The sequence below is a fragment of the Schistocerca cancellata genome, chromosome 2 (genome assembly GCF_023864275.1).
Source record: "Schistocerca cancellata isolate TAMUIC-IGC-003103 chromosome 2, iqSchCanc2.1, whole genome shotgun sequence".
Classification (NCBI taxonomy): Eukaryota; Metazoa; Arthropoda; class Insecta; order Orthoptera; family Acrididae; genus Schistocerca; species Schistocerca cancellata.
In genome coordinates, this window is record NC_064627.1 from 775,310,863 (window position 1) to 775,382,951 (window position 72,089).

A 72,089-nucleotide genomic window follows, 5' to 3' on the forward strand; every position below is an offset into this window, starting at 1 on the left:
TCGCAAGACTTGTTGTTGCAACAGCGCATTGGAGTACATGAAATGATTACCTTTACAGATGAATAGCACAAGCGGTTCTAATGTATTATGTATCGACTCATGCTGAAAAACCCATATTAGTAGGTGGTGTGACCTCCATGGGCGGCAATGCAGGCGCTGACTCTGACATCTAGTCCGTCTCTCTTATTATAGAGGAATGCTAGCTCAGTTTCTCAGGTTAGAAAATTGTGAACTGAAGTACACAAAACGGAAATCATACATCGTCACTATGGTCCTGACATCAACTGATAGTGTTTTTAGTGTTACAGTATGAACCAATGAGTCTGTAGTGTGGGCAGTGACTGTGAGTGAGAGAAATGAGTGAACCGTAAATCCCTGGACTTTAATATTATTACATAACTTATTTGCAAAACAATATTGTACACTAAGAACAAAACGAATGAGGTAGCACCGTTTCAAATAGACTGCAATTGTGATTTATGTTTTCCATGGTTTTCCTGAAGTTCTTCAGGCAAATGCTGGGTTGGATTCTACTTTAAGATTACGGCCGATAGCCCTATCATTGTCAAGACCCGTAAGTGTGTAAATGACTATATGTATGAATTACGTCTTTCTTAAATTTTAATACCATGACATGTCTAGGATAAAAATTTCTCTACTACTATTACTACGACCAGAAAAGTTTTTCCTCTGTTCATTAAAACATAAACTGCATCACTGATATGCAGCATGCTGAACACGAGCTTGACTGAAGACAAGATGGCGGACACATGTGCTTACATCCGACGTCACGTCAGCTAGTGATTTAATTGCTTGTACTAAAGGACAGTATGTTGCAGTAATCGCATATTTCTACAGCTATGATTTGTATTATTGCAAAGATTCTTTTTCTTAGCCTACATCGTGACAGAACGTATACGTTGGATCTTTTATTTATAGTGGCAACGTAAAAAGGAAGTTTTATGTGAAAGATTTTTTAAAGTAACTGACTAGGCTAACTGTGCCAGCAGATTTGTGCCCTCTATCACTAAAGTATTGAAAGATGGATGAAATTTTGTGGAAACGCTTGGTTTCTTAGCTCTATCTGGTGTTTAAGATGCAGTCAGATTTGTTGTGGAAGTGGTTGTATATTTTTATTTTTTCCAACAAATAAGTCTATATTTCTTTCTCAGCAGCGGCGTGTAGTATTTCTAAGTTTCCTTGATTGCTATTTCCGGTATCGCCATGCTGGGCCACATAAGTAGCAAAAGTTGATTTAATTAAGTTTCTTAGCCCAAATACATCCATGTTTGTTTTGTATGTAATGTTGAAACTCCTACTAGTGTGGCCAATATTAAGTTTTGCGGACAAAAAGCAGAGAAGTTTATAAACACCAGGTTTGATAGGTTGTTTACTTTTAAAATGTAAATTACAAATTAGTTTTCCTTGCATTTCACTATTTATGAATATCTAATCCAAATTTTTTAGCATGAACAAGTTTGAAATTTGATATGGCACTTTACCAATGAATAGGCAGACATGTTCATCGAGGTGTTGTACGGTAACTGTGCTAAAATGCTGTTTCTTGTAGATGTCGAGCTATTTTTGGTATTGTACTATTTATAATACTCGCGTGAAGGTTACTGATGATGACAGACGCATTAGTTTTATTGTGAGCTGTCAGTTGCACTGTGTTAACTTTCTTAAGTTCTTGTTGTTTATCTTTGGCATTCAATGGAATTTTTCCAGTCTTTTGAATGTTGCTTTTTACAAGAGATTTTGTGTTGTTTGGGATGACATGAAGTGCTACTGATCGTCATATCAGTTGGTTGTTGTGGGTTTTCTGTTTATTTGAAATCAAGTTCATTTATGGCATTATCAGTTCATTGTTCTAAAGCTTATTTCGGCAAAAGTACTTAACAAGCTGCATCATAATGTACAAAAAAATGGTTCAAATGGCTCTGAGCACTATGCGACTTAACTTCTAAGGTAATCAGTCCCCTAGAAGTTAGAACTACTTAAACCTAACTAACCTAAGGACAACACACACATCCATGTCCAAGGCAGGATTCGAACCTGTGACCGTAGCGGTCGCGCGGTTCCAGACTGTAGCGCCGGCTCATAATGTACAATCTTGCGAAAGAATTAACGAATTTCATTGTAGTGTAATGTTCACCTTTCTGCATCATGAATGACGAAATAGAACTAAGGATACAAATATACCCACAAAATTTTATCCAACTTCTATAATGCTGTACCGCTAGGTGGAATATATATACTGCCAAACTCAGCCTAGTTAGTTACTTTCTTTTAAGAAGATCATTCTCATAGAGGATGGGTTTCATTTTACATTGCTGCCGTTTTAATACTTTTTCATTAGGTCGATTTCTTGTCTGTATGTCTATTCGGTACAAATTTTGCAATGATTTTAAACTAACTTCTCCGTGAGCTAGAGACTAGAAACTTTAGACATTACTCAGAAGTGGATAAAAATGCAGTATTAACTCGCTTTCCCGTCTGGCTTCTGGCGGAGGGCACTTTCTCTACCACTGCCATTTCCCCCTTCTTCTGTTCCACTTGCAAGTGTTTCGCAGAAAGAATGATTGCTGGTGAACCTCCATGTGGACTCGAATCTCTAAAATTTTTAGGCTTACAATCTTTTCGTGAGACATACGTAGGAGGAAGCAATAATAACCTGAAATTTACCTCATGTGTCTGTTGTAATCTTATCAAAATGTTTGAAATCGACTGAAAAATTTCGCACACACAAGACTAAAAAGCAGAAAATAATTGTTTAACCATACTGAGTTTTTAATATACTATATTCTTAAAACGAACTAACCAATTACAATCAGTGTTTAAAATTTGTGATTGTGAATTTTTAATGGCTGTGAAAATAATTGTGAGATTTAAAACGAAAAACGTGGGGCGCATGGGATGCATAATCGATACATGAATAGGACACCTCTTAACTGTTATCTACTGCTTAAGTCAAATATTTTTCGATTTTTCATAGCTATAAAAAATTCATAATCACAAATTTTCAAGACCTTCTGTATACGGTTAGGAATCTGTATGGCACCAGGAGAAATTATTTCTAGTCCGATTTTAAAACATTGTATATCAAAAACTGATTTTTAATTAAATAATTCTTTGAAGATAACATATTCAAGGATCGTTTATAAGTAAAAAACGTTTAGTTTCAGTATAACAAATTTGTTATTCATGAACATAATTTATAATTTTTATACAAAATGAAAGTATGAACATTATGTTGTTTTTCTACACAGTTACCATTAATGTCTAAAGACTCGTCCAGTCGTGTCACAAGCTTTTAGATATCGTTATCACAGACCCTCCCGACATTCCATTAACCAGCGAATCACTGTTGCTTTCAACATATCATCTTTCTCTAATTGCCGCCCACCAAGAAATCCCTTAACTTTTGGAGAAAGATAAAAGTCTAAGGGTGCTAGATGCTGACAGACGGGTGGGTGTCGCAGTAATTCACACCGAAACTTGTACAGTGGCACCCTTGTCCTTGTCGCAAAGTGAGGTTGTGAGGTTGAGCGTTGCCATGAAGCAAGATGATGCTCTTTGAGAGTAGTCCCCGACGACTGTTTTGAATGGAGCACTTGGGCTTTAATAAGGTTTAACAGTTTCTGTCAGCATTATTTGCCACTCCTCTTGGCAGGAAGTTTACTAGAAGAACGCATTTTCGGTCCCAGATAAGCTGGGGCCATTATTTTCCGTGTTGATAGTTGTTTTTTGATTTTTTTTGTTTTGTCGGAGAATTTGAATGATGCCACTACTGGATTATATGGATCTTACGAGAGTTGTCCAGAAGTTAATGCGCCGCATTTTTTTTCTGGCCCGAAAACAATGCTACGAATGCGAAACTTTACGCATGTATTATCTGAAGTCTCCTGAGTGAGTGCGCCAAGTTTCCGTCACTTCTGACAGATAGCGTAGCTGAAGGATAGTTTCAAACTGGCGTCTACAGGTGATGTACGCTACAAGCAACGTGCCATTATTAAATTTTTCATTGCAGAGAAAGAAACTGTGAGGAATATTCACAAACGCTTGTGCAAAGTCTATGGAGCATCTGGTGTCGACAGAAAAACAGTCAGTCGCTGGGCACGGTTGGTGGGGTCATCAGTAGGCGGTCCGGTGGATCTCCACGATTTGCAGCGATCGGGGGAGACCATCCAAGGGCTACATATTGCAGCGAACTGAATGTGTCATTCGCAAGGACAGACGCATTACGACTTGGCAGTTGGCCTTGCATCTGTCAATCAGCAAAGGAAGTGTGGATGCAATTATCCGCACTGTTCGATACTCGAGAGCGTGCAAGATCGGTCCCGCGGTGTCTAACGGTGGATCACAAATCGCATAGAAAAAAAAGCATTTGTCTTGATTTGTTACAACATTTTGAAGTGAGGGGGAGGCCTTCTTGTCCCGGATTGTGTCCAGTGAAGAAACCTGGGTTCATCATTTTAAGCCCGAAAAAAAAAAACGACAGTCGATGGAATGGCGCCATTCCCCGCAGAAGAAAAAATTCAAAGCAACTGCTTCCCCCGGTAAGGTCATGATTACCGTGTTCTGGGACTGTGAAGGTGTGATTCTCATTGATGAGTTGCCAAGAGGCGGTACCATTAATTCAGAAGCATATGTCAACACAATAACAAAGCTCAAGACACGCTTCTGCCGACTTCGGCGGCAGAGCAACCCAGGAGATGTTTCGCTGCAACAGGATAGCTCTCGACCCCACACAAGTCTGAGGACTGCTGAAACATCGCAAAACAGGGCTGGACAGTGTTACCCTATCCACCCTACAGCTCTGGCCTAGCCCCCTCGGACTTCCACGTGTTCGGGACATTAAAGGATGCCATTCGTGGAAGACATGTTGAGGACGATGAGGAAGTAATTCACAGAGTGAAGGTCTGGCTCCACCACCAGAGGACAAGGACTGGTACCGACAGAGGCATACACGTCGTTGTTTCGCGCTGGAGGAAGGCCATAGAACGGGATGGAGACTAACTACAAAAACAGGGTGTGTAGATAAAATACCAATCTTTCTTGTGTGTAATTCTCATTATGTTCAATAAAGAATTGTTGAAGAAAAAAACGCCGTGCATTACTTTCTGAACAACTATCGTACTAAGAAATCGACATTTCATGACCAGTCCCAATGTGACTCAAGAACTCATCACCATTCTTGCCATAACGCTCCAAAAATGACAAAGAATGTGCCGAATGCTCTGTTCGGGGTTCCGACTGTCAACATTGGTTGGCTGGTTGGTTTGGGGAGTAAAGAGACCAACAACAGGGTCATCAGTCCCTTTTTCATCATGCAAACAGGTCTCGGGTTACAACTATCCCCAAAAGCAATCGGGGAAAGTATAAAGGTGTAAAACCAAATGGGAACCAAACTGAAAGAGAAAACGAAAGAAGCTAACCAAAATGGGAAAACGCACACTAAAAGGAAAAAGTTGTTGAAGGCATTAGAATAATATAGTAAATGGCCGCGCTGGCTGATCGCAAAAATGAAAAAGGATGAGCCAGCCGCTCTGTGACACACTAAAATCCCTAGCCTAAGAGACAAGGCTAGAGGAACACAGATAGGGAAAAGACGAACACCAAGGTGAATAAACAGTTAAGAAAGAGTGAGGAAGAGTTAAAATGGAGGGAGGGTAGAAGCCTAGTTGACAAGGCCAGACGCCCACCTTTAGATTGTGTGATAAAAATCTCCTCACGTATAAACCGCAAAACTGCATCAGCCGTTGAGGTATTGTCTCCCAATACCGTTGGCAGAGAGGCTGGAAGGTTAAAAGTCCGCCGCAGAGTGGCTAAAATTGGGCGGTCCAACAATATATGAACGACAGTCACGTGGGAACCGCAGCGACACTGAGGTGGGTTCTGGCGACGAGGCAGTGGCCATGAGTCAGCGAAGTGTGGCCGATGCGGAGCCGGCAAAGAACAACTGAGTCCATGCTAGTGGCTCACGTGGACGACCGCCACACGTTCGTTGTCTCCTTGATAACACGCAGTTCATATGGGATATTGAGGGTCCGCCATTGAGTATCAAAGATCCCAAAAACGGCGTAAGACCGATAGAAAATCTGTCTTCGGCGGGCCGATCTCCAGAGTTGGTTTAGCGGTAGCCTGTCTGGCCAGCCTGTGAGCAAGTTCATTGCCCGGTATCCCGACTTGTCTTGGGGTCCAGTTAAGGACACCGAATGTCCACTGTTTCCAGGGGCATAAAGGGACTCCTGGATAGTCGTTAGCAAAGGATGGCGAGGGAAGCACTCTCAACATTCTTGGGTCTCATCTTGCTCACATTTTGTGTGCTGAAATTAGTCAGTAACATTTGCATAAATTACTGACCTGAAAACTTTATGGATACGTTGAAGAAGGCTCGTCAATAGTAACTCAGCAGTTTTCACGAATCTCTCATCACCTTTCTGTGTCAGCTCTTCATTGATGACAATAAGTCGTCCACATCGATCCAGATCATGCATTTCTTCCTACCTCCCTTCCTTCATCGAACAGTCTCCACCATTACTTACGTATACATCATACATCACACCTTCCCTATACATTTCAACGATTCGTTGACAAATTTCAGCAGGATGGACCCATTCTGAGGTTAAAAATCACGTGTTGGAACTCACCTCACAGTCGGAGGGGCTGTTACGTGACATGACGGCAAACAATGCAGCACAACTGGACAAGCAACACGGACAGAAAGTTGGAACATACTGGCAGAGTAGTGACAGAGTGGCAGACATTGGATCCCTGACACTCTGCGCGAACACTATGCGCAATCGGTACCTACTTTAAAAAATTGGCCAAATATGAGTGGGACTCGCGCGCTGAGTGTTCTGTAAAGACTTAATTACGTATATAGATATTCCGGAAATTGACAATCTCAACGATTTTTGCCTGTTATCGTCATTGATATCGGTCGCAGGGGTCCCAAAATTTCAGAGATTGTTTTAATTTGAAGTTTCACGTCGGATGAAAAAAATGAGAAAAGAAGTATTTTTTCATGTCATGTCATGTCAAGTACAAATTATCAATTTTCTGATTTTTTCCCTTTACTTATACTGTGAAACCTTTCTTCTTGGCAAACTTTGTGATACTGCGGCGACGGAAAGTGTTCTATAGATTTTAATGCGTGAATTTGCGAGTCTCAAAATATGACATATATGGCCGTATCTTTTGATTGCGTTGACTTAGAAGCAAACGTTTATTATACCGCCAAAGGACCATAGACCTTAGTATGCGGAGGCTTAACAAACAGACGGATGGACAGACACACATACATAAAAATGACAAAAAATTTTCTCGTGAAGTAATGACAAATTAAAAATTTTTCGTATTTTTTTCCCTTGCTTGTACAGTGAAACCTTGGTTCCTGCTAAAGTTCATGATTTTAGACGAACAGGAACAGGATGAGTGAGTCTGCGAGCTTCAAAATATGAAATAAATGGCCGTATTCCACTGAATAAGAAGCTAACGTTTGTTATACCGCAAATGGATCATAAGTTTCAGTACGTGGCATGAATTTGAATTTCATACCTGTACCTGATCCTGAGGAAAAGGGATGTACATAGATAGACAGTCTGGTAATAATTGACAATTTTTGCCATATAATAAGAAATCAACAATTTTCGGGTTTTTCTTTTGGTTTTACTGCGAAACCTTCCTTTTCACCAAATTTCATATTTCTAGATCAAAGAGAAGTAACCCTGTAAATTTTGATGAGTGAGTTTTGCGATTATCAAAATAATTGATATAAATAAACTTATCCTTTGATTGCATCAACTTAGAAGCTTCAATATTGTACACCCCCAAGGGAGCGTAGACTTTAGTAGGTGACATAAATTTAAACTTGATACGCCTGCCCATTCCTGGGAAAGAGAGTTTTCAAGAGTCAGACAAAGAGACAGACAGACAACGAAGTGTACTGTAAGGGTTCCGTCTTTACCGACTGAGGTACGGAACTCTGAAAATGACGCTTGTAGTTTCCGTCACGGTCTGGGCTAGAAAAACGAATCTTCGCAGTACTATACATTGTATCTGTTGAAGTATACCATTAGTGCAAGACCTTGTTCTTTGGTACAAGCAATTAAATCACTAGCTTACTTGGTGTCATATATAAAGATCTGTGTCCGTCGTCTTGCCTTCACCCAAGCTCACGATCAGCTTGCTCTTTATCAAGGGTGCAGACACCATGCTGTAATGTATAGAGAAAAACTTTTCTTCAAATAAACAAATGTCTTCTGTAAACAAGGAAATCATGATTATTATACATTAAATGTGTTCTCAGTTGCGAATACAGGCAACTATCAGTTGTAGAATGGAATGACGAGAATGAAAATTTGTGCTGGACCGGGACTCGAATCTGGGATCCCTCTTATCGTGAGCGGTCGTCTTACCATTCTTTTTTAAATCTCATTTTGTTCGTTTTCGTTCGTTGTATCTGCTCGGGGCGGACGTCGCAAGCCACCCGTTTCAGTTCGTCGTTGATCCATTAACTCAGTTTCTTTTTTATTACAGAGGGGAGCGAACCCCCTGACCGAACATGCTGAGTTACCGTGCCGGCAACCATTTGGCTATCCGAGCACGATTCAAGGCGAGACCCAAACTTCTATGTGTCCTCAACCATGTGTCTGCAGCCTGTAGTCGTACATCCGTTATGTATATTCCCATACAGGTGAGACACTTCACTTGAAAATCGCGCACCCAGTGTCGGCGGATAAATACGATATTGCACCGCCTATGTTATTCCCAATTATGATGCAGTATTCCGTTGGACATGTATGTACGGGAATAAACATAATAAATGTACGAATACAGCTTGTAGACGCATGGTTGACGACTGTGGAAGTTAGAGCAAGGCCGTACGTCGCGCACGGATAGCCACATAAGGCGACCGCTCGCTATAAGGAAGGAAGGAAGATTGGATTTAACGTTCCGTAGACACCGAGGTTATTAGAGACGGATCAGAATCTCAGATTGCGTAAAGGATGGGAAAGGAACTCGGCTGTGCCCCTTCAAAGAAACCATCCCGGGATTTCCCTGGAGTGATTTAGGGAAATCACGGAAAACCTAAATCTGGGTGGCCGTTAGGGGGCTTACTGTCGTCCTCCCGAATGCGAAAACAGTGTGCTAACCACTGCGGCACCGCGCTCGGTGGTCGCGACGACAGCGAAATTTTCGTTGTAGTCATTCCATTCTACAGCTGACGGATGTCCATATTCGCAATTGCGAATACATGTACATCTACATCTACATGGTTACTCTACAATTCACACTTAAGTGCGTGGCAGAGGGTTCATCGAACCATTTTCATACTACTTCTCTACCATTTCACTCTCGAATGGCGCGTAGAAAAAAGGAACGCCTAAATCTTTCCGTTGGAACTGTGATTTCTCTTATTTTATTATGATGACCATTTCTCCCTACGTAGGTGGGTGTCAACAATGTATTTTCGCATTCGGAAGAGAAAGTTCGTGAATGAAATTTCGTAAATAGATCTCGCCGCAAAGAAAACCGCCTTTGTTTCACTGACTGCCACCTCAACTCGCGTATCGTATCAGTGACACGCTCCCCCGTATTGCGCGATAACATGAAACGGGCTGCCCCACTTTGCAGCCGTTCGATGTCCTCCGTCAATCCTACCTGGTAAGGATCCCACACGGCGCAGCAATATTCCAGCAGAGGACGGACAAGTGTAATACAGGCTGTCTCTTTAGTAGGTTTGTCGCATCTACTGAGTGTTCTGCCAACAAAGCGCAGTTTTGTTTCACCTTACCCACAATATTATCTAGGTGGTCTTTCTAATTTAAGTTGTTCGTAATTGTAATTCCTAGGTAATTAGTCCAATTGACAGCCCTTAGGTTTGTGCGATTTATCGTATACCCAAAATGTATGGGATTTCTTTTAGTACCCATGTGGATGACCTTGCACTTTTCTTTGGCTAGTGCCAATTGCCACTTTTCCTACCATACAGAAATTCTCTCTAGATCATTTTGTAATTGGAACTGATCAAAATGGTTCAAATGGCTCTGAGCACTACGGGACTTAATATGTGAGGTCATCAGTCCCGTAGAACTTAGAACTACTTAAACGTAACTAACCTAAGGACAACACACACTTCCATGCCCGAGGCAACATTCGAACCTGCGACCGTTGCGGTCGCGCGGTTCCAGATTGAAGCGCCTAGAACCCCTCGGCCACACCGGCCGGCTGGAACTGATCGTCTGATGTATGAATAAATGTTACGTATTTCATAACTGCTGTAGCCGCCGCAGTGCCTGTTCCTCTGGGCATGGATGCATGTCCAAAGGAACTTTGCGTCGTAATTCAGAATAACACGGCCAATACAACGTCGCATGAATACATGGTACATTGTACAAAATTGTGAAATTTGTACAAGAAATTCTCGCTGCTGTCTGAAGATGGGCCCAGCTTCGAAACTAGTTACTACTAAGTAAATTATTCACTCAAAAAGTGTGTCCTGTTACAGTTTTTCCTTCAGCGATATTGACGCTGTCATTTTACATAAACAGAAATAGCCCATTGGACGCCGACATGGGCACTTTTCATCTGCATGTCAGCGGGGAGATGTACAGCTATTGGATAACTTGTGCTGCTCGCTGTCAGGTGCGTGAATTGTGCTGCTCGCAAACGCGTACCGGGCAATTAGGGCGATGCCCCCCGGATAAACATGCGGCTCGCCAAAACGTGCAGCTGCAGCGCGCGCGCCACTGCGCTCGCTACCTGGGCCGCTTGCTCCAGGCGGCCGGCGGTGCGCCGTGCTCCGCCAAACCGCCGAGGGAGTTGAGTAATTAATTGGCAAACAGCCATTAGCGCTACCTATAGCACTACTATCAGGCGCTGTTACGCAACGCCACTGTGCAGCATGGCTGCTGCCGAGCACACACTAGTACGACGACAATCTGTAATGTTGTTCGTGAATACAGAGGGCTTATTCTACCGACTCTGATAGTCAGGGTGGACTGTTTACATCGTCCGCCAGCGGTAAACTATTTGCAGCCACTTTTCGAGCTAATATTATTATCTTAGAGAAGGACAGAAGCTGAGGTAGTGAATTAAAGTTTATATCACAGCCGGGACTCGAACCACGGTCCCCTGCTTACTAGACAGGTATCTCACCTGTAGTGGAAAACGTAATTCCATCGAATCAACAGGACATTATTAAGTTTATTATGGTGTTCTTTTAGTGTCCACTTGTTTTTAAGATTCAGATTCATTTCTGTTTGTTACACTACTGGTCATTAAAATTGCTGCACCACGAAGATGACGTGCTACAGACGCGAAATTTAACCGACAGGAAGAAGATGCTGTGATATGAAAATGATTAGCTTTTCAGAGCATTCACACGAGGTTGGCGCCGGTGGCTGACATGAGGAAAGTCTTACACAAACAGCAGTTGACCGGCGTTGCCTGGTGAAAGGTTGTTGGGATGCCTCGTGCAAGGAGAAGAAATGCGTACCATCACGTTTCCGACTTTGATAAAGGTCGGATTGTAGCCTATCGCGATTGCGGTTTATCGTATCGCGGCATCGCTGTTCGCGTTGGTTCAAATGGCTCTGAGCACTATGGGACTTAACTTCTGAGGTCATCAGTACCCTAGAACTTAGAACTACTTAAACCTAACTAACCTAAGGGCATCACACACACCCATGCCCGAGGCAGGATTCGAACCTGCGACCATAGCGGACGCGCGATTCCAGACTGTAGCGCCTAGAACCCTCGGCCACCCAGACCGGCTTGCTCGCGTCTGTCGAGATCCAATGACTGTTAACGAAATATGGAATCGATGGGTTCAGGAGGGTAATACGGAACGCCGTGCTGCACTCCAACGGCCTCGTATCACTAGCAGTCGAGATGACAGGCATCTTATCCGCATGTCTGTAACGTCTTGATCCCTGAGTCAACAGATGGGGACGTTTGCAACACAACAACCATCTGCACAAGCAGTTCGATGTCGTTTGCAGCAGCATGGACTATCAGCTCGGAGACCATGGCTGCGGTTACCCTTGACACTACATCACAGACAGGAGCGCCTGCGATGGTGTACTCAACGACGAACCTGTGTGTACGAATGCAAAACGTCATTTTTTCGGATGAATCCAGGTTCTGTTTACAGCTTCATGATGGTCGCATCCGTGTTTGGCGACATCGCGGTGAACGCACATTGGCAGCGTGTATTCGCCATCGCTATATTGGCGTATCACCCGGCTTGATGGTATGGGGTGCCAATGGTTACACATTTCGGTCACCTCTTGTTCGCTTTGACGGCACTTTGAACAGTGGACGTTACATTTCAGATGTGTTACGACCCGTGGCTCTAACCTTCATTCGATCCCTGCGAAAACCTACATTTCAGCAGGATAATACACAACCGCATGTTACAGGTCCTGTACGGGCCTTTCTGGATACAGAAAATGTTTGACTGCTCCCATGGCCAGCACATTCTCCAGATCTCTCACCAATTGAAAACGTCTGGTCAATGGTGGGCGAGCAACTGGCTCGTCACAATACGCCAGTCACTACTCTTGGTGAACTGTGGTATCATGTTGAAGCTGCATGGGCAGCTGTACCTGTACACGCCATCCAAGCTCTGTTTGACTCAATGCCCAGGCGTATCAAGGCCGTTATTACGGGCAGACGCGGTTGTTCTGGGTACTGGTTTCTCAGGATCTATGCATCGAAATTGCGTGAAAATGTTGTAAGTAGGCTGTTTATGTTTTCTTTATGTAAGTAGGCTGTTTATGTTTTCTTATTGGCAACGTTACGTAGCGCTCTCTGTATGAAAATCACTGGCTGTGCTGTGTGCAGTCTGTGGCTAGTTTGCATTGTTGTCTGCCATTGTAGTGTTGGGCAGCGGCAGCTGGATGTGAACAGCGCGTAGCGTTGCGCAGTTGGAGGTGAGCCGCCAGCAGTGGTGGATGTGGGGAGAGAGATGGCGGAGTTTTGAAATTTGTAAAAATGGATGTCATGAACTGCTGTATATATTATGACTTTTGATGAATATTAAGGTAAATACATTGTTTGTTCTCTATTAAAATCGTTCATTTGCTAACTATGCCTACTAGTAGTTAGTGCCTTCCGTAGTTTGAATCTGTTATTTAGCTGGCAGTAGTGGCACTCGCTGTTTTGCTGTAGCTTGAGTAACGAAGATTTTTGTGAGGTAAGTGATTTGTGAAACGTATAGGTTAATGTTAGTCAGGGCCATTCTTTTGTAGGGATTTCTGAAAGTCAGATTGCGTTGCGCTAAAAATATTGTGTGTCGGTTTAAGCACAGTCTTATATAATTGTTCAAAGGGGACGTTTCATAATGTTATCACATGTCAGTTCTAGTACAATATATCTGTCCAATGAATACCCGTTTATCATCTGCATGTGTTCTTGGTGTAGCAATTTTAATGGCCAGTAGTGTATATACACTCCTGGAAATTGAAATAAGAACACCGTGAATTCATTGTCCCAGGAAGGGGAAACTTTATTGGCGGGCTGCACGATGTTGGGGCGTGAGCGGAAGACGGCCTAACGGTGTGCGGGACCGTAGCCCAGCTTCATGGAGACGGTTGCGAACGGTCCTCGCCGATACCCCAGGGGCAACAGTGTCCCTAATTTGCTGGGAAGTGGCGGTGCGGTCCCCTACGGCACTGCGTAGGATCCTACGGTCTTGGCGTGCATCCGTGCGTCGCTGCGGTCCGGTCCCAGGTCGACGGGCACGTGCACCTTCCGCCGACCACTGGCGACAACATCGATGTACTGTGGAGACCTCACGCCCCACGTGTTGAGCAATTCGGCGGTACGTCCACCCGGCCTCCCGCATGCCCACTATACGCCCTCGCTCAAAGTCCGTCAACTGCACATACGGTTCACGTCCACGCTGTCGCGGCATGCTACCAGTGTTAAAGACTGCGATGGAGCTCCGTATGCGACGGCAAACTGGCTGACACTGACGGCGGCGGTGCACAAATGCTGCGCAGCTAGCGCCATTCGACGGCCAACACCGCGGTTCCTGGTGTGTCCGCTGTGCCGTGCGTGTGATCATTGCTTGTACAGCCCTCTCGCAGTGTCCGGAGCAAGTATGGTGGGTCTGACAGACCGGTGTCAATGTGTTCTTTTTTCCATTTCCAGGAGTGTAGAAGTGAAATTACACTGAGGGAAAGGAATCCCAACACCACGATATAATTAATGTAGAGTAATATAGTTTCGGGAATAGATTTGTTTAGGTAACATACTCAAGCTATCAAAGTTGCAAGCTCTGACGTTACTGTATGTGCGAGAAAAGCGATTGCAAATATGAAATGCTGATACATTAATAAACAGTGTAACTGACGGAATGTATGCATATGCATATGTGCAAGCACCGTGACACGCACGTGCCGGATGTCAGTTTTTGGGGTGGAGTTCCATGGCTGTTGCAGTTGGTCGGTCAATGCAGGAACGATTAATGTTGTGGATGTCGCTCGAGTTGTCATCCGATGTTGCCCCTTATGTATTCGATTGGAGACATCTGGTGATCGTGCAGTCAGAGAACATGTCAACAATTGCAGATCATGCTAGCTTATAACAGCGGTATGTGGGGGAACATTATCATGTTCAAAAACACCCCCTGGAATGTTGTTCATGAATGGGAGCACAGCAGGAAGAATCACCAGACTTACATAAATTTGCAGTCAGGGTGCATGGGATAACCATAAGAGTGCTCCGCTGTCATACAGAATAGTACCCCAGATCATAACTCGAGGTGAAAGTCCAATGTGTCTATGCCACAGACAGGTTGGCTGCAGGCGCTCACTTTGTTTCCTTCTAACCAAAACAAGACCATCTTTGGCACCGAGACAAAACTGGTTTTCATCAAAAAACACGTCTGACCTCCACTCCGCCATCCATGAGCTCTTAGTTGACGCCATTGAAGCTGCAAATGGCAGTGGTTTCGGGTCAGTGGAATGTAGGCCACAGGAAGTCTGGCTCGGAGCTCTCCTGGAAGTAACCAATTTGTAACAGTTCATTGTGCTATTGTCGTGCCAACTGCTGCTGAGATTTCTGTTGCAGATGCAGTAAGATGCGCCACAGCCACACTCCAAATACGGTGGTGTTCCCTCTCGGTAGTGCCACATGACAGACCGGAGGCCAGTCTTCTTCTCACCGTACATTCCCATGAGTACCGCTGCCAGCTTTCTGCAACATCGCAGAAGGAACATCCAGATTCTCGTCCCACAAGGGGGATAACATGAGTTCATGCATGGCGCACCACCTGGGGCCCCAAGCTATAAAAGCGCTTTTTCCCTCCCTGGCCTGCATTCCCTTCCCCTTGCATCTCCCTCCCTGTCCTTGCTCCTGCCCCTCTGCGCCTTCTTCCCCTCTCTTGGTTCAAATGGCTCTGAGTGCTATGGGACTTAACATCTATGGTCATCAGTCCCCTAGAACTTAGAACTACTTAAACCTAACTAACCTAAGGACAGCACACAACACCCAGCCATCACGAGGCAGAGAAAATCCCTGACCCCGCCGGGAATCGAACCCGGGAACCCGGGCGTGGGAAGCGAGAACGCTACCGCACGACCACGAGATGCGGGCCCTCTCTTCGTGTCAATGCTTACATCAGCCTGACAATCCTTATGGTTTCTGCTTTCTCTTACAATTTTGTTCCTCTTCTTCATTTTCTTCACCTTTCGTTTTGGGCATTTGTAGTCCCCCTTTGGGGTTTGACCTCCCCTTCTAAATTTTGTCTCTGTAGTATGAGCCAACTGGGGAAAAACACCTTACTTAGCTTCTTCGGCGTGTAGTCTTACTATGTCTTCCGTCTTCTCTTCCTCTTAGTCCTGTTCCCAACATTCTCTCCTAACCCTCCCCCTCCCCTCCCGAAACCCCCTCTTTGGTTTATACCTCAGCCCTGGATTCGGATAAATCTCTTCTGGTGACCTGAAGTCTCCATCACTCCAGTAGTATTGGCCTGCCCACTCTTACAAGAGTTATGGGATGCTATTGTTTTTTGCACCAATGGCTCTAAATCCGCCGATCATGCGGAATATGCCTTTACATCCTCTGTTAGCATAGAATACTGTCTCTTGCCTGCCACATGTGGGGTGTCTACCATTGAGCTCATGGCCACTCACTGTGGCCATACCTGGCGTTTTCCCTGCCAGCCTTTGGTCTCTGCCATCCACAACCTTCTTGCCGATCTTGATCATGCTGCTTGTTTGTTTGATTTCATTTGCATTCCTGACCATACGGGTATCCCGGGTAACGCACTTTACGATCGTCTGACTGGGTGAAAGCCGCCTAGCCCCTTTCTCCGTGACCTGTCTGGGGCTGGGGGCGGAATTGCGACTTCACATCAAATTCCCTTTCACTCAGTTGTGGGCCAACTCTTGGGGATTACCCCCCTGCTATTATGGGGACGTTCACCACTTGGTTTTCTTCCCTCCACTTCTCCTGGCAGGAATCAACCATCCTCTGCCATTTTCGCACAAGCCATACTAGGTTGACTCATGGTTTTTTACTTCCTAATGAGCCAACTCCCCTTTGTAGTTGTGGAGCTCCCTTCACAGTGATCTGTATTTTGCTGGACTGCCCCTGCTCTTTAGCCCTTTGAATTAAGTGCACCCTCCCACTTTCCTTGTCCCAGGTGTTAGTGGACTACCCTTCCATGATTATGTCTGTCCTCAGTTTTCTTCATGAAATGGGTTTGTCCTCCCAGATCTAAGTACCTGAATTTCCTTCCATAATTATCGTTGGCATTGATTTGGGGGGCCTTCAGCTTTGCCTCTACACCAGCCAGGTCCCCTCCCCCCCTTCCCTTAAGATTTTGTGGTCTTTCATGCCATTTTGTTCACCCTTTTCTTACGTCTTCTTCCTGTAGCGTTATCCCCGCTGCATTGCGATCGTGGTCTGGTGTAGGGATCAGGATGGGTGGGCAGCGATGCCAGTGCACTGTCGTGCGTGGCGTCTCTAGGGTGCCCCCTGCTGACACCACTCCCCCCTCCCCTCCTGTTCTTTAGTCTTCCTGCTGCCCTGAAGCGTTCCTTTGCCTATTTTCTCTTCCCATCGACTGGACTGTGCTGCTGGTGTTGTTCTTCCCTTAGTTTCTACCACCTTGGATCGTGGGACCGATGAATTCGCTGCTTGGTCTTCTCCCCTCTCCCCCCTACCCCAGCCAACCAACCAGCCATCTTGTCGTAACCCTATTACACGACCTCGTTCAGACTCAGTGAACTGTTGACAATGGCGTCTTCGTCGTCTTAAAGGCATTCTTGGCTGACATAATCTCAATATGTCCAATGTCAAAGGTAAGCAGTGCTCACGACTTTTTCAGCGCTTATCTAAAGCAAACCTCATTTTCATCCTTATGGTGGCGCTATTAGCGCCATTCGTATGGGGCAGGCGCGAAATCTGAATAGACGTCATCTTTCTCATGTAGAAACACTCCTACCAAGTTTCTTTTATCTCGCAATTCATTCTTGGTGTTCGCAGCTTTTTATCTGTCAGTGTATGAGTCTCGATCTTTTGTCAGCATTGTGTCCTGGTCGACTTCCTTGAGATATTTTCGCGTTTTCATTTCCCGTTTATGGTGTGGAAGATTTTGCTGGTTAATCGTGAGTCATCCATTCGTTCTGTCCGTAAAACTTCAGACGTGTTTGACCTGCAAAGTAAATAAATCGTTCCGTCAGGGAGTATGTACTATTAACCCACCCGAAGAGCTGTGTACGCTAAAGCTCCGTTTCCAGGATGAGGAGGTGCGCCGGCTTCGGATCGAATCTACCTGACGTATTGACGACGAGATTCGGTCTGTCGGCCAGTCTGGATTTTGTATTTAGGCAGCTTCCCGCATCGCACTGGGTTAATACCGGGCTGGTACCTGATTTTAGTTGAAAGTCGCTTGCTTGGTGTTGGCGGATAAATGCTGCATTGTAGTGCTTGTGTTGCTCATAAGTGCGATGCAATGTTTCTTCGAATATGCATGCATATCCGAACATTGCATCGTACGTTTGAACAACACAGACCCTGCAGTATCCAAATATGCATTCATATCCGAACACTGCATCACATTTATTACAACACAGGCACTCCTATTTTGTATAAACGATATTTTGTTTCTTGCCAATACAGTTTAAATCAGATCACTTATTTTCGCTAAATAATAATTTTAGTATATCCCTCACAAAAGTAGTGTTAGCGACCATAGCAATCCGTACAAAGAACAATGCAAAAAGGGAACAAAACAGAAATGAGTAAGTCGGAATACTGTTGTTAAATTGATGTAAATCTTGAACACTGAGTATATGATAGATAGAACGGTTAAAAAGTACAGAAATGAGGTTTCTTAGAGCCTAGGAAGAGAAATTAAGGTATCAGGAAAGAATTAAACATACTGAAACTGGACGAAAACATAGTGACTTACAGAAACAAGTGGAAGAAATATCGGACGAGAAAATGAAAAATCAGGATATAAGGATCATTTGTGTAACTCAAAACAAGAAAGGAGAAAGATCGGCTGGTCAAACAAAAACTAGACAGAACAAAGTACTTGTCAGCCGAAAAATTAGACATGATTTAATCCTTGATGTTTACGAAGAATGTTGTTAACTCCAACGCTACACTCACACACAACGTATACTGTGTGTCTTAATTATTATTCAGTTTTATACGTATTCTTTGATTTCTCTTCTACTGACGTTACGTTGATAGTGAAGAATGTATGAAATAAATAATATTTTGTAAAGTGGGACACCAACATTCTAAACGTAAGGAAGTGCCTACTGCCAGTGTCGCTAACACTAACTGCACTGGTGGCCGGTTCAAATTTTGGCTCTAAAAGATATCTACAAGACGGGGATTTGAACAAAAACTAGTGGAAAAGCAGGAAAATACTGTTCATGACAGTCTGGCGGGCCGTTTGAATCTGCCCGCGAAACGGCCTGATTGGCTAACTTCATTGCTGATTAACTCGGAAACGGCGGAGCGTATCGAATTTTTTTTCTTAGCAGTTATTTCTCGCCACAACCTACGATCCAACACATAACAATCTTTCGAGACTGTTTCTGACCAGCCTTCTGTACCATATCTCTTCTGAAAGTAAAAGATTTTAAAAGTACACGTCAAGCGTTTTGAATGTTGAGATGATGTGCCAGTTTCTTAACTAATTTCGAGAGCCCATATAAAGAGCGTTAGCCTTTCAATTACACGAATTAATGGAGATGTAGTGTTTCTTATATTAAACAGATTTTATTGCTTTGATAACTTTGCGATAGTATATCTCTATTACCAAAATTAGTGCTGCTTCTTTGTAAGTGTTCATTATATTGGAAATATTTGAAATGTTTGATAGTTTAAAAACCTTGACTGAGGTATAACTATTATTCTTTCTTTTAGTTGGTTTTCAGCAGAGCGCCATTCCTCTTCTGTCTGGCTTCCTCTTCATTTCCACGTGTGTGTTACATCCAACGTCACTCATGATCTGTTTCATGTATGATATCCTTGGTCACCCCCGCCGATTCCTTCCCTCAATAGCTCCTTCTACTATTGTTCCAATGATGTTGTTGTGTCGTAGCATGTGCCCTACAAGTTTGTCTTTTCTTGTTAGGATGTGGTTCCTCAGAGATCTGGTTTCCTGTACTCTTCTGAGCACCTCTTCATTTGTTACTTTGTTTCTCCAGCTGATCTTCATCATCCTTCTATAGCACCACATCTCCAGAGCCTCTAGCCATCTTCTGTCTTCTCTTCCAATTGTCCAAGTTTCACATCCTTGCAGAGCCACACTCCAAACGAAACCTTTCATTATATGTTTCCTTATTTTCAGACTGATGTTGTTGCTGGTTAGTAAGTTCCTTCTCCGATTAAATGAAATTTTAACCTTTTGTATTCTGGTCTCAATTTCTTTCCGGGTTCCACCAACCCTTGTGATTTTGCTTCCCAGGTAAGTAAATTCCTCTATCACTTCCAGCGCTTTTCTTCCAATTCTCATTCTCAGAGGTTCATATTCTGCTCCTGTACTGCACACAATCACTTTAGCCTTTTCTTGTTTATTCTCATTCCATACTGATTGCATAGAATTTTTTCCATTGTTCTGATGACTTCCTCTAGATCTTCTTTTGTCTCCGTGAGTATAGCAATATCATGTACATAACGTAGCATGTCTATCTTCTGTAACTATTATATTTTGTAAATCACTTCAGAAGACTAAAATTAATTACAGCCATATTGACTGACATCCTTAGTCCATCAGATTCCCATCTATTCCTCAAGCTCGCTCACTTTGTTTCATAGTGGAACCATTTACAGTTGTTCGGTCAAACTATCAGTTCACGTTTTGAGTTGCTTTTTCCAGAGTTTCGAATTTAATACCAGGCATGTGAAGCAATTTGAATTTAATAAATTTGCCAGACACGCTGTTAGTACAGCATGCTGAAAAGTAATGCCTCCGAATTTTGTATTCTTTTCTCAATAAGTGTTGAAGCACTACATGTCAATCATATTAGTCGGTCGACTTTCCCGTATAGCTGACTTAAGTTGCAACCCTCTGTCGTCAGAGGGTTCCGAACTGTAGCGTGCAACATGGCGCTATGAAGCGTTTTGTATGTCGACGCTTGACGAACAGCGTACTGAAATCGAGTTTTTAGCTACAGAGGACGTGTATCCAATTGAAATACATAGAATAATGAAAGCTGTTTACCGTGGTGATTGCATCGACATCAGTAATATGTGCCGTTGGGTTTTTCATGCTCGTAATGAAGGAAACGGTGGTGCTACAATCAACGCGTGTGACAGAGCTTGGAGAGGACGACCACGTAAGGACTGTTTCCAAAACTTAAAGATTACCGTCGAGGAATTCACTTTGATATGATGAAATGGTGCAAGCAGAGGTGGGGTTGTGGCTCCGTCAACGAAGATAAACATTCTTCAGTGACAGTAATAACGAACTGGTCTGTCGTTGGGAGAAATATATTCGCCGCCAGTGTGACTGTTAGTAAATAAATGTGTATAAGTGAAGAATAAAGGTTTATAATTTGAATTAACTTTGTCTTATTTAAAAAGCTTTAAATGTTTTCCACTAAAAATTCGAAGGCCTCACATTTCAGCATGCCCCTAGTACTATTACCCCCACTTCTACGTTTGCTACTACTACTACTACTACTACTACTACTACTATTGTTAAATGTATTTAATTATTATTTACTTAATATGTTTTCATGTTCCTTGAATGTGTGTGCAGCTATCTTATTGCTGTCAAATGTAGTAAAAACTAACAGAAAAAATACCTCAGACTAATCATTCGCTATATGTCAAAAAGAACAGAAGCACTAATCATCTAAGAGAAATCCAACAATCGACCAAAATTACTAACCATACAAATATACGAGGTATTTCCCAGCACACCTATAAAGCTTAAATCCAACACATTGACATTTACGAAGATATTACATGTTTATTCCGCGTTTTCAAAATTTTATCATTTCTTTTAAGCCTTTCAGCTCCTTGCATTCAGCTTTGCTACCAGAATTCCTTTATTCTCCCCTACCTGAATCATCTACCTGATCGCTAGTTCCATGACCCTCCTCAACCACTAATATCTACACTTACCCTACACTGAACAACTAACTACACTACACTGAACAACTAACTATGCATCTCCTACGCTGTTGTTAATAACAGTATGTACGAGAGTTGTAACTGAAATGGTGCCAACTACTTATTCACAACCGATACAAAAGAGTTACATGTTTGCACCTGTTACTGTCCTTCAAAGTGGTCACCAGCGTTGTGTAAAATCCGTTGCCAGAGATGTGGAAGGCGTAGTATACCGTTAGCAGAGCCTGTACTGTTGATGGTGCGAATGGAGCGGTCTACTGTCTGTCGAATCTCTGGAACAATTCTGAAGCGAATGCCACAAAGTGGTTCCTTCATCTTCGGAATCAAATCAAAGTCACAAGGACTTAAGTCCGTGGAGTGTGGTGGGTGGTACAGTACTTCCCAGTTCCATCCACCGAACAGAGCAGCCACAGCTTGCGCTGTATGTGCCAGCCCATTGTCGCGCAAAATGATGGGTGGGTTGCGCAGAAAGTGTCGCCGCTTCTTTTGTAAAGCTGGTCGCAGGTGATGCTCCAAATACGAACAGTAATACGACTCAAGTCCTTGTGACTTTCATTTGATTCCGAAGATGACGGAAACACTTCGTGGTATTCGCTCCAGAACTGTTCCAGAGATTCGACAGTCAGTAGACCGCTCCATTCGCACCATCAACAGAACAGGCTCTGATGACGGTATATTACGCCTTCCACGTCGCTGGCAACGGGTTCTACACAACGCTGGTGACTACTTTTAAGGACAGTAACAGGTGCAAACATGTAACTCTTTTGTATCGGTTAAGAATAAATAGTTGCCACTATTTGAGTTCCAACCCTCGTAGCTGCATCCGTAACGACACGTCTCTCTACTTGACAACCCCATACAATCATACTTTCCTATTCATCGCCTACTGCCTGTTTAACTGATTCTCACTTCCAGAGCATGAAAGCCGCCCGGACATCTATTCTTCTAAGAAATGTATTCGCATATACGAATGTGGTGAACAATCAGCTGTAAAATGCAATGACAACAATGAAATTTGTGCTGGACCGGGGCGCGAAGCCAGATTTCTCTGTTGTCGCAAGCGGTTGCGTTACCATTTCTTTTTTCTGGGATTCTTTAATACCTCTCAACTTTTTTTATATTCCCTGTATAGGAAACGAAACTACAAAATAGAAAAATAACATCTGCTGGCTACCGCCACTTGTGTCATAAGAAAAAAAAAAGCAGTAACTGCACCTCTTCAGGCGTTGGCGCCTATCTATCACTATCCCAAAACAACTAACCTATTATTAAGAGTGAGTAGAAATGGAAGAGAGAAGGGGTAGAAAAACACAGGGGAGCGATGGAAACTAAAGATGATGTGTAGGTGCTTTTTTATTCTTTTTATTCATTTTTATTTCACTTTATTTTTTTATGCACCAGAATCAGAATTACAGAAGTTGCTCGCGCCTTCGGATGGTGGAACATCCAAACGTATCTTCACGAAATGTTTTTAGATATTCTGTTTGTGGTCGGGTCATAGTATCACGTCGGCAAAATAAGCATCACCATCGCATGGCCTGAAAGTTCCAGCTGGTGGGCCATGAAAGGCGCTCCATAGAAAACTGGAGGAGAACTGCTCGTATCTAGTGTTGCCAGCAAATGCACAGTGTCGATCATTAAGATACGTACAATAACCCAGTTCCAAATTCTTGTCGGGGCCAAAAAGGTAGCAGACTGTGTGGCCACGTATCCAGTTCACAGCATTAGCTTTCACTGCGGGGTAATGAATCACGTCCGTGAATAAAAGCGTCTGGAAAGCGACCTGAGCAGGTGTCCGTGAATAAAAGCGTCTGGAAAGTGATGTGTCTGTCGGGTACGGAAAGCCAAGATACGTTGCGCAAGCCTCCAGAAGTCAGGCGAAGGACCACATGAGACTCAGTGAGCGTCTGTGTCGTCCACAACACGGTGAACACATAAGGGTGCCAGCAAGGTGGAGGCGGTGCAAAGGAGACCGTTTGACGTGTCGGCCATCGACAGACCAGACGGATTGGACGCTGGTATCGAGAAAGCTTGCATGCACCGCTTTCCACACACGACGCCATATGATCTGGGGAAGATTCTATTGGATGGGATTGTGGGGCCGATGCATTTGTAATGGATCGTGTAGAGTCTTTGTCTGGAGTATTCCTGAAAGTGGTAAGGAGCGGAGGATGTAACTTAATTCCAGAGATAAACGCCGAAAGTGATAAAAATCGGTGGAATGTATGATAATATGGCTGAGGCTGACTTGGAGACCGGAGCGTGTTCATGTAAAAGCAGTTCAGTGAGGTTCGTCGGGAAAGAGCGCTAACAAAAAGTGCCGTAACTCTGTCCAATACGTGGAATAAGTCAACTCCACTACGCTCCTACGGGGAGGCAAGGGAGGCATAATGAACTTTAATAACATCCCAGCACAGACAAAGGATACCGTCGCCATCAACATGTAAGGGGTCCGTAGGCCCTTACTATAACTTTGCACTCGGCACAGGTCGATAGGGCGAACAATCGATTGTGACGTGTTGAGAGAGCGAGTGTCGAGATGCACCAGTGTGGTTGGCGAGAATAGTGTGTGTGTGTGAAGGCCATTGTTGAAATAAGGTCTTTAACGGAGACGGGTGTCGCCATCGCCGTGGTTAGACCCCTATGTAATAGATTAATACCGGGAAAGTGAAGAAGTATCATTACGAAAGTGATCAGTGACGTTACTAGTGCCGATATTTGGTTTCGCGTCTACCGCGCCGGCCTAACCTTGGATTGCAGTGTTGGATGCAGTGATGGATTAGCGTGTGACGATAATGGAAAATGAAGAAGCCTGTGCTAAGATTAGTCGTAATTAGATATGTATGACGAAGGCAGTGGCTATCTCCTTTTTGTTGTTTTGAGAAGAATATGAGTTCATAATTAGTAAACTGTGTTGGTGTTCCTTATTACCAGACATTCAGTATTATAGTATTGAACAGGACAAACTGGAAAGTAACAACTTCCGTAGCAGTCAATTCCGATTACCAGCCCCATTAGGTTCACGGTCATGTTAATAATAAATAATGGGCTGCTATTCGATCAGATCAGGTCGGCATAATATACGATGGGCGAGGGTAATAGGGACCGGGAACACTTGTGACACATGGGGGATGCGAGAGGAGTGGTAAACATTCACATATCGTGCACGCTGTATAATTCGAGGCATCTAAGAAAATGAATAACAAGGCCAGCCCTGATCGTGTGGAGGTGATCTTTGCCGTTTGTTGCCGCCGAACGACGAAGATAATTGGTAAAACCAATGCCTAAGCAGCTGACTGTGGTGGCAGCACTTCGAGGAGCGACGCATCTCTCAGGTAGGCCCCAACGAATTTGCAGAACCTTCGGTTTGGAAACGTTAAGAAAACTGCCCGATGCTTCACCATATACCGCCATCCATGTCAGAGCCATGCAGACGTCGTCTTCACAGCGTAGATAGAGAACGAGAATGTCACCATGGGCCGTACAACAGAAATGGTGTCCTTGCCATGACAGGCCCACCAGGTGTTGGGGAAGTCCCTGGAGTAGGGGTTAACGCCAAAGCGTACAGTGTCGTGTAAAACGGGCAAACCTGTCGGACTGAGCGTTCAATCGCTAGAGGCGCGGTGAGGCGTCCGTTATAGAGTATTTTTGAAGTCGCGCCAATCGAGAGGCACATCACAACTGTTACTATATGAGAAGCGAAATCTGTGTGGTGGAGGACCATCTTCAAAAACGTGTGATCGACACGGCCGAATGCCTGACTGAAGTCAAGCGATGCCAATGCACCAGTCAAATGACGCGACCTGGCGAGTGCTATTATGTCCCTGTAAAGGCAAAGAGCCATTGTATATTGTTGTCACCACCCCGAGAACTCTAATCAAGGGACGTGACGTATCGTGCTGCCTTCTTCAGTAGTGATGCCAACAAACGGGTGAAAATGTTCATGATGCTGGTGAGTGGAGTGACGGGCCGGCAGTCACACACCTGCGATCGCCCATGTGGTTTGGCGGCCAGGATACTGACCCAATCAAGTATGGTGGCTGCGCTCGTCGTTGTTGGGGACAGCAGTTCACGACAGATGGACGTCCAGGTAGGTATCAACAGATAGCTAAAATACCTATAAAATTTGAGGAGTCAGTCTGTGGGGGATTAATTGACAGCTTGTAACCTCCCCCTCACTTATCGACCTTAATGACAGTGAAAAATTAAACCGCGTGTACCTAATGGAAATTTGGGAAAAGCAATCGTCACCGAAGTTAATCTGTTGGTAAAGAGGGAGGAAAGGGTTACATCTAAATGAAAGGAAAAATGCAAATGAAATTGGTAGAAATTAATTTTGAAAAGGGGTAAAGTTAATAAAGAAAGTAAATGTGCGGTCGTTACGTTAACAATTAATTGGCGTTAATTAGATATTTGAGATTTGGGGAAAATCACGGTCGCCAGTCCCATGGACAACTACTATAATAACTGAAAATGAAAGATTAATGCACATATAATTAGCAGTAAAGGCGTGGCAACTGAAGGTTGACACGTGCTGTGTGAAAACTGAATGTTTGTCAGAAGTAATAAATTTCGCTACAGTCGGACTTAATTTAGCATAAGAATTAATAAAACCGGAAAATTGAAGGTTAATTTAGTGACTGAAATTAATAGTGAGATTTGTTTCTGAAGCACTACGAAATTCAATAAAATAAGGTTAGTCTTGGGCTACCTCAACAATCATTTCAAAAGCTATTTGAATCTACGCAATTTAGAAATAAGAGATTTAACTTTGAACTTGAATTAAATGATTCTGAACAATTAACAACAGAAAAATTTAGTACGTACCAAGCTGAGCTGCAGTCACAGGTAAGCTAAAATATGGTAACAAAACTCGCACTCTTAATTTGTGCTTGTGTAATCTAAATGTTGTAGCCAGCTAATGCTTTAACTGAACTTTGAAATTAAAGCAGTGAAATCGAATGATATTACTTTAATGCTGGCGTATGAATTTCAACGACACTTGGATTCATTCCGGAAAAGGAAGGGACCCTGCTTGGTAATGCAATTAAGACAATGAGCAACAAATATTCATGATAAATTGCTGTAATTTTGAAACAGTTTGAAAAGCTGAGGTCTGCCATACAGTTCTAAAACTTTACGTGCTTCCAGTCTTCCTTGTTGGTTGATTCAAGGTTTAAAGTCGTCGGTCGAGGAGGTGGCGACAGTCACTCATTGTCGGCCGTCGCTGTTGCAGAAGCTGGATGTTGGCGCGCCTTCTTCTCGACACGGCTTCCCGTCCGCGACACCGTGTCAGAAACTATCATAGCACGTCGAGCGCAATTACATGCTGCCCAACCCCGGAAGCGCGGCAACTCGCGGGAGCGTCACACAACACACCTGCTACACCGCCCTCCCCAGCTAGACTCTCTCTGCCCGCGCTCCATGCGGCAGTGTTAACACCACCCAAAAATCCTAAACACTTTGGTTCTCCACACGACCTATCGATGTAATGGTTCGATAGCATAGTTATCCCTAGGCAAGACCCAGCGTAAAAATACAAATAGTATTTACAAATCAAACCAATTATACATCGACATAAATGCATATATATATATATATATATATATACAGGGTGTTTCAAAAATGACCGGTATATTCGAAACGGCAATAAAAACTAAACGAGCAGCGATAGAAATACACCGTTTGTTGAAATATGCTTGGGGCAACAGTACATTTTCAGGCGGACAAACTTTCGAAATTACAGTAGTTACAATTTTCAACAACAGATGGCGCTGCAAGTGATGTGAAAGATATAGAAGACAACGCAGTCTGTGGGTGCGCCATTCTGTGCGGCGTCTTTCTGCTGTAAGCGTGTGCTGTTCACAATGTGCAAGTGTGCTGTGGACAACATGGTTTATTCCTTAGAACAGAGATTTTTTCTGGTGTTGGAATTCCACCGCCTAGAACACAGTGTTGTTGCAACAAGACGAAGTTTTCAACGGAGGTTTAATGTAACCAAAGGACCGAAAAGGGATACAATAAAGGATCTGTTTGAAAAATTTCAACGGACTGGGAACGTGACGGATGAACGTGCTGGAAAGGTAGGGCGACCGCGTACGGCAACCACAGAGGGCAACGCGCAGCTAGTGCAGCAGGTGATCCAACAGCGGCCTCGGGTTTCCGTTCGCCGTGTTGCAGCTGCGGTCCAAATGACGCCAACGTCCACGTATCGTCTCATGCGCCAGAGTTTACACCTCTATCCATACAAAATTCAAACGCGGCAACCCCTCAGCGCCGCTACCATTGCTGCACGAGAGACATTCGCTAACGATATAGTGCACAGGATTGATGACGGCGATATGCATGTGGGCAGCATTTGGTTTACTGACGAAGCTTATTTTTACCTGGACGGCTTCGTCAATAAACAGAACTGGCGCATATGGGGAACTGAAAAGCCCCATGTTGCAGTCCCATCGTCCCTGCATCCTCAAAAAGAACTGGTCTGGGCCGCCATTTCTTCCAAAGGAATCATTGGCCCATTTTTCAGATCCGAAACGATTACTGCATCTCGCTAACTGGACATTCTTCGTGAATTTGTGGCGGTACAAACTGCCCTAGACGACACTGCGAACACCTCGTGGTTTATGCAAGATGGTGCCCGGCCACATCGCACGGCCGACGTCTTTAATTTTCTGAATGAATATTTCGATGATCGTGCGATTGCTTTGGGCTATCCGAAACATACAGGAGGCGGCGTGGATTGGCCTCCCTATTCGCCAGACATGAACCCCTGTGACTTCTTTCTGTGGGGACACGTGAAAGACCAGGTGTACCGCCAGAATCCAGAAACAATTGAACAGCTGAAGCAGTACATCTCATCTGCATGTGAAGCCATTCCGCCAGACACGTTGTCAAAGGTTTCGGGTAATTTCATTCAGAGACTACGCCATATTATTGCTACGCATGGTGGATATGTGGAAAATATCGTACTATAGAGTTTCCCAGACCGCAGCGCCATCTGTTGTTGACAATTGTAACTACTGTAATTTCGAAAGTTTGTCTGCCTGAAAATGTACTGTTGTCCCAAGCATATTGCAACAAACGGTGTATTTCTATCGCTGCTCGTTTAGTTTGTATTGCCGTTTCAAATATACCGGTCATTTTTGAAACACCCTCTATATATATATATATATATATATATATATATATATATATATATATATATATATATATATAGTAAAACAATTACAATATATAAAGACACAGAAATGTCATATCTTCAGGTAACAAAATAAGGAAAAATCTATAGTACAATAGATAGAAATAGGAGGATATGCATTTCCGGCGTTACAAGCTCCTGCATTGATAGCTTCCTCCTGAAGTGTCGTCGTAACTGCCGTCTGCTTCACGTCTGCTGTGCAGCGAGCTACCTTAATTTAAGAGCTCTTGCCCGCGAAAGGCAAAGGTCCCGAGTTCGAGTCTCGGTCGGGCACACAGTTTTAATCTGCCAGGAAGTTTCATATCAGCGCACACTCCGCTGCAGAGTGAAAATCTCATTCTGGCTACCTTAATTTAAGTATTAACTGTATTTTTCTTACTTGTCACTTCTTCTTCCGTGTGTATTTGCTTTTAGGAAGCTTTAATTGTCGGGTGCTATTAATAGTGTTCCATAGATTTCGTGTTTGTTTTGAATACAGTCATAGAGAGTCCCTTTAGTCAGCCATAGTCAATGTCAGTGTCGTCGTAACTGCCGCCTGCTTCACGTCTGCTGTGCAGCGAGCTACCTTAATTTAAGTATTAACTGTATTTTTCTTACTTGTCACTTCTTCTTCCGTGTGTATTTGCTTTTAGGAAGCTTTAATTGTCGGGTGCTATTAATAGTGTTCCATAGATTTCGTGTTTGTTTTGAATACAGTCAGAGAGAGTCCCTTTAGTCAACCATAGTGCCAGTAGTGCTAGTGTTTGTTTTCAATACAGTCCAGAGACAGGTAGTGCTATTTTCATTGTTTTCTACAAGAAGTGGCTAGCAACCACAGTTTAGTGAATAAACAGCCGCCTTTAGTGAATTAGCAGTCTAGTTAAAGGTTGATTAACTCTCTTCAGTAAATTGATTCCTTAGGATGGATAGGATGTGTGACTGCTGTGTACGGACGCAGGAGGAGCTGGCCACTGTTCGCAAATAGCTGAGCGTGTTGATGGCCGCGGTCAGCCGTCTTCAGGCTGCTGCCTCGGAGTGTAACGGCAGTGGGGAGTCTGGTGCGTCGCAAGGTACACCCCAGGTGTTACATGCTTCACCCACTGTCCCTGCTGTCGAGACATCTTCGCGGGTACCGGGCGCGGTTGGGCCACCCTCTCCCCAAGGGGAGTGGCGGGTTCAGCGGCGTTCGCGGCGCACGAGGCGGAGGGTCAATGTGGAGGCTGGCCGTGTGGCATCGCCCGCTCTGCCTGTGAGTGGACATGTGGCTGCTCCTTCAGCAAGGTCCGAGCAGGCACACGGGGGGAGGGGTTTTTTAGTTATTGGGAGCTCCAACTTTAGGCGGGTGATGGAGCCCCTTAGGGAAATAGCGGGAAGGTCGGGGAAGAAGGCCAGTGTTCACTCTGTCTGCTTGCCGGGGGGTCTCATCCGAGATGTGGAGGAGGCCCTGCCGGCGGCGATAGAGAGCACTGGGTGCACCCGACTGCAAATTGTTGCTCATGTCGGCACCAATGACTCCTGCCGTCTGGGTTCAGAGGTCATCCTCAGTTCGTACGCGCGGTTGGCGGAATTGGTGAAGGCGGAAAGCCTTGCTCGCGGGGTGGAATCAGAGCTAACTATTTGTAGTATCGTTCCCAGAACCGATCGCGGTCCTCTGGTTTGGAGCCGAGTGGAAGGCTTAAACCAAGAGGCTCAGACGATTCTGCGGAGATCTGGGGTGCAAATTTCTCGACCTCCGCTATCGGGTGGAGAAATGTAGGGTCCCCCTGAATAGTCAGGCGTGCACTACACGCCGGAAGCGGCTACAAGGGTAGCGGAGTACGTGTGGAGTGCACATGGGGGTTTTTTAGGTTAGAGAATCCCCTCCCTAGGCCCGACAAGACGTCTCCTGAGACGCGGCAAGGTAGGAGTAGGCAAAATGCAACAGGGAATAACAATATTAATGTGCTAATAGTAAACTGCAGGAGCGTCTACAGAAAGGTCCCAGAACTGCTCTCATTAATAAACGGTCACAACGCCCATATAGTACTAGGGACAGAAAGTTGGCTCAAACCAGACGTAAACAGTAATGAAATCCTAAACTCAGATTGGAATGTATACCGCAGAGACAGGCTGGACAGTGAAGGGGGAGGCGTGTTTATAGCGATAAGAAGTGCAATAGTATCGAAGGAGGTTGACGGAGATCCGAAATGTGAAATGATTTGGGTGAAGGTCACGGTTAAAGCAGGCTCAGACATGGTAATTGGATGTCTCTATAGGCCCCCTGGCTCAGCAGCTGTTGTGGCTGAGCACCTGAAGGATAATTTGGAAAATATTTCGAGTAGATTTCCCCACCATGTTATAGTTCTGGGTGGAGATTTTAATTTGCCGGATATAGACTGGGAGACTCAAACGTTCATAATAGGTGGCAGGGACAAAGAATCCAGTGAAATTTTTTTAAGTGCTTTATCTGAAAACTACCTTGAGCAGTTAAACAGAGAACCGACTCGTGGCGATAACATATTAGACCTTCTGGTGACAAACAGACCCGAACTATTTGAAAAAGTTAACGCAGAACAGGGAATCAGCGATCATAAAGCTGTTACGGCATCGATGATTTCAGCCGTAAATAGGAATATTAAAAAGGGTAGGAAGATTTTTCTGTTTAGAAAAAGTGACAAAAAGCAGATTTCAGAGTACCTGTTGGCTCAACACAAAAGTTTTGTCTCAAGTACAGATAGTGTTGAGGATCAGTGGACAAAGTTCAAAACCGTCGTACATTATGCGTTAGATGAGTATGTGCCAAGCAAGATCGTAAGAGATGGAAAAGAGCCACCGTGGTACAACAACCGAGTTAGAAAACTGCTGCGGAAGCAAAGGGAACTTCACAGCAAACATAAACATAGCCAAAGCCTTGCAGACAAACAAAAATTACGCGAAGCGAAATGTAGTGTGAGGAGGGCTATGTGAGAGGCGTTCAATGAATTCGAAAGTAAAATTCTATGTACTGACTTGGCAGAAAATCCTAAGAAATTTTGGTCTTATGTCAAAGCGGTAGGTGGATCAAAACAAAATGTCCAGACACTCTGTGACCAAAATGGTACTGAAACAGAGGATGACAGACTAAAGGCCGAAATACTAAATGTCTTTCTCCAAAGTTGTTTCACAGAGGAAGATTGCACTGTAGTTCCTTCTCTAGATTGTCGCACAGATGACAAAATGGTAGATATCGAAATGGACGACAGAGGGATAGAGAAACAATTAAAATCGCTCAAAAGAGGAAAGGCCTATACCAGTTCAATTTTACACAGAGTACGCGAAGGAACTTGCCCCCCTTCTTGCAGCGGTGTACCGTAGGTCTCTAGAAGAGCGTAGCGTTCCAAAGGATTGGAAAAGGGCACAGGTCATCCCCGTTTTCAAGAAGGGACGTCGAACAGATGTGCAGAACTATAGACCTATATCTCTAACGTCGATCAGTTGTAGAATTTTGGAACACGTATTGTGTTCGAGTATAATGACTTTTCTGGAGACTAGAAATCTACTCTGTAGGAATCAGCATGGGTTTCGAAAAAGACGGTCATGTGAAACCCAGCTCGCGCTATTCGTCCACGAGACTCAGAGGGCCATAGACACGGGTTCACAGGTAGATGCCGTGTTTCTTGACTTCCGCAAGGCGTTCGATACAGTTCCCCACAGTCGTTTAATGAACAAAGTAAGAGCATATGGACTATCAGACCAATTGTGTGATTGGATTGATGAGTTCCTAGATAACACAACGCAGCATGTTATTCTCAATGGAGAGAAGTCTTCCGAAGTAAGAGTGATTTCAGGTGTGCCGCAGGGTAGTGTCATAGGACCGTTGCTATTCACAATATACATAAATGACCTGGTGGATGACATCGGAAGTTCACTGAGGCTTTTTGTAGATGATGCTGTGGTGTATCGAGAGGTTGTAACAATGGAAAATTGTACTGAAATGCAGGAGGATCTGCAGCGAATTGACGCATGGTGCAGGGAATGGCAATTGAATCTCAATGTAGACAAATGTAATGTGCTGCGAATACACAGAAAGATAGATCCTTTATCATTTAGCTACAAAATAGCAGGTCAGCAACTGGAAGCAGTTAATACCATAAATTATCTGGGAATGCGCATTAGGAGTGATTTAAAATGGAATGATCATATAATGTTGGTCGTCGGTAGGGCGGAAGCCAGACTGAGATTCATTGGAAGAATCCTGGGGAGGTGCAATCCGAAAACAAAGGAAGTAGGTTACAGTACGCTTGTTCGCCCACTGCTTGAATACTGCTCGGCAGTGTGGAATCCGTACCAGACAGGGTTGATACAAGACATAGAGAAGATCCAACGGAGAGCAGCGCGCTTCGTTACAGGATCATTTAGTAATCGCGAAAGCGTTACGGAGATGATAGATAAACTCCAGTGGAAGACTCTGCAGGAGAGACGCTCAGTAGCTCGGTACGGGCTTTTGTCAAAGTTTCGAGAACATACCTTCACCGAAGAGTCAAGCAGTATATTGCTCCCTCCTACGTATATCTCGCGAAGAGACCATGAGGATAAAATCAGAGAGATTAGAGCCCACACAGAGGCATACCGACAATCCTTCTTTCCACGAACAATACGAGACTGGAATAGAAGGGAGAACCGATAGAGGTACTCAAGGTACCCTCCGCCACACACCGTCAGGTGGCTTGCGGAGTATGGATGTAGATGTAGATGTAGCCACGTCTTCTGAAACAATGTTTACGGTGAGTGCCGCTATCTCTTAATTAAAGTCGGGTGACACAGGACAGCAATGTACAACCAGGTGAAATGGGAATGGAAAGCGTGCCCAGTCGCGCACTGCGTGGTATATCGTCGTACTCCTGTATCATTGAGGTTGTGTATGAGAGCTCTACGATGATTCCGGCTTTCTCTGGGGAAGTAGAACATCAACAGCGTTTCATGAGGCATTTTGCCCTGGGTGCAGGACCTGACAAGGGTCCCTTCCAAGCGTCAGAGTATGAGTAAAGTGGTTCGTGCTTTAGCATGGTGCACTATTACATGGTGGATGGGAGAAAATGCCAACGAATTGCAGTCACGCAGGATTGCATAATAAAAGTCCAGCGTTGACGTCTTTGCATTATCCCATCAATGCCCTGCACAGAGCCTGTTTTTTGTAGATTAGCCACCAGGATATGGTCAATGCGTAGGCAGGATGACGTCTACGACAGAGGTCCCACACATTCTCAACGAGCCATAGGCAGTCAGGGACAGTCACGTGGTGAATGTATAATTTCCACACGTCATGACTGTACCACACCTTATGGCGGGAGAGGGCGACATAGCAGATGTAGACTTCGTGGTTGTAGGTAGCCAGAGGCCAAATAACAGAATGTCGAGTGTCGCCATTAAGGGAAAATGTGAGGTAGATACGGTCAAGGCGACTGGATGAATGTGTCATATTGTACGTGAAACCCGCTTGTCGGTAAGTTGAAGTCAGTCGGTGATAACAAAAAGACCTTAACTTGGGGAGTGTCATAGCACTTCATCAATAGGCCCGTGTGTGGAACTGACGTCCCTCTGAGGACCACATCATCCAGAGGACCCTCAAAAAGTGGTGTTACTTCGTCAGCAAAGAAGGTTTGTCGTGTGCGACATCGACAGGAGCCAAATAATGCATATACATTTTATATAAAGACCCAAAACAGTTTGAAGTCCGTGCCGTAGCATTAGGAAGGTACACTACATCCTCAGTGGGGAGCCCTGCATGGTGGAGGATGGCCACTCCATTACCGCTGTTCGAGGCATGAGAGATGTGGACCACGTATCTGGTGGGACCATATAAATCAACGAAGATCACTTCTTGGAGGCAGGCAGTGTTGATATCAGCAGTGTAAACAATGCCTCTGAACACTGTGGAGCCCAAATGGTGGCCATATTCATCATCACAATGCGGTAGTGTGTGGACGTGCCCCCCTATTGGCACAGAGGGTCCTGGGGAGATGTCAGCCTGGTGTGAAATATCCAGATTAGCCACTGTCGCCACAGTCACTGGACGGAACCTGGGTTGGGCCCCACTGTGGGGCACTCCCGAGTGGGTTGGCCAGCATCCTGATCTGTTCTCTCGTCGACATCGGCAGCCAAGGAGATCGAAGCTGGTGGCACGCGATTGTCGCGCAAATCGAGGGCTAGGGAGGTCATGCTGCCACAGTGGATATGGGAAACCTCTCTCCATGGGATCTGTCATTGTCAGGTGGGATCGCAGGCATTGTAAAGGACACTACCCAGATAGGACATTAGGAGTGGCCACTCCAGTCGTCGGGGCGCTCAAAGGGAGATCACTGTCTGGTATCTGGTTCAGTATCCATGCCTTTTGAAGGAATGTGTCGTCAGAGGGCGTTGGACTTCACTTCTTCCATTTTCGGGGCGCTCGCCACTTCTGGAGATGTTGCTCCATTTCTGAATGTGGCCGTTTGTCGTCCGACGCTACGCCCATCTGAAGGAAAACAGAGGTAAGAACCCCACTCGGTTTAAAGTCTGTAGGGGAGGGCGAGCAGTTTATCGAGCTCTGGAGAGTTGTTGGTCTCGTCGCCGGCAAGGGATATGGTGCCAGTGAGGTCTCGTCCACACTGTTGTTCAAATGGTTCAAATGGCTCTGAGCAGTATGGGACTTAACATCTATGGTCATCAGTCCCCTAGAACTTAGAACTACTTAAACCTAACTAACCTAAGGACATCACACAACACCCAGTCATCACGAGGCAGAGAAAATCCCTGACCCCGCTGGGAATCGAACCCGGGAACCCGGGCGCGGGAAGCGAGAACGCCCACACTGTTGTTCCTGAGGGTGAGTGCCAGCGGGGTAATAGAGGTATGATCAAGTGACATGTTTGGGTAGTGCACGACTGAGGTGTAGGTTTCTGGTAAAGGAGTAACTGTCGCTTTTGGGATCTGCATCACTGGTTGGGATCTTAGCAAACGACGAAGGAGACAGTCGGACATAACATGGCCCTGTTGTCAATATCCTGCGTGTGTCCACGGTTGGCGATCATACATGACGACGTCTCGTTCACCATCTATTAGCATGTAGGATTTTATCTGTTTGCACAGTTCCGTCTTGATCTGTCGCACACCGTTTAACTCTTGGTATGTCGTGAACGTCTCCCATTTTTCTGTGAAGTGGCCCACAACGTTGTTGTAGTGTCGGAAGGCTTCAACGACCGCATCTTGGGGCACCTCGAAACGGAGACCAGACACCGAAATTGTTCGAAGACTGGAACCAGCATGGTCTATCACCACCTCCCCAATATGCCTCTCAGAATATTTGAAGTTTAGTCCGTGTGCATGTTGTCGTATTGCGTCAGCGCATACTTCCACCGTCGCCATTGTGATGTAGACGATACTGCCGGTGATGGATAAGTGAATACCTATCGCTTCTTGAGGGGCCAGGTGCAACTCTTCCCGAAGAATTGTTCGATTTCATAAGCGCGTGGTCGCCCATGTTCGGCTTGGAATATAACTTTAAGTGTCACTCGCGGTAAGAGTGCGCCATGGGCTGCAATATTGATGGATGCTATACAACACAAATACCGCGACGCGGAAATAAACAACTCTGTCATCGTAGCGCTGCCCTGCGCTCAGAGCACGTCCACACGGGACCGCGGCCGAAAGCCGACGCTGCTCGTGATTTACGACATATGGAAGTTTGAATCTGGCAGTGAGTCGTGCTGGGATATCCAAATGGTAAGGTGGCCGCTCGCGATAACGGGGATATCCGTATTCGAGTCCAGGTCAGACACAAATTTTCATTGTCGTCATTCCAGTGTACAGCTGATGGCACATTTCTTGTATTTAATAACGGCTGAAGTCGCCACAGTGCCTGTTCCTTCTGAATGCTTGCATGTCCGAAGGAACTTTGCATCGTAATTCGGAATAACACAGGCACTGCAGTATCGTATCTATCCTTGATGTTTGGTCTAAAGCGCACCATTGTCTATTCTTTCCGTATTAGGGTTCAGCTACATCTAAATGACTGCCCTGCTATTCACACTTAAGTGCCTGAGGATGGTTCATGGAACCAGGTTCAGATTATTTCTCTGCCGTTCCACTTTAGAACAGCACAAGGAAATAATGAACTCATTCTTTTCGTGCGAATGCTGTTTTCTCTTTTTTCTGTGTGGGCGTCTACATCTACATCTACATGACTACTCTGCAGTTCACATTTAAGTGCTTGGCAGAGGGTTCATCGAACCACAATCATACTATCTCTCTACCATTCCACTCCCGCACAGAGCGCGGGAAAAACGAACACCTAAACCTTTCTGCTCGAGCTCTGATTTCTCTTATTTTATTTTTATGTTCATTCCTACCTATGTAGGTTGGGCTCAACAAAATATTTTCGCATTCGGAAGAGAAAGTTGGTGACTGAAATTTCGTAAATACACTCCTGGAAATGGAAAAAAGAACACATTGACACCGGTGTGTCAGACCCACCATACTTGCTCCGAGAGGGCTGTACAAGCAATGATCACACGCACGGCACAGCGGACACACCAGGAACCGCGGTGTTGGCCGTCGAATGGCGCTAGCTGCGCAGCATTTGTGCACCGCCGCCGTCAGTGTCAGCCAGTTTGCCGTGGCATACGGAGCTCCATCGCAGTCTTTAACACTGGTAGCATGGCGCGACAGCGTGGACGTGAACCGTATGTGCAGTTGACGGACTTTGAGCGAGGGCGTATAGTGGGCATGCGGGAGGCCGGGTGGACGTACCGCCGAATCGCTCAACACGTGGGGCGTGAGGTCTCCACAGTACATCGATGTTGTCGCCAGTGGTCGGCGGAAGGTGCACGTGCCCGTCGACCTGGGACCGGACCGCAGCGACGCACGGATGCACGCCAAGACCGTAGGATCCTACGCAGTGCCGTAGGGGACCGCACCGCCACTTCCCAGCAAATTAGGGACACTGTTGCTCCTGGGGTATCGGCGAGGACCATTCGCAACCGTCTCCATGAAGCTGGGCTACGGTCCCGCACACCGTTAGGCCGTCTTCCGCTCACGCCCCAACATCGTGCAGCCCGCCTCCAGTGGTGTCGCGACAGGCGTGAATGGAGGGACGAATGGAGACGTGTCGTCTTCAGCGATGAGAGTCGCTTCTGCCTTGGTGCCAATGATGGTCGTATGCGTGTTTGGCGCCGTGCAGGTGAGCGCCACAATCAGGACTGCATACGACCGAGGCACACAGGGCCAACACCCGGCATCATGGTGTGGGGAGCGATCTCCTACACTGGCCGTACACCACTGGTGATCGTCGAGGGGACACTGAATAGTGCACGGTACATCCAAACCGTCATCGAACCCATCGTTCTACCATTCCTAGACCGGCAAGGGAACTTGCTGTTCCAACAGGACAATGCACGTCCGCATGTATCCCGTGCCACCCAACGTGCTCTAGAAGGTGTAAGTCAACTACCCTGGCCAGCAAGATCTCCAGATCTGTCCCCCATTGAGCATGTTTGGGACTGGATGAAGCGTCGTCTCACGCGGTCTGCACGTCCAGCACGAACGCTGGTCCAACTGAGGCGCCAGGTGGAAATGGCATGGCAAGCCGTTCCACAGGACTACATCCAGCATCTCTACGATCGTCTCCATGGGAGAATAGCAGCCTGCATTGCTGCGAAAGGTGGATATACACTGTACTAGTGCCGACATTGTGCATGCTCTGTTGCCTGTGTCTATGTGCCTGTGGTTCTGTCAGTGTGATCATGTGATGTATCTGACCCCAGCAATGTGTCAATAAAGTTTCCCCTTCCTGGGACAATGAATTCACGGTGTTCTTATTTCAATTTCCAGGAGTGTAGATCTCGCCGCGACGAAAAACGTCTTTGCTTTAATGACTTGCATCCCAACTCGCGTATCATATATGCCACAGTCTCTCCCCTATTACGCGATAGTACAAAACGAGCTGCCCTTTTTTGCACCCTTTCGATGTCCTCCGTCAATCCCACCTGGTAAGGATCCCACACCGCGCAGGCATATTCTAACAGAGGACGAACGAGTGTAGTGTAAGCTGTCTCTTTAGTGGACTTGTTGCATCTTCTAAGTGTCCTGCCAATGAAACGCAACCTTTGGCTCGGCTTCCCCACAATAACATCTATATGGTCTTTCCAACTGAAGTTGTTCGTAATTTTAACACCCAGGTACTTAGTTGAAATGACAGCCTTGAGAATTGTACTATTTATCGAGTAATCGAATTCCAACGGATTTCTTTTGTAACTCATGTGGATCATCTCACACTTTTCGTTATTTAGCGTCAACTGACACCTGCCACACCATACAGCAATCTTTTCTAAATCGCTTTGCAACTGATACTGCTCTTCGGATGACCTTAATAGACGGTAAATTACAGCATCATCTGCGAACAACCTAAGAGGACTGCACAGATTGTAACCCAGGTCATTTATATTGATCAGGAACAGCAGAGGTCCAAGGACTCTTCCCTGGGGAAGTAAAACATTTTCACCTTCGGATGAGAAAGATGGTCTACTCATCATTTTCACCTTTCCTCCTCCTTCCACCCGCCTGTTACCTTTTTCCCGTCCCCATTTTGTTCCTTCACTTTTATCACACTTATCTTCTCTCCTTGTATCACTTCCCCTCTTTCCTCTTTATTTTCAGTAAACATAATATTTTCTCTAGCCATTTACACTTTCATACAGTTCACAGGTTTTCGTAACCGTAGACTCATAAAATTACATATGTTCTCACCGCACACCCACTGATACTACTTGGGTAGTTGTTCAATAGATTGTTTTCAAGAAACATAAACCAATTGTGTGTAACGAATCGGATTACAAGCTATGAATATGCGGTCTGTACGTGTGTATGTGTGAATTCTGTCATTTACAAATTCTTAAATAGTTTTCCGTTTTACCTGTGACTCGCTTTATTTTGCAGGACAAGTGATCAAACTTTGACGGAATTTTATATATCTTTCACTTATCGTTTCATTAACTTGTGCACTCAAAACTTTGAAATAAGCTACCCTGTTCAATGACTCCTGATCACGTGGCGTATTAACCATTAGTGTTTTGCGAAAAATTCAGTATACTATATAATTAGAAATTAAGAGGAGGCCCACTTGCAGAGAACCACTTCTTTCAGAAACATTAATCAAAGCTTCATTTATTGTTGTATCTCTGACAAGATTTAAAAAAGCCCTTGTGTCATTAGTATAATGTACCAACATACAAGCCGGCCGCAGTGGCCGAGCGGTTCCAGGCGCTTCAGTCCGGAACCGCGCGACTGCTATGGTCGCAGGTTCGAACCCTGCCTCGGGCATGGATATGTGTGATGTTAGTTAGGTTTAAGTAGTTCTAAGTACTAGGGAAATCATGACCTCAGATGTTGAGTCCCATAGTGCCCAGAGCCATTTGAACCAACATACACACGAGTGATCGACCTTCCGCTCAAAAGTTGTCTTTCCCCCCTCCCCTTATCTCCTCCACCAGCCCTCTCCCGACCAGTGAGGATCATTATTTTCAGTTACCTGCTTTGTGTATCAGCTTTTCCATTCGTCATCACAACAATGCTGCCTCTAAATTTTCAGTTTTAAATCACTGCAATAATTTTGAAAGACATGAACAGTCATGATTTTTACTATAAACCTTTATATATATATATTACCGGTTTTGTATGACTATTAAAAGATTATATATATATTACCGGTTTTGTATGACATTGTGTAATATTGTAACTCTAATTTTCTTATGCTGAAGTGTAATATTGTAACTTTAATTTGGTATGCTGTAATCGGTGCTAATAGACAATGAAAGTGGGTTAAAAGCCGTGATCTGTCTGGGGACGTTAACCGTGGATTACTGGGCAACTGTTTCATCAGATATTTAGTCTAGGTTTACCAAGGAGACTAACATTAATGATAATCTTTTAATAGTCATACAAAACCGGTAATATATATATAATCTTTTAATAGTCATACAAAACCGGTAATATATATATATATAAAGGATAATTTAAATAAAAAGAAAGAAATCAGTTTATATTTGGAAATTTATTTTAAGATTGTTCATTGAAATTTCAGCGTATTATACGTGAGTTATAACTGAGCTGGTGCCTTATTTACGATTAAAAAAAAAAAGTGAGATTGTAATTTTACGGAACACATAAAATATGGACCCAAGATTGGGAGACTGGATACAACACTGCATTCATAAAATAACACACGAAGAACATTGAAACATAAGCAAGAAGAAATTAACCACAACCGACAGATTAAGTTTTTACCCAAGGAAATTACGTTCATACCACAATCCTGTCCGTCATGTAATTTACCACACACTGGTATACTAAATTCATATTAACTCTTTGTGAAGTCTTCGCAAAAAGAATAGCTGAGGGCTACTTTGATGATTACACCACATGCTCCACGTGGTCAACTTGGTTTACACGAAGCGTACAACTCCACAATAATTTTGATAATTAAAATACATTAGATCGAAAAGCAATTGACAAAAGAAAAACCTTGAACTGGTTACTAACGTCTTACTATTAACCTGATGGGTCAAACAGCTATATAAGCACGTGGTACTGGTCTCGCAAAGTACACCCCACGTGGGTTGAACATAAAGAAAAGCATAAAGAAAAGTTGCTATATTAAAAAAATATTCTCAAGACGAGACGTTATAATCTCACGCACATTCGGTTTTAAGATTGATGAACTTAGTTAGAGTTACTGATCAACACGTGGTTCCACTTTACTCACAAAGTAGTAACAAAGCAACTACCGAAAAATAATCTGAACTTCACACGATAATTACACTGCGCTGCAATTTAAGATAACATCGGATATTTTAGACCTAAACCCGAAATAAAAGTGATTAAATTTTCAGTTAGGCTGAACTTAAGAAATCCATTGTCCTATGGACTTAACAGACACGCGCTTAGCCGGAGATCTTACCACTTCAGACGCTCGCCACGGCCACCCTGCAACTTCCTACTGCCGAGCGTGCTTCCTGAGGGAGGCTCACAAAGACCAACGGAAGTGGCCAGAGGGGCAGCTTCCTATACCAACATGACAACGGACGGACAGGACCATACTAAGGATAGAAACCTCTTTGCTTTTAGGAAGCGTAGCTACCTGTTCCGACGTTGGTCCTACTGTTCTCTAGCAGACAGCCTTGTCTGCTACCCTCAAGCATGCAACTAGAAATACATATGCTCATTCATCCTCTCACACAAAAGGGAAGGGGGATGACAGTATCTTATCATATACAGTATATAAAAGAAAGCGGATGTAGGTTCCGTATGAGACTGTGTGACATGAATTACATATAAGAATTACATATAAACTGTGCTTTAAAGTGTAGTAGTGTGACAGATCGTTCTTGTTTATGTGTAAAAGTAACACGTTTCACTGCTCAGTCTCCTCCCAGATAGTCAGAAACGCCACAGTACATTTAGAAGAGGAATTTATTCCATAAATGGCAACAGATTTAAGAATTTAAACATGAAAGGAATCCAACAGAGACCTTTCAGTATTTAGTTTCCTAGTCGAAGAGTGGAAACTCACATCGCTCACATCCTGCGCCGTAGCTGACGGGCTACGAATGAAGTAACACTATCTGGTGGAAAAGCTAGAGCTCTACCTACATTTAGTGATAACACTATAGTACAGCGTGTCCGAAAAATCCCCATGCCAATAACTGAAAGCAAAGAGAAACAGAGACAATTTGTAGATAAAAAAGTTTGTATACAGTAGAGATGTATGTGCAACGTCTTGCCTTACGCAGAGATGTACTCGTCTTAGTATTTTCCTTTATATCTTGCGGAGTATCTCAGGAGTTATGTTTCGGAAGCCTTCATCAAGACTTTTGCGCCGTCCTTCATTAGTGCTGTACCGACGTCGAGCCACACGGCATTTGATTATTCGCCGTACTGAGTTTTCTGGTATTGTTGTCCAGACTTCGTGGCGCTCATTTTAATGGGGCTTGGAGATGTCGCTGACTCATCATTGGGAAATTTTTCCAACAAAGTACGACAAGCAACAACATGCTGCCACATGTTGCTCTCATATAATGGGCGACCATTAATTCCGTCAGAAGGTCCTTTAAAATGCGTGATTCGTAGTCCGGTAAAATGAAATTTTTTATTGTTTTAAACATTGATTAAAACACTTTAATAAGATTCTGTTTAAAAAGTAGATTAAACACGTGATTATGGCCGAGCGGTTCTAGGCGCTACAGTCTGGAACCGGGCGACCACTACGGTCGCAGGTTCGAATCCTGCCTCGGGCATGGATGCGTGTGGTGTCCTTAGGTTAGTTACGTCTAAGTAGTTCTAAGTTCTAGGGGACTGATGACCTCAGATGTTAAGTCCCATAGTGCTTAGAGCCATTTTTGAAACACGTGATTAAAAACACCTTATTTTGAACATGCCGAACGTAAGTAATATTCAGACGGACGGACAAACTGACAGAGACAGACGGAGAAAATAGCTACACGAAAATACTATTAACCGTTTTGACGGATCTCCAAAAAATTGATCTTTTATTGGTATATTATATACATTAAATGGCAAATAACCTTTACTTACTTTGCAGATGAAAGGGAACGTTCTTTGTACTTTACTTTGAACCGTATGTAGCTTTTCAATCTCTTGATTTATATGATCCCTATGAGAATTCTTCACCTTAGCTTCTTTGCACCAACGGTTAACTCCTTGCTCACTTGTGTTACGACTAGTCGGCATGCCACTTAACATATGCATTTAATTCATGTTGAAGACAATAACATTTGCTTTATATCCCTTCGAGACTATCACGAATGACTCAGTAACAGACACACAGTGATTTCTACCGAAGTGGCAGAGTACTACCCGAATTAAGTCTGACGCTTGTGCGGCACTTGTTTGAAATCGGGGAATCCCGGGTATGCACGCATGTAAAGCTTTCAGTTCAGTTCAAGGAGGCCATAAAGATTGGAAGGCACTCTAATATTGTCTATGCTGGGGATTAATTATAAAGACCAAAATGTTATTCCCTGTCCCGTTTAAATGAGATTTGGTGTGATTTTGTCCTACCTCCCCCACCCCTCTCGCCCCCACTATTCTGCACTCAAGTAATTAGTAATTAAAGGACGACCGGAGTGGCCGAGCGGTTCTAGGCGCTACAGTCTGGAACCGCGCGACCGCTACGGTCGCAGGTTCGAATCCTGCCTCGGGCATGGGTGTGTGTGATGTCCTTAGGTTAGTTAGGTTTAAGTAGTTCCAAGTTCTAGGGGACTGATGATAGATGTTAAGTCCCATAGTGCTCAGAGCCATCAATTAATGGACGTCCCCTAATTCATTCATTCACAAACATCGGTCTAAATCCTTCCGTTTTCAATTTTTTTTAATACTCTCGTGCATTGTTGCCCTTGGTACTTGGATTTCAAGTTGGACTTCACTAGAAACTGCTCAGTTGGTGAACGACGGTGGCACGTCTCTCGTCGCGTTTTCTTAAGTGAAATCGGGAGTTCTCGAAATCTCTTTACAACGGATCTGCTCTTGTGAGAACAAGAAAATACAAAGAGAAGGGAATAATGGTAGAACAGAACAAAGCTGTAGAGTACTACGCGTCGCTGCAGACCCGACATGAGTAGCGTCGTAGCTACAGTACAAGAGCGCCAATCGGTGTAAACTATTCCTTCGGAATCTTTGGGAATATGACTGCCAGAAGAAAGATGAACAGAGTCGGTCACAAGAGTGAAGAAAGCCGGCTAGTAACAGCGGCGGGTAGCTACGCAGCAGCTAGGCCCACAGTGAAGAGCACTCTCCATGTTCGCGGAGTTGCTTCGCGCTCAGCCCGTAATTGCTTGGGACCCTTGAGCGTGATTTATGCGGCCGACAGCGACCTCCGCGTCACGAAGCGATCCTTGGCAGCAGCCACTGCGAGCTGAATGGTGTCCGCAGACAACAGCTGCACGGCTGGCGCGCCTCCACATACCGCCAGGCCGGCAGTGGACAGTGGACACCGCTCCTGGTGGACAGTGCGTGCCATGTGAGGGCAGCATCGTACTGCAGCGTATTACGTCAAAATCTGCACCGCCCTTTGGGGCAGACGGGCTTGAGGTTCGCTGATTGGTTAACATTAACGACGTCATAAGAAAGGCAGCTTGGTGATCTACGATAGATATCATGGCAGTATTTGCCGTTTACTCACGATACACTGTCCCGTAGTAGCAGTAATATTCTATATGGACTTAACAACGAAATACCGCTGTTGCAACCCAACATGCGATACAGAGTCTTGATATGTTGCCTTGGTCTCCAATCGAGCACATATGGGACTTCATCAACGTCAACTCCAGCGTCATCGATAAACAGCATTAACTCTAACGACTGAACAAGTGCAACTGGCGTGGTACTCCATCCTACAAACTGACATCGGCAGCTGTGCGACACAATGCATACACGTTTGCATGCTTGCATTCAACATTGTGGTGGCTTTGGTTCAAATGGCTCTGAGCACTATGGGACTTAACATCTGTGGTCATCAGTCCTCTAGAACTTAGAACTACTTAAACCTAACTAACCTAAGGACATCACACACATCCATGCCCGAGGCAGTATTCGAACCTGCGACCGTAGCGGTCACGCGGTTCCAGACTGAAGCGCCTTTAACCGCACGGCCACACCGGCCGGCATTGTGGTGGCTACACCAGTAACTACTATACCAGCATTTGACATTTGCAATAGCCTATCTGGCGCTTACCTTAACCTGAGAACTTAGCAAGCTTTCAAACACGTGTGTGGCATATTAAATGATTCCATGAAATTTCTCGTTTCCACCAGCGGATCGTTTGTTGTAAACGTTTCCGTGGGTCAATTTTTAATTTTTTTTTTTTTTTTTTTGAGAAAGACAACACGTGTGAAGAAACTGATGTGCCCAATGTGCAGATACAAATTAGATTTAAAAAACACTCCGTAACACAACCAGTAACATGGGATTACTGTGGAAACAGTGAATTTGAGATTACACAGTGTGATCTTCGAAAAAAACTAAAGACTCGCATTGAAAAGGAAAGTAGTTATGGGTCTGTAAAGCAGTATGCCCAAGAAAAGTTCAAGACGGCATCTTCAAAGCAGACTGCTTACGTAGCACTCGCGCGTCCCGTCTTTGAATATTTCTCAAGCGTGTCGGACCAATACGAAACAGGACTGTAGTGGAATACTAACCTAACCTTAGAGCTAGCTTATCGAATTTTTCACGTTAACGTATCGTTGCGAGAGGTGAAAAAAAGCGATACATGAAGAGAGAGAGAGAGAGAGAGAGAGAGAGAGAGAGAGAGAGAGAGAGGAAACAACATCAGTATGAGATTGAACTGCTGAAGTTCAGATTAGTAGGTCGGCAGTTACGAATGGAACATCTGAGCCCGATTGGCAGTACCAGTTAAACACACGAGAACACCGTCCAGTCACATTAATGTGACCACCTCTTAGAAACGTGAACCTTTTGCGACGCAGACGTGCAGGAAGAGAATGATTGAGGTCCTGGGAGGTACCGACAGGAACGTGGATCCCAGCTGATTCCAGTGTCTTGGCCAGCTGCGCTAGGTTTTGCGGTTGAGGATCCATGGCACAAACAGCCTGATATAGATCATACCACAGATTCTCGTATGGGTTTAGATGCTGGTAGTCTGGTGGCCGGAGGAGTACAATAAACTCATCCTGTTGCTGTTCGAGCCACGCGCGTACGCAGCGGGCTGTATGACACGTTGCATTGTCCTGTTGATAGTTGCCATTGGCCCAAGGGAAAACGAACTGTGTGTAGAGGCGACACGATCACCAAGGAGAGACGCATCACTGCGTTGATCCATAGTGATTTCCAGAATGACGAGATAACTCTGTAAATGCCACGAAAACATTCTACAGCTGACAACGCTCCTTTCTCTTGCCTGAGCCCTTCCGACGATTGTTGAAGGGTCATACATGCCAACGGCCATCTGTCCGATGGTTACCTGTTACCACTGAATGGGCGTCTAGCTGCGGTACTGGTTTGCAATTAGCAGCCTTCGTCGTTGATAAACAGCAGTCAGCATGGGTCCATGAACAAGCCACCTTAGCAGAGGCCCATAAACTGCAACATTCTCTGAACGGTAGTTGAGAAGACACTGTTGGTAGCCCCTTGATTTTTGTGTAACTTTTCGTCGTTATTTCATAATGAATCTGACACAGTAGTCTGATGATGGCGTTACTACGCGATAACCTGTTATCAAAAATAAATAAATAAATAAATGAATAGAAAGAAAATAACATCAAAGTTGTTATTTTTGTTTAGTGAATTTCAGAAACAGGCGAAAGGCTAAAATTTACACACTACAAAATAACCATGGTACCGCCATTACTTCAGGGATAGAATGATGAAGAGTTAGCAGATAATAAGATGAGAGTGACTGGATCTATAAACGTGACCCGATGACATTAGTGTGATTCTAATGCATAAATGAAGAACTAATGAAATATAGGTAAAAACGAAGAGACAGCTTAGCAAGAACGGAAGGCCCTGCTGAAAAAGAAGCTCCGAGGAGACCGGGCTTTCCTATATAGCACTCATCATCAACATACGGGACCAGCACATGGCGTGATGTTCTGAGGGTGCCATTGACTAAACAACGCGATCACCTTCGGTTCACGTGTCGGCCCGCCAGTCACTTGGCTCAACAGTTGATTGCGTTATGCGCTCTCCTTGCGGTACTCACCGCTCCGGTTCATCGCCGGTGATACGACTCGTCTTGGGTCTGTCTGCAATATCCTAAAACTTACGGAGAGCGAATATGACTTCGATGTCGCCTACTGCTTGATGCTTACTATACATCAATGGACTTATACGAGGGCGGTTCAGAAAGTAACCTCCGATCGGTCACAGTGCGGGTTGTGGGGGGAGTAGCGACGCCATCTGTGCGTTCACGCACTCAACAGGTCAGTCGGCATCAAGCCGTGGTCGAGTGAACGTCGTACCTGCGCTAGTTTAGTTTTTGTGGCAGTTTGAAATGTGTGCTGCAATAGAAAACCCCGCCAAATGTGAAGTGCGTGCTGTCATAAGGTTTTTTACAGCCAAAGGATATTCTGCAGCAGCTATTCATCGTGAGCTTTGTGCCGTGTACGGACCAAGAGTTATGAGTGAAGGAGTTGTCCGTGAATGGGTACGTTTATTTAAAAGTGGACGAGAAAACGTTCATGATGAAGAGAGGAGTGGTAGACCATCATTGGTGACTGACGAACTCGTTGAGACAGTTGATGCAAAAGTTCGTGAAAATCGACGTTTCTCAATGTCGGAGTTGTCTACTGGTTTTCCACAGATTTCTAAGACTCTCTTGTACGAGATAGTGACAGCAAGATTGGGTTACCGTAAGTTCTGTGCACGATGGGTGCCCAAAATTCTTACCGACCACCACAAAACTCAAAGAGTGGCCTCTGCATTAGACTTTCTGTCACGTTATGAGGACGAAGGAGAACCATTGTTAAACAGAATCGTGACCGGTGATGAAACCTGGATGAAGTACGTGAACCCTGAGACAAAAGAACAATCAAAGATGTGGGCACATTCAAATTCGCCTACCAAACCAAGAAAAGCCTAGCAAGATTTTTCTGCCAGAAAACTGATGGCAACGGTGTTTTGGGATGCCAAAGGGGTGTTGTTGGTTGAATTCATGGAACATGGTACGACCATTAATCAAGACGTGTACTGTGAAACAATAAAAAAGTTACGACGGGCTATACAGAACAAACGCCGTGGTATGCTGACTTCCGGTATCGTTTTTTTGCACGATAACGCCCGTCCTCACTCTGCTCGCAGAACAACGGCCCTTCTTGAGTCCTTCAAGTGGGACGTTATCAACCATCCACCTTACAGCCCAGACCTGGCGCCAAGTGATTATCACCTCTTCATGCATTTGAAGAAATGGCTCGGGTCACAGCGGTTTGATGACGACGAAGAGCTCAAAGATGCAGTCATAGGCTGGCTCCAGGAACAGCGGGTGATTTTTATGCAGAAGGAATTTCAAAGCTTGTGAAGAGATACGATAAGTGCCTCAATCGCTATGGAGACTATTAAAAATAGTGCAAAGATGTAGTTGTAAGATGTATATATTACAATATTTTTATTTAACTTGGTGTATTTTTTTAAATCAACCGGAGGTTACTTTCTGAACGGCCCTCGTACTTAGTGATCATCAGTAATTCCCCCCTTCCCTCCCTAGAATTCTGTTCTGTACGGCTATGCAAATGTACTAGGCATGAGATGGCGCTAGATCAAAAGCGTACTTCTCAAGTTAATGCCACATGGGACTTTATAAAGTAGCTGGCTGCCAATCAAAATATTCTCTATTTTTTTATCTTTTGGGAACGCATAAATTCGATGCCATCTGAAATGACATTAGAAACGGGTAACAGCTACACCCTTGTTTAAGAAACAGACAGCAGATACCTTTTATGAACTGCGTGAAACCTTTATCTACATCTGCAAGGCACGCCTAATGGTTAGCGGGCGCTTCAATTTTCACTCCGTATAGCACGTCCTTGTTTTTGAGTATAAACATATTGAACACTACTTTTATTGACTGATAAGCCCTGTTCTTGTTGCAATGTAGAATTAACCGTTTTGTAAGTTATTCAAGGTCCGACTGCATTTAAAAGCGTTACGGAGAATCAGTATCAATACATTCGGTATGGCTTTTGTCAGGCAGTTCTCGAATAACTGCTCCCGTGTTAGAAGCTTATCAAATTTGGTCTCCCCGTCCCTCGACAAAATCCAGTTGGACCTATCATATTAGTCATTTTGACGTAATAAGTTAGCAATATACTACAGTATGACATTTAAAGACTGATTTCCAGTGCTTTAATGTTGCACCTGTTCCTTGGCATACTAAACTCGGCTACATTTGTATAATTCTGCACCAGAGATGTGATCTGTGACCGTTTATTTTTTTTCTTCTACCACGCGTTCATACAAAGCTGAATCGATAGTAATCTTTGAAATTGTAGACGATTTCAAATGTGCTGCATCGTATTACAGGTCCTTCTGAAAAGTTTTGACACGCTCAGTCGACTAATGTTTTGACACTCTGTGGCAAACGCAGAGGACTGTCTGCAAGAGAGAGTGAGTTCTACGAAACGTTGTACGTCACAACAAAGTACTGTTGATCGATTTCAGGAAACTTGGAAGCATCCGACGCGTTTTCCTCCAGCTGTCGCACACTTTCTCCAGATGACGGTCAGCCAGTGTTTGTGTACGACATAACGGCGGAGGAGGACAAACTCGGCTCTCTCTCCTACGTACTGCATAGCGACAAGGGTGGCTGGTCTCTGTGGCCAGAAGTACTACGACTAGCACGCGTTAGTGCTGCAACGCGCGATTCGCTCGAATCTTGCTGAGAGAAGAAATTTTTGAGATGTACAGGGTTATTACAAATGATTGAAGCGATTTCACAGCTCTACAATAACTTTATTATTTGAGATATTTTCACAATGCTTTGCACACACATACAAAAACTGAAAAACTTTTTTTAGGCATTCACAAATGTTCGATATGTGCCCCTTTAGTGATTCGGCAGACATCAAGCCGATAATCAAGTTCCTCCCACACTCTGCACAGCATGTCCCCATCAATGAGTTCGAAACGGTAAGGCTTCTGCTTTAGCCTTTTCCGTAAGATTTTCCAAACCGTCGGCTGTGGTACGTTTAGCTCCCTCCTTGCTTTATTCGTCGACTTCCGCGGGCTACGCGTGAAACTTGCCCGCACGCGTTCAACCGTTTCTTCGCTCACTGCAGGCCGACCCGTTGATTTCCCCTTACAGAGGCATCCAGAAGCTTTAAACTACGCATACCATCGCCGAATGGAGTTAGCAGTTGGTGGATCTTTGTTGAACTTCGTCCTGAAGTGTCGTTGCACTGTTATGACTGACTGATGTGAGTGCATTTCAAGCACGACATACGCTTTCTCGGCTCCTATCGCCATTTTGTCTCACTGCGCTCTCGAGCGCTCTGGCGGCAGAAACCTGAAGTGCGGCTTCAGCCGAACAAAACTTTATGAGTTTTTCTACGTATCTGTAGTGTGTAGTGACCATATGTCAATGAATGGAGTTACAGTGAATTTATGAAATCGCTTCAATCATTTGTAATAGCCCTGTACTTAGGTGATCAGGCAGTGAGGAAGTGTTTCGTACAGATACTGATCAACTGTCTTGGGTTACATTCCATGCTACAAGGGGCATTCTATAACTAACGCGACACTTTTTTCTTGGCGAATTTCCTTGAAAACTTGTAAAATTTGTTGTGGGATATCGTCGAATATTCCCGCTTAAGCCCCTATAGTTTCACGAAGTTCCGACAGATGGCGACAGCTGGCCTTTGTGACCGAGCGGTTCTAGGCGCTTCTGTCCGGAACAACGCTGCTGCTACGGTCGCAGGTTCGAATCCTGCCTCGGGCATGGATGAGTGTGATGTCCTGAGGTTAGTTAGGTTTAAGTAGTTCTAAGCCTAGGGGACTGGTGACCTCAGATGTTAAGTCCCATAATGCTTAGAGCCATTTGAACCATTTGGAGACGGCGACATTAAACGTAGCTTCGAAATGGCGTCTGTAACGTTCCAAACAGAGAGCTCTCATTGAGTTTCCTTTGTAGGAAAACCAGAGCACCGCAGATATTCATAGGTGCTTGCAGAGAGTCTATAGAGAGCTGGCAGTGACTAAAGCCACGTTGAATCGTTCGGCGCGGCGTCTGTCGTAATCGCAACAAGGTCGCGCAAACCTGTCCGCTCTCTCACGGAAGGCCGCACACAGCTGTCACTCCTGCGATCTTGGAACGTGCGGACACTCTCATTAGAGGTGATCGACGGGTCACAATCAAACACTTCGCTGTTCAACTGGACCTCTCATTTGGTAGTGCTGACACACCCATCCACCAGTTGGGCTCTCAGAGGTGTGTGCCTGATGGGTTCTCGCTGCCCAACGGAAGACCAAGAAGGGCAAGAAGGGCAGCGAAGAACGCACTTCACGGGAAGCAGTACGTGAGTGGTGGGGAGGTTCTTGATGCAGCAAGACGTTGACTCTGACATCAACCAGTAGGGTGGTACCACGCGGGCATATAGGCCCTCCCAGTAAGGTAGCGCAAGGCCGTCGCATTGAACTAAGATCCTGAATCCTGAATAAAACCAAACCGCTTTCAGAAAAAATGTATGGCAGCTCTTACTGAACGCCCCTCTTATCTACAGCGTCCCGCGGAGAGAGAGAATTGGATGTTTCCTCTGAATGTATTGTATATTATGTCTGTTGGATTTCGCCTCAGATCCTTCGGTCGACATTTGCTTATTGATTTGTCTATCGTTTCGCCACCACGAATGACTGGCATCCTCCGTTGCTCGTGACGGACGCGAGTCAAGCCTGCTGTCGGAAATTACACGTACAAGCCGCATCAGCGTCTGAGGCCCTTTCCCTGGTCATTACTGCTGTGGTTCTCCTTTTGTTACCTGAAACGATGTTTCGCTGCAGCACGGAGTCCAAGATCCGTTTACTTTGAGGCTTTCTTCTTTCTTGTTAACGCTATCATGACGCTTAAGAATTTCGACGGCTTGCCTGAATAAATGGGCACAGTAGCTCTTGTGTACAGCAAAACAGTGACTATCGGCGAATTTTATTGCGTGGTCGGTTTTAACACAGCTCCGCCACAGTCGATTACTCCATGTGCTTTAACCTGCAGCACCGTTTATGTTCAGCGATCCTGGTACCCCTATGCTTCCTCTCCTCCTTGCAACCAACAGCAATGGACGATGAATCTTTGACATTGCCAGCCGCTACTGCTGGCGGAACATCAGGAAAATCAAGTTTCATATCAACGCACACTCCGCTACAGAGTGAAAATCTCATTCTGGAAACATCCTGAAGGCTGTGGCTAAGCCATGTCTCAGCAATATCCTTTCTTTCAGGAGTGCTGGTTCTGCAAGTCTCGCAGGAGAGCTTCTGTAAAGTTTGGAAGGCAGGAGAAGAAGTACTGGCAGAAGTAAAGGTGTGAGGAGGGGGCGTGAGTCGTGCTTGGGTAGCTCAGTTGGTAGAGCACTTGCCAGCGAAAGGCAGAGGTCCCGAGTTCGAGTCTCGGTCCGGCACACAGTTTTAATCTGCCAAGAAGTTTCATATCAGCGCACACTCCGCTGCAGAGTGAAAATCTCATTCCGGATCAGGAAAATCTTTAAACAAACGTCGACCAGAGATCACGAGACAAAATCCAACAGGTAATTTGTCAACAAGTGGCCACGATGCCTCAATAAATTTTATACCCAGAGTTTTCTAATGCTATGGGATCCGCCTCTGATGGCGACGTCGTCGACGAATTGCTAAAACCTAATCCTCCGCATCTCCTTTCCACTGCTAAAGCTATCGTCGCCGTATCCGCCAGCAATAGCGCCAACCTCTTCGGGCATCATACTGATCTTCGTCTTGCTAAAATGACACAATTCACTCTCTAATTTTAATTTGATGGCATTATCCCTTCATTTCCTGCTAGGTACTGCCTATGTTTCATAGCGCGTTTGTAATTTCTTCTTGGTCATTATTTCTAACTTCTGGTACCACTTAAAATCCTGTGCTGTATTTGTTAATCAAATTCTGTCGAGAATATCGTATTCTGGGAGCTCCCATTTCCTATTTATCATCCTTCTCCATTTATATACGCTTCTAAATTTACATCTACACTCAGTGAATGGCTTCCAAAAAGTATCTCCAGGGATACCTTTTAATGTCGCTCATATTAAAATTTTGTTTGTGTTGTTGTCAAATGTCCGCCTCCGTTGTAGACAGGTCATTGAGTCTGCCATCCGGGTGACCCGTGTTCAATTCCGGGTACAATCATAGATTGTTACTTGGTGGGAGGAACGGTACGGGGTGCACTGAGCCTCGTGAGGCCAACTGAGGAACTTCTCGACTGATTTGTGGCGGTTCTAAGGTCAAGAAACCTGACAACGACCGACGGAGCGGTGCGCCGACCACGCGGCTCTCCAAATCGCATCCGATGACGCCATTGGCAGAGGGTGACACGGCGGCCGATCGGGATCGATTGATCCGTGTATGGCCAGAACAGAGAGCTGTACCTTTTGTTTCAGTCACAATGGTTACGTTAGAAATAACTGATCATATGCCGTTGTTGTAGCAGTTATTAACGTAAGCTTCTGCTCAACACAACAGTCATCCTCACAGGTGTGTGGGCGGATCAAGAGTTGTGCTTGGCTACCTCTGTTGGTAATAGCATTGCCCGCGAAAGGCAAGTTCCGCGTTCAGGTCTCCGTCCGGTAGTTGTAATCCGTAAGAAAGTTTCGAAACGACCCATACGCCTCTGCAGAATGACTGATTTCTTCTCGAAACAATCCCCTACGCTGTCACTAAGTCATTGCTTCACAATATCAGAGTCATTTCATCATTTTACATGCCTCGTTTACCCTGTCCTAACTCACTTATCATATGCAGCTGAAATATTGCACGCATTATACATACATCAGCCAGAACATTACGACCGGCGACCTGCTATCGATATAAATATCCTCTCTACTTCGGCTTTTGCCACAGTTTTACTGTCCAAATAACAAAACTTATCTACCAATCCTAGGGTCGTATTTCCTAATGTAATTCCTTCAGTACAGCCTGATTTAATTCGACTACATTCTATTACTCTTGTTTGGCTTTTGATGATGTTCTTCTTACGTCCCCCATTCAAGACACTGTCCATTCCGTTCAAGTGGTATTCCAAGTCCTTAACCGTCCCTGACAGACTTGCAGTATCATTGGCAAATCTTAAAGTTTTTATTTCTTCTCCATGAACTTTAATTCCTACTCCAAGTTTTACTTTGGTTTTCTTTACTGCTTACTCAATGTACAGATTGAATAACATAGGGGACAAGCTACAACCTGTCTCACTTCCTTATCAACCACTGCTGCCCGCTCATGTCCCTCTTCTCTTATAACGGTTGCTTGGTTTTTATACAAGTTGTAAATTACTTTTCGTTCCCTGTATTTTACCCCCGCGACCTTCAGAATTTCAAAGAGATTATTCCAGTCAACACTGTCAAAAGCTTTCTGTAAGTATAAAAATGCTATAAGTGTAGGTTTGTGTTTCCTTAACCTATGTTCTGAGATAAGTCGTAGAATCAGTATTACCTTGCGGACTCCTACATTTCTACGAAATCCAAACTGATCTTCCCAGAATCCAGCTTCTATCAGCTTTTTCTATTCTTCTGTACAGAATTTGTGTTAGTATTTTGTAACCTTGACTTGTTAAAGTGATAGTTCGGTAATATTCACACCTGGTAGCTATTTTTTATTTGATATTCGAATTATTACCATCTTCTTGAAGTATGAGGGTATTTCGCTTATCTTATACATCTTGCACAGCAGATGGAAGAGTTTTAACACTCCCAAGCCTATCAGCTTTCCCTTCTTTTTTTCGGATTGATGTTTCATCTGAGTTCTCTCCCTATATGCGGTATAAATCTTCGATAAGGTGCTTTTTCAAACACCAAACATATACAGAACCACGAATGGAAGTTGTATGTAGTAGTAAAGGCTGAATTATTGCCAGCCCACTGACAGAGCGGCACATGAAATGCTGTTTTAGGTACAGTATCAGTTGTACCAAATGTGTTCCAACTCTAGCGACAAATTTTCAGAAGCTACTCTAGAGTGCTTGGTGAGTGTTTCGGTATATGGAATTTTGGTGTCCAGTATGACGTCAATGCGATAACGTTAGTGATTGTGTTGTACTGACGAAACGTGTACACCAGGGCAAAAGCGCGTTGTATGGAGTGTATGTGATGCCTGCAAAGAGGACGCTCTCGTTAACTCCTGATATTCACCGTTCAGGAGGGAATAAAATAGCATTTAGCACGTTCTCTGGACGCTTAAACTTTGACAAGGACAGGGCCCTACTACTCGCGAGTAACTCATAACGAAGAGCTACAAAAGTTTAAGCTCGCTTAGTGACTTGCATAACTTGTCCTTTTTCCACTTTCTTAAAAATAAAATTGGAAACCTCTTTCTCAAAACTGTTCTCACCACTGGAAATCGTCCCCGTGTAATGGGAATAAAAATATGGGTGTTATCTTTTTTCAACCTCCAATCGGTCGCAAAATGGGAACCACAGTGAAAACTCAAAAATATTTTATTTGCAACACTTCGCTACACCTCACCGCTATTTCTGTATAAAGGGGCCACTCCTACGTAGACATTTGTTGTTGCATTGAACCAACTTTCCCATACCCTCGTCATAGAAGCCAGCGGTTCATTTGAGCAATGAGAAGAAAATTAGATGGAGGCACGTCCCGACTGAATGGTGGATGATCAAACACTACCCGTCCAAAATGATGCACGAGTGTCTTTGTTGAAGCTAAAATGTGCTGCCGAGGATTGACGCCAAGAAGGACAACGTCTAACGACGACATTTTTCTTCACTTATTCTGAATTGCCCATCGAAAACGAGCTTCTCGAATAGTCTGACCCACTCGCTGAACAAGATCAAATGGCTCTGAGCACTATGCGACTTAACTTCTGAGGTCATCAGTCGCCTAGAACTTAGAACTAATTAAACCTAACTAACCTAATGACATCACACACATCCATGCCCGAGGCAGGATTCGAACCTGCGACCGTAGCGGTCACGCGGTTCCAGACTGAAACGCCTTTAACCGCACGGCCACAACGGCCGGCTGAACAAGATCATCGCTTGCCACTCGATTACTTTCGTGGCCGCATGCGTAAGGAACGTCTGCACGTCCTGCTTCATAGCTCCTGTATCATTGCCACACTTTGCTGTCACGATCAGCTGGAACCCCTATGCATGAAGAAATCGAATGACAGCACTCAGTTCACATCTGAGTGGACGCACCAATGTTCTAAGCGTCTTTAGGTACTCACTGTGCGCTCAAAACTGCAAAGTGTGACGTGACGCAATCGACGAGCATACTGGAGACACTGCGCAATACATCTGCGCAAAGCTTCTTTGGGTTTTCGCTGTGGTTTGAATTTCGTGACCGATCGGAGCTTGAAAAAGCAAAGTAGCTAGTAACTCTCTCAAACTTGAGTCTCCAATGGTAAACACGACAATGTGGCTTGTGTGCATATCCTGTATCTCAAACTTAGACCAAAAGTGCATCGTCGCCTAATGGCAAACAGAGCTGTCAGTACACCATAACGACATTATTTGAACATTCAGTCGCTATTGTGTGCCACAAAACATTTGAAACCTGCCTCTTAATGGTCAAGTGCACCAGAGGATGATCGCTACTTAAAAGCTGTGGTTTGTAGGCGCCCCGAAGAGAATGCATCAGAACTGCCCGCTGAGTTTTTAGAAACGACTTCGGAGTCTGTGTCGGTCAGAATACTATGCGACCAACTCCATGCGATCAGTTTGGCCTCTAGGCGTCCGTTGTGACTGATAGCAGGAACCACGCAGCACCGTGGTGCAGCACAGTGGTGGGCAAGGAAACATGTAGAATGGAATCTGGTTCAATGGTTAGATTCTCTCTACCGACGAGTAACTGTTCTGTCCTTCACGAGACAGGAATAAAGCGAAACTATCTGTTGGTATGAAGGTGAATGCGTGTCCGCCCCGGTAGCTGAGTGGTCAGCGTGACAGACTGTCAATACTAAGGGCCCGGGTTCGATTCCCGGCTGGGTCGGAGATTTTCTCCGCTCAGGGACTGGGTGTTGTGTTGTCCTAATCATCATCATTTCATCCCCATCGACGCGCAGGTCGCCGAAGTGGCGTCAAATCGAAAGACCTGCACCAGGCGAACGGTCTACCCGACGGGACGCCCTCGTCACACGACATTTCCATTTTCCAAGGTGAATGCGTATGCTTGGGACCAGTTGGAACTTGCAGTGTCTCAGAGCACCTTCCTCAGACACTGGCTGAACGCAGATGGGCCGCGCCGTAGCCTGTGACAGACTTGAGCAAAGTCGTCTTGGCCATGTTGTGGACGGCACACCAAGGATGCCCCAAACATCTTACAACGCACCGAGTAAAGCTTCGCAGTATTTAGTGATACCAAGCAACACGTTTTGATTTTACAGGTATTCAATGATGGGCGCTTCGAACTGATTACCTTTATATTGCTTATTATGTTGTTTATATTTTATGGTAAAATTACGTTTCACTTTGATATAGCTTATTCCTTCGTTCCCTGTACCCCTTCAATCCGAGCGCTTGAGCACTAATTGGCCAAAAGTATCTGGGCATCTAATAGTAAACATGAATTGGGGTGTGTCCGCCCTTCGTCTTTGTGACGGCTTCGACACTTACGGGGACACTTTTAGTGCGGTGTTAGAATGTCTGTGGAGGAATGGCAGCCCATTATTCCTCAAGAGCCAAAACAAGAGATGTTCTACGCTGCGGTCTGGAGTGAAATCCACTTTCTAGCTCCTGCCAAAGATGTTCTTTTGGGCTCACGTCGGGACTCTAGGCAGGGCAGTCCATTCCAGAAATTTTTTTACCTATAAATCATTGCCTCATGACAGGATACATTGTCATGCTGATGGAAACAATCACCGTTTTCGGTCTGTTCCTCTCATGTATGCAGTACACAACGCTGTAAAATGTCTTCATATCCATCAGCATTTAGCGTTTTCATTAGCGCAATAGTGGGACCACACCCTGATGACGAGAAACATGCCTGCTGTAACGTATCGTCCCTACATCACTACCCCCTGCGGGTTCGGGGGTTAGAATAGGCCCGCGGTATTCCTGCCTGTCGTAAGAGGCGACTAAAAGGAGTCTCACATGTTTCGGCCTTACGTGATGGTCCCCTCTCGGGTTTGACCTCCATCTTTCTAAATTATTCCGAAGAGCGAGCCAATTGGGGAAGGGCGCCTTACATGGTGCACAGTATCCGTCGTGCAATTAGACCTTTAGCCGTCTTTCTCGTCGTTGCAATGGTGTCCCGCTCGTTTTCGATCTCTTGGGCGATTACCACGCTGCACTCTGCAGTGTTTCTTTTAACTGCGACGACGACCTTGGCCATTTTTGCACCTAAGATCCAGCACGGTAGCCAGTCCGTTGTGGTGGGGCCGCCATGTACCCTCTTGGTTGTAGCCCCCTGACAACACAGGGATCGCTCTACTGATGCCTGCGCTGTTAACTCCCCACGTATGCCAAGGAGTAGATGCCCATCGCCCTGGGGCATCGGGACTCCCGGCGATGGCCATCCTGCCAGGTGGCCATTGCTGTGGCTGGGTGGCGCCCGTGGGGAGGGCCCTTGGTCGGAGTAGGTGGCATCAGGGCGGATGACCCGCAATGAAGCGTGGTACATCATCTCTCGCTGGCGGCCAGCCGTCAGCAGTCTCTAAGCGTTCCAAGGCTCACTTCAAGGCTAATGCGTATGACCCCAAATCGTTCCCCTCCCTGGCCACACCATGGGAGGAACGAAGGGCTATGACTGAGAGCGAAAGATACTCGCCCCGGTATCTCGTCTGTACCAGAGCTGACGGGGAATCTTTTATGTCCGTGAAGCCTCAGTTCTTTGTAGAGCATTTAGAGGACAAGTTTGGGGAGGTGGAGGGCTTGTCCAAAATGCGGTCCGGATCGGTGTTGATCAAAACGGCATCCTCCGCCCAGTCGCGGGCCTTGCTCGCTTGTACTAAGCTGGGGAATGTCTCTGTCACTATCACGCCCCATAAGAGTCTGAACATGGTCCAGGGCATTATCTTTCATAGGGATCTCCTTTTACAGTCCGACGACGAGCTGCGCGCCAACTTGGAGCGCCGAGGTGTACATTTCGTCCGGCGCGTCCACCGGGGTCCGAGGGATCGTCAAGTTGCCACCGGTGCCTTCATCTTGGCCTTCGAGGGTGACACGTTACCTGAGAAGGTCAAGGTGATGGTGTACCGTTGTGATGTCAAGCCGTATATACCTCCCCCGATGCGGTGCTTCAAGTGTTGGAAGTTCGGCCACATGTCTTCACGCTGTGCGTCCGACCTCGTCTGTCGCGATTGCGGTCGACCTTCCCATCCTGATCATCCCTGTGCGCCGCCTCCAATCTGTGTGAACTGTGGTGCGCACCATCCGCCTTGCTCGCCAGACTGTCCGATTCTGCAGAAGGAGCGGAAGATCATGGAAATAAAGACTCTCGACCGCCTGACGTACACTGAGGCGAAGCGGAAATATGATCGGCTTCATCCGGTGCGCATGACAGCTTCTTATGCCGCAACTGTCACTCCTTCTACAATTCCATCCGCTCCAGTCAGCTCTCAGAGTCGAAGTCCCACACCTGCCCCCTTGATGGTGGGGGGCACTAAACCTCCTGTTGCTCCTGCTCCATCTACTTCAGGAGCAACACCCCCCCAACCGTCGGGGACATCAGTCCCCCCTTCCCAGCCGGAGAAGCGTAAGACTTCTTCGGCTACTCTCGTACGGAAGGGGTCCCTTGGGGACCTTCCTTCGCATGCTCCGACCGGTTCCAAAGCCGACGGCCGCAAGTGGCTCAAACAACCGCCAGTCCCTGGTCGTCAGGACACACGGTCATCGTCTGTCCCTGAGACTGACCCGGTGACGCCCTCCCAACCTGAACCACCCAAGGCGCAGCGCGAGAAGCAGAAGAAGAAGAAACTCCCCAAGGCTACCGACATTGCGGTGGCACCCATTCCACCGCTTCCTACAAGCTCTGCGTCTGAGGATGAGGTGGAGATTCTGGCGTCCGCTGAGGACATGGATCTCGCCGGTCCCTCGGATGCAGTAGATGGCTGTTGTCCAGGTGGTGACTCTGTAGCAGCAGGGGCCCCGGAGGCGTAAACTGCCTCCCCAATCCCTTCACGCCTTTCCCATCCATGGCTAATACCATCCTCCAGTGGAACTGCAGCGGTTTTTTCCACCATCTAGCTGAGCTCCGCCAACTTATCAGCCGTCATCCTTTCCTTTGCATTGCTCTGCAGGAAACTTGGTTTCCAGCAATGCGAACCCCCGCCCTCCGTGGCTATCGGGGTTATTTTAAGAACCGGGCAGCTTATGCACGGGTGTCTGGTGGCGTCTGCATATATGTCCTTAACACTCTTCACAGCGAGTTTGTACCTCTACAAACAGCTTTAGAGGCTGTCGCTGTTCGGGTGTGGACGCCACAGGCTATCACCGTCTGCAGTATTTACCTTCCACCTGATGGTACTGTCGCGCAGCATGTCCTGGCTGCTCTGATAGCCCAACTGCCGCCACCTTTTTTGCTGCTGGGCGATTTCAATGCCCACAATCCTCTATGGGGTGGGACTGTTTCCGATGACCGCGGTCGGGCCGTGGAGCATGTGTTGGCTCAGCTCGACCTTAGCCTCTTGAACACCGGTGCTCCCACGCATTTCAGTGTGGCCCATGGCTCGTTCTCGGCCATCGATCTCTCTATTTGCAGCCCTGGACTTGTCCCATCCCTCCACTGGAGAGTGCATCCTGACCTGTGTGGTAGTGACCATTTTTCCATCTATTTGTCGCTGCCCCAGTGTCATTCTTCTGGGCGCCTGCCCCGCTGGGCTCTCCACAGGGCTGACTGGCCAGCTTTTACTTCTGCTGCAACCATTGAGTCTCCCCCACAAGGTGACATTGACGAGGTGGTTCGTGTTTTAACCACGTCCATCATTTCAGCGGCCGAGGCTTCCATCCCCCGTTCTTCTGGCCTCCCTCGGAGGAAGGCTGTCCCCTGGTGGTCGCCGGAGATTGCTGAGGCTATTCGCGACCGTAGGCGGGCTCTCCAGCGTCATAGGCGGCACCCGTCTCTGGAGACCCTCATCGGCTTTAAGAGGCTCCGTGCCTTCGCCCGCCGTCTTATTGCACGGCGTAAGCAGGAGTGCTGGGAGAGGTACGTCTCCTCCCTGGGCTCCCGTGTCTCGTCCTCGCACGTGTGGTCTCGGATCCGGCGGATTTATGGCTCCCAGACCCCTATGGGTGTCCCTGGGCTCTCCTTGGACGGCGCTGTCTGCACGGACGCTGCCGCCATTGCTGAACGGCTAGCCGCGCACTTTGCTCAGAGCTCTGCGACTGCTTCCTATCCCCCCGCCTTTCGCTCTCTAAAGGAGCGAGCGGAGCGGACGCCGTTCTCATTCCACACGCGTCATTATGAAACATACAATGCTCCTTTCAGCGAGAGGGAACTCCTCGCTGCCCTCGCCGATTGCCCTGATACAGCACCGGGACCGGACTGCATCCACGCGCAGATGCTGAAGCATCTCTCCAGGGACTGCCAGAGACACATCCTCACCATCTTTAACCGCCTTTGGAGCGAGGGCGTGTTCCCGTCGCAATGGCGGGAGGGTGTTATTGTCCCCATCTTGAAGCCTGGTGCGGACCCACTGGCGGTGGACAGCTATCGTCCCATTACCCTCACCAACGTTTTGTGCAAATTGCTCGAACGTATGGTGGGGCGGCGTTTGTGTTGGGTCCTTGAGTCGCGCGGTCTCCTCGCTCCATCCCAGGGTGGCTTCCGTCGGGGCCGGTCTGCAGTGGACAATTTGGTGCGGCTGGAATCTGCTGTCCGTACGGCTTTTACCCGACGTCAGCATCTCGTTGCTGTATTTTTCGATCTGCGGAAGGCGTATGACACCACATGGAGGCATCACATCCTCGCCACGTTGCATGGGTGGGGTCTTCGTGGTCGGCTCCCGGCTTTTCTTCAAAACTTTTTATTGCGCCGCTCTTTCCGGGTGCAAGTTGGTGCCACCTCTAGTTCCTCTTATATACAGGAAAATGGGGTCCCGCAGGGCTCGGTGTTGAGCGTCTCCTTATTTTTAGTGGCCATTAATGGTCTGGCAGCAGCAGTGGGGTCGTCGGTGTCTCCTTCTTTGTATGCCGACGACTTCTGCATCTCATTTAGCTCCACGACTACGGGAGTCGCCGAACGCAGGCTGCAAGTCGCCGTTCGCAAGGCAGCGTCATGGGCTCTGACTCATGGCTTTCAGTTCTCTGCTGCCAAGACTCGAGTAATGCACTTCTGCAGGCGTCAGACGGTCCACCCTCATCCTGCACTTTACCTCGACGGCCACCTGCTTGAAGTGGTGGACACTTGCCGCTTCTTGGGACTCGTGTTTGATGCCCGGCTCACATGGGTTCCTCATGTTACTCAGCTGAAGCAAAAATGCTGGCGGCACCTCAACGCCCTCCGCTGCCTTAGCCACACGTCTTGGGGTGCAGATCGCTGCACGCTGCTGCGGTTGTACCGAGCCCTTGTGCAGTCCCGGCTTGATTATGGGAGCCTGGCCTATGGGTCTGCGTCCCCCTCAGTGTTGAAGTTGTTAGACCCCATACACCACTGTGGGGTTAGGCTTGCCACTGGCGCTTTTCGCACCAGCCCCGTGGATAGTCTACTGGTGGAGGCCGGGGTTCCCCCGCTGCGGATTCGCCGCCATCGTCTGCTCGTCGACTATGCTGTCCACGTTCATTGCTCGCCAGGTCATCCCAATCGTCGCCTGCTTTTCCCTGCCATGGTCCTCCATCTGCCCGAACGGCGACCTAGGTCTGGGCTTTCCGTCGCTGTCCGTGTCCAGTCCCTGCTGTCCGAACTGGGGTCATTCCCTCTTCTGCCTCCCTTCCAGGTCCGTGCACCTACGCCTCCCTGGTGTTTGTCCCGGCCGTCCGTCCGTCTGGACTTGGCACAGGGACCCAAGGACTCGGTTCCGCCTGTGGCCCTCCGTCGCCGTTTTCTTGCTCTCCTCGCCTCATTTTCGGACTGTGAGACTGTCTACACTGATGGTTCCCTGGTTGATGGTCGCACTGCCTACTCTTTTGCTCACGCTGCCCATGTTGAGCAACGCTCCTTGCCGGCTGGCTGCAGTGTTTTTACTGCAGAGCTGGTGGCCATATTGCGCGCTCTTGAGCATATGCGTTTCTGCTCAGGTAGGTCCGTCGTCATCTGCAGTGACTCCCTGAGCAGCCTTCAGGCCATCGACCGCTGTTATCCCTCCTCTCCTCTGGTGTCCTCCATTCAGGAGACTGTTTCCGCCATTGCCCGTTCTGGTCGTTCGGTGGTCCTAGTTTGGACGCCCGGTCATGTTGGCATCCCAGGGAACGAACGTGTAGACAGGCTGGCCAAAGGGGCGATCGACGCCCCGGCTTTGGAGGTCGGCCTTACGGCTCGCGACCAGCAGATGGTGTTGCGCCGTAAGCTGATAGGGATGTGGGCTGCTGAGTGGCGTGGCATGACAGCCCCGAATAAACTGCGGGCTGTCAAGGGGACGACCGATGTGTGGCGTTCCTCCCTGCGGGCTTCTCGCAGGGACTCGGTAGTCCTGTGTCGGCTGCGCATCGGCCATACATACCTGACGCACGGCCATCTGTTGCGTCAGGAGGATCCCCCCTTGTGTCGGTGTGGGTCCCGGCTGACGGTCGGCCACATTTTGCTGGAGTGTCCTCGACTGCGCACACTCCGGCAATCTTTTAATCTCCCAGGCACTTTGGCTTTGATTTTATCTGACGATGCCTCCATGGCTGATGACGTTTTAAATTTTATCCGTGGTAGTCCGTTTTATGGTTCGATTTAGGGAGGTCCTGCACCTTACCCTTTCTGTGTCTTTTGTCCTTGTGTCTGTTGCTGTTCTGGTGTGCCGTGAGATGGTTGGCTCTTTCCCATTTTTGTTCTCGTGGTCAGTCAACCAGTCTCCGGCCGTCTTCCTTTCTTCTGTTTCTTTCTGTCAGGTGTTCCTCTGTCCTGTTCTTGTCTGTAATGTTTGTTGCTCCATTTGTGTTCTTTTAGCGCCTGGGGGGACGTCTCCTCCCCCTTTGGTTTTTACCTGCTCTGTAGATTTTCGGCTCGCCTGATTTTGGAATGGGGGACTGATGACCTTCGCTGTTTAGTCCCCCTTAAACATCCCAACAACAACAACTACATCACTGTTGGCACTACACATGACGACAGGCAGCGGTTTTCGGGAATTCGCCGAACCCAAACCCATCCATTCGATTGCCACACGGTATAACGTGATTCGCCACTCCGGTGTCGTCGCTCTTTAGACCACCTCAAGAGCCGCTTACAATTGGCTACACAGATGCGTGGCTTACGAGGAGCTGGAATGAGATTTTCACTCTGCAGCGGAGTGTGCGTTGATATGAAACTTTCCGGCAGATTAAAAATGTGTGCCAGACCGATACTCGAGCTCGGGACCTTTGCCTTTCGTGGGCAAGTGCTCTACTATCTGAGCTACCCAAGCACGACTGTCCGGCACACAGTTGTAATCTGCCAGGAAGTTTCATATCAGCGCACACTCCGCTGCAGAGTGAAAATCTCATTCTGGTAACATCCCCCAGGCTGTGGCTAAGCCATGTCTCCAACATATCCTTTCTTTCAGGAGTGCTAGCACCGCAAGGTTCGCAGGAGAGCTTCTGTAAAGTCTGGAAGGTAGGAGACGAGGTACTGACGGAAGTCAAGCTGTGAGGACGGGGCGTGAGTCGTGCTTGGGTAGCTCAGATGGTAGAGCACTTGCCCACGAAAGGCAAAGGTTCCGAGCTTGAGTCTCGGTCCGGCACACAGTTTTAATCTGCCAGGAAGTTTCTTACGAGGAGCTGCTCGACCATTGTTCCCCATTATTTTTAACTTCCTACGCACAGGCAACGTTCTAGATGGACTGGTGGTAGCACTTTGCAACTCACGGGTGATTCCATACGCCGATTTCATGGGATTTGTTACAAATAAGCTCCGAAATTCTCCATGGTCCCTTGCCGTCAGTAGATGACGTCAGCCTGGTCATGTTTTACCTGTGGGTTTTGCTTCTGGCGTGCAGTGAATAGCCACTTCACCAACTGTCAACTTGGGCCGCTTTAGAAGATTTGAAATGGATCTGTTACTCAGGTGACATCCAGTGACTAGGCCCTGAGCTCTCCTCACGCACCCATGCCGCTGTTAACTGCTTCCTTGCTGGCAACAGAATAGTCCCTGTCTCCTTTTATACTGGTGGCTCCGCCTCTCGTGACATATAGTGGCCAATTCCACATTATATAATGATGTCCGGATAGTTTTGATCATATAGTGCACGTTCGTTGAAGTGCAGGTGGTCCAAAAATAGCTTTGGCCAGTTTGTGTTTTGTATATACTCGTCCCCATCCATTGAAATTTTGAATCTTTAAGTAAAACTCCAAGTAGTTATATGGATATAGCGTGTTCTGTGCGGATGCACACATATTACCCGAACTCTTACGGTACTTGGTAAGATTGTCTTCCACGAGTAATCAGTGTATTGGGTAGGGACACTACGAATGTAGTGTGTGGACATACAAGGTGAGAATGTGGGTCTCGCGGGAGGCGTGCGCGAGATAGTCCTTGCAGTCGCACTATCCTCTGTGCCCTCAATGGCTCACATGGATAGAGCGTCTGCTACGTAAGCAGGAGGTCCCGGGTTCGAGTCCCGGTCGAGGCACACATTTTCACCTATCCCCGTTGATATATATCAACGCCCGCCAGCAGCTGAAGGTATTAATATACAATTCTAATTCCAAGTAGTGTCCACTAATGGTGTTGATACCGTTGTGCAAGGTCTAGTAACAGATTAGTGGAGTAACAGCACGAGATGCAGTAGGCTTGGCGTGTTTCCTATAAAAGACAACCATAACATACGTAGAATAAAGGGGTTTAGAAGATGGCGCCTGTTTTGTGTTCAACCTGCTGTCACTAGACAGCACCTCAATGGGTATGAAAAGGGGAGGCTGTCAAAGCTTATAGCTGACAGTGTAGTGGCTGGTGGTGGGATCACTCATTGAAAAATTCCTGTAGTAGTTGGTGTTAAAGCTGTACCTTTTTTAGACTGAAGTCAGCTGATAGTTATACCTGCTTAAAGGAAGTCCCTCTAGCAAAGGAACCATCTTCAGAGGTCAAATATCCAAGTAGAGAATGAATCAGCATATTTCATCAAAATATAAGAGGTATTAGAAATAAAAATAGTGGACGGCTTATAGACGTTGACTCTGACATTATTGGTATAGCCGAGCACCACTTTAATAATTTGACAATTCAGAGACTTCCTGTAACACGATACAGTTTAGCTGGCTGTTTTTCAAGGAGGCGGAGTGGAGGAGTGGCCATGTGCGTAAAATGTAGTATTCCATTTGAGTCCGTAGACTTATCGCAGCACTGCTCTGAACAGGTAATTGAATGTTGTGCAGGCGCAGTTGAATTTAGTGAAACTAAACTTCTAATTGATGTTGTTTATAGGTCCCCTAACTCTGACTTCAGAGCATTTCTATTACAGTAGCCCAGTTGCAGTGGAATGTCTTGGATTTCATAAAGGAACCTTCTAATGAGTGAAAAGTAATTTTCGGTGAAAATAATTCACATCACAGGTTTGGTGGTCGAGCGCTTCAACAAAACAGATTCAGTGCATTTTGCCGATGGACTGCGGTGCTAGCTGCAGTCAGCTGGATTCCAGTAACGAGGAACTGACAGATCAGCCGAACAATGTGTGTTGCTCAATGGCATCGTTTCTGCCGCTCTTGGCTGCTGTTCAGCTGGCTCCGAGTGGTGTTTGAACTTCTGCCGCCGCCACGCAGCTGTGCGACGTTCCCCTTGTAACAGGCTGACGACGCTAGTACGACTCGTGCTAAACCCATTTTGCCGTTTTTACTAGTTGAGGAAACTTCGAGTAGACAGACATAACTCGGGTAAAACAGAGAGCCCTGGACAAAGCAACCATACTGTCCAGCCACGTTTATGTGAACATCTGTGAATAGCCCAAATAACCAGTTGTTGTACAGCGGTCAGCTGCGAAATGTGCAGGAAGAGAGTCCTTGAGGTTCTGGAGGGCACGAACAGCGATGTGGAAGCATGGCGACCCCAGTGCTGTGACCAACTGTGCCAGGTTTCTCCGTTCAGGATCCATGGAGCGAACAGCACGATTGAGGTTGCAATGGTTCTTTATTTACGTGACCATTACGGCACTCCAACCGCAGTTCTCGATACCAGTAATATCGTACTACTTTTCTGCGAAGTAACAGACATATATTTGTGACAATATTCACATTTGGTTTTATTAATGTACAGGTACTCCGATGTATCTATATATTACAGTAATATGGTTCTTGTGTGTATTCATTTCTGTGTGACTGTCATAATCTTTGACTTACTTGTAACCGGTTTGGCGCGAATGCGCACAGAGCAGTCTTTGTTTCACTTTGCAGAAGTTAAGTTGTTATTTCGCTCTGTAAAAGAACAGTCAAGTTTTGTGTTTGGTTAAAGTGGAAATTAAATATATTAAGATTGATACAAAACCGTTTTCTTGATGAGGTGACAATGAAGAAGAAGTATATGTGAATTTACAAGAGGTTTAATAAAAATGTGGCTCGTGAACACCAAGTAAAAAATTATTTCTGCCATACCACTGTTCTGATCTGGGATTGTTTGATCATTAAGAATTTCCTGAAAAATGCATTTGTTACGTCTTCAAATATTGCTAAAATACAGATCTGGACCTTCTAGCAGTCAAAGTGGAATCACCCTAGAATCAACAAGATGAGCCATAACAACTTCGACGAAATCTACGTGGGAATCCATTCAAGATAGTGCCAAAATTAATTACTTTTTTACAGTGACTTCATTGTTTCCATTCTGACGATACCATCCACAGTCAATAACTTTGTTGTTGCCCGATAAAGCGAACATATGCCGCATGAGCAACATTATTAATCTGATTTCTAACCTACTTTGCAAGTGGTGGTATTGTTAGAAGGTGGTCCCATAGATACTCGATGCGGTTTAATCCGGTGAGTTTAGTGGCCACAGAATTACGATAACCTCATTTTGGTGTCCTTAGATCCAAGTGCGTACACTAAGAACTGTGTGAGACGTTGCATTGTACTGATAGATGCCTTCGTGCCAGGGATAAGCAAACTGCACGCAGGGGTGGACATGGACGCAAAGGATGGATGCATACGTATGTTGATCCACTGTGCCTTCCAGAATGACGAGATCGCCAACGAAAAGCCACGAAAATATTGCCAGACCATAGCGATTTCTCCTCAAGCCTCGACCCTTCCGACTATTGTTGCAGGATGTTTGTTTTCAGGCGTTTCACGACGTACATGCCTACGGCCATCTGGCCGATGGTTCATAAAATGTCATTATTCTGAATCGGCCACCTGTCGACACTCAGTGGGCATCCATTTGATCGGTTGGCGTGCGAATTCCAGCCTTCGCCGGCGATGTACAGCAATCAGCAAGGATGCATCAACCAGGTGCCTGCTGCGGAGGCCCATACAGTGCAACGTTCGCTGAACGGGCATTGATGAGACACTGCTGATATCCTCTCGGTTCGTCTGGGTAGTCAGTAGCTCAACACCTGCACGTCTATTAGCCCGTACACATCTCCGCATCCATCAATCACCCCTGTAAGGCCCGCGATGCACCACAGTTGCCCCGGCGCCAGTTTTGGACAGCGCCATTCTCCCATGCACGGTGTACTGTAGCCACGACGGCACGCGAACAGTTTACAAACTTATCCATTTCATAAATGCTTCCACCCTTGGCCCGAAATCCAATGATCATGCCTTTTCAACGTCAGATAAATCGCTCCGTTTCCGCGTTACGACAACGACTTCACTGTTTCCATCATCTCCTCCCCCCCCCCCTCATCCCCCACCCCACCCCGCACACACACACGATTTACATACCCTCCACTGTTAGTGCTGCCACCTTCCGCCCGTGAGTGGTTTTTCACGTTGACTTCGGACGTTGGCGATGGTCACAGTACTGTTACTGGAGCGTGTATGTCGGTAGTGCAGTACTGATACGAAAAATTAAAGAATGCAAAGCAATGCGCTGCGTTACAGGAAACAGGAAATAGTTATGTATGAGAGAAGGTTGAAAGTAGATAATGCAAGTGTAAGAGTAGACAGCTGCGATGAAAAACTTGTACGAATATTCTCCGGGCAACATATACTCGAAAATCTGCGATAAAAGAAAGTTGTGCAGATTGTTACAGATCAAACTCAAAAAAACGACCAGGCTGTTCTGTGGTCCATAGACTCTGCAACAACTTTGTATCATTGGTTTTTGCATAAAGACTCTAGAGGCATTGAGAGTAGAGCTGCGAAAAACTTTGTTGTTTGATATTATGCGTTCCAAGATATATGATCATAATCCAAAAATTAACTTCCCATTGGTTAGTAAAACAAAGAAATACTTTTAGCTTTAGGGTGCTTGCGTAGCTGGAAAAGGAAAGATAGAAAGTCACGTTTCGTCAGTTATCTCTGTGTCAATGTGTCAGCAGTAAGCGAAGGAAACGATGTTACTGCGTCTGCTGCCAGTTGCGAAGTACATTCTGTCAATTTCTTCCTGCAAGCAGAAGGAGTTAATAACGCCAAGATTCCATCGACTGGGTCGTATACATCGGGATTGGCTTATGACTGATGCTGTTGTGAGGGAGTGGTGCAGAAAATGCAAGTAGGTGGCACAAATGTGCATGGTGAAAGTGTTCGGGAAAGACAATTAGATGTTACCGATTACCTAATAGCAACGTGTTGACGAAATTATGCGCACGAGACAGTCCTTCCGAACACTGTCACAGAGAGGTTAGGTTACCGTAATTTTTGTGCACCGTCTAATCGATCTTCAGGAAACTGAAAGACTGTGTTTGGCCTTGTCATTTCTTCAGTGCTACCGTGAAGACCTGGAGGTATCTCTTAACAGAATCGTTCTTGTAGACGGGAAATGGGTGCAATACGTGAACTGTGAATCTAAGGAACAGTCGAAACAGTGGATGCACCGTCGTCCTCCAAATCAGGCAAAACATTTCAAATAGACTGTCAAGCCGCAAAATGATGGTTATAGTTTTCTGGGGTCGCAAAGGAATTTTGACAAAAAATTTCATGAGAGTAACATGTGAGAATACTGTGACATAACAGATTTATTGTGAGATTCTTACGACACTCCGAAGGTCAGTCCAAAACAAACTGCGAGATGGTTACCGATAGAATAATTTTCGAAACTTCTTGGCAGATTAAAACTGTGTGCCAGACCAAGACTCGAACGCGGAACCTTTTCATTTGGTGGGCAAGTGCTCTACCGACTGAGCTACCCAAATACAACCTCTCCTGATAGCCGCACTTCCGGCAATACGTCATCTCCTACCATCCAAACTTCACAGAAGTTCTCGTGTGAAACTTGCAAGACTAGCACTCTGAAAACATCCCTCAGGCTAAGCCATGTCTCCGCAATATCCTTTCCTCCACGAGTGCTACTCGTGCTAGTTTCGCAGGAAAAATTTCCGTCAAGTTTAGATGGTATGAGCAGAGGCACTGGCGGCAGTAAAGCTGTGAGGACACGTCTTGAGTCCTGTTTAGAAAGCTACGTTCGTAGAGTACATGCCCCTCGAAAATTAAAGGTCCCGAGCTGGATTCTTGGTCTGACATACAGTTTTAATCTGCCACGAAATTTCACGTCAGTGCAGACTCCACTGCAGAGTGAAAATTTAATTCAAGACTAACTCTCCTTCACACCACCCAACACTGAGAGTCGAACGAAGGAAAAACTCTGAATTTTTGGCTGGGATATTCTTCAACAACTCCCCTATAGTCCGGACTTCGTAGAAAATGACTTTCATCTCTTCCTCCAGATGAAGGTCTGGCCGGCTGCTCAGACTTCACAGCCGACAATATTCTCAAGGATGCTGTCAACAGAAGGCTGAAGAACCAGGCCGCAGCACTCTTTGATACAGGTGTAAAGAAGCTGTTGTCACAGTAGGAAAAATGTTTGACTTTTGGTAGCGACTCCGTGCAGAAGTCATGTCAAAACGTGAGTACGGACTCTACATTAAAAATATCTAATTTTCTTAAATAGCAAGTCTTAGGTTAATTTATCAGTAGCCTTCGCAGAATGCGACCTCATAGGCCTACTGATTTCATTCTGGTCTACAACTACCGGAGGAGGTGATACAACTGTGTTATCCGTCCATTGGTACTGTTCACTGAAGTGGTATTTGGGCGAGGCAACCAGTCTCTAGCAATGAGAGCAGTGCATCCAAGTGACCGACTGTAATGTGTACAGCAGAATACAGGGCCTAATTGAAGGGTACGGCCAAACATCCAGGAAACATTTTTACAGGTAGAAGAAGAAAGTGTGTTGAATGGAGACAGGTTGGAACCGCTGTAGGTTCAAGTTAAAACTCATTCACTACAACTGTTCCTTCTCCATTAAGCACTCCATATTAAATTATATATCACAAGAAGTATTCAGGATGGCCTCCGTTGGCATAAATACAGGATGGTTATAGTGATTATACAGGGTTTTTACAAATGATTGAAGCGATTTCACAGCTCTACAATAACTTTATTATTTG